Source organism: Astatotilapia calliptera, chromosome 16 (genome assembly GCF_964374335.1).
Source record: "Astatotilapia calliptera chromosome 16, fAstCal68.1, whole genome shotgun sequence".
Taxonomy (NCBI): domain Eukaryota; kingdom Metazoa; phylum Chordata; class Actinopteri; order Cichliformes; family Cichlidae; genus Astatotilapia; species Astatotilapia calliptera.
In genome coordinates this window covers 7,609,735-7,681,823 of record NC_137437.1, presented here as the reverse complement: position 1 = coordinate 7,681,823, position 72,089 = coordinate 7,609,735, and the positions used below count along the sequence as shown (strand labels likewise).

General features: G+C 39.2%; 2 protein-coding genes across 3 annotated transcripts; both read left to right on the top strand.

The window, feature by feature from the left end:
- The first annotated feature begins 5,070 nt into the window (after window positions 1-5,070).
- Window positions 5,071-11,955, top strand: lacc1 (laccase (multicopper oxidoreductase) domain containing 1). Its single transcript, XM_026145894.2, has 5 exons — window positions 5,071-5,739; window positions 6,903-7,081; window positions 7,860-8,025; window positions 8,419-8,644; window positions 11,549-11,955. The coding sequence occupies exons 1-5, from the start codon at window positions 5,247-5,249 to the stop codon at window positions 11,727-11,729; spliced, it is 1,245 nt and encodes a 414-aa protein (XP_026001679.2). The 5' UTR covers window positions 5,071-5,246; the 3' UTR covers window positions 11,730-11,955.
- Window positions 11,956-19,015: 7,060 nt separating this feature from the next.
- Window positions 19,016-70,921, top strand: itgav (integrin, alpha V). Of its 2 annotated transcripts, none has more exons than XM_080290807.1 (32): window positions 19,016-19,262; window positions 39,206-39,333; window positions 46,548-46,636; window positions 47,328-47,442; window positions 48,600-48,661; window positions 50,023-50,071; window positions 51,932-52,054; window positions 52,545-52,589; window positions 52,929-52,972; window positions 54,844-54,900; window positions 56,200-56,252; window positions 57,756-57,831; window positions 58,394-58,523; window positions 58,829-58,926; window positions 59,499-59,592; window positions 59,781-59,826; window positions 60,776-60,883; window positions 61,079-61,134; window positions 61,242-61,393; window positions 61,574-61,711; window positions 61,926-61,993; window positions 62,101-62,239; window positions 62,461-62,553; window positions 62,837-62,916; window positions 66,372-66,452; window positions 66,766-66,871; window positions 67,242-67,400; window positions 67,978-68,112; window positions 68,393-68,506; window positions 69,118-69,225; window positions 69,981-70,100; window positions 70,289-70,921. In XM_080290807.1, exons 1-32 carry the CDS (start codon window positions 19,093-19,095, stop codon window positions 70,379-70,381), a joined length of 3,129 nt encoding a protein of 1,042 aa, XP_080146933.1. In that variant the 5' UTR covers window positions 19,016-19,092; the 3' UTR covers window positions 70,382-70,921. The 2 variants fall into 2 exon arrangements, with proteins under 2 accessions (XP_080146933.1, XP_025999656.2); XM_026143871.2 differs by lacking the exon at window positions 19,016-19,262 and adding an exon at window positions 34,891-35,455.
- The last annotated feature ends 1,168 nt before the right edge of the window (window positions 70,922-72,089 follow it).

Sequence of the window (72,089 nt, the reverse complement as noted above, 5' to 3'; positions counted from 1 at the left end):
CGGGGGGTAGTCGTCAAACTAGGTTATGACATGAAATAATAAGAAATAAAGAAAGCGCTTATTGGTTTGATATTTCATCTTCAGCAATTAACCGGGCATTGAGGTAGAAATTTGGAGCCACATTATTGAGAACCAACTGAATTTTTGTTGGCAGCAAAGCCTGAGCTCTTTATCCCAGAGTAAAAAGACAAGCTCCCATACCTGAGTCCTCTCTACAGGTCATTGTTGTTACTTCACCAGGATCCGGAGCTCTAAAGCAGAAACAGTGAGTTTGGTTTCTACTGCTGGTCAGACTTTAAACCAGGTGTTGTTCCAAAAAAGTGATTTCCTATGTGTGTGTGTGTGTTTTATGTGTAATGTCTTTGCTTATATTGGAGAATAGACTAAAGACGACAGGATTTATGAAGGGTTTGTTTCTGCTGCCCTCTTGGCCAGATCAGTTAAAGCAAAAGTGAGCCTTTTTAGCTGGATAGAAAAAGATAAAAGTCACTTTGTCAAAAGCTCCAGTTTCTGCCTTGTGATAGAAATTCAGTTAAATTCTTAGGTAGTTTAGCGCCAAATCACAACAGCTGTTCCATCGTGCTGGTTTATATTGCACAATAAAACAGAGAAAACCCCAAAAATCTGATGCATAAGCACACAGTGGGATTGAAAAACTCCCCTTTAGCAGTATGACATTTCTGCAGCAGAACCAGGCTCAGGGAGGGGCACCCATCTACTGTGACCGGCTGTGGGTGAGGGGAGTAAGACAACAAAGACACACTGTGGAAGAGAGCCAGAGATTAATGGGTTAACCCTATAATTAATGAGAGATATTTTTGATGTATGTTTCACAGATTATAGGCCAACAGGTCATTTTCAACAGCTTAAATCTGAACATCTGATCAGTTATTTGTTTCTTCAGTGACACGTCACACTGTAACAGGGTGTGCTTTACTACTTCTGCCTCGAAAAACCTCAGTGGAGCCAGCTTTAGGTTTAATACAGAGATCAATATTTTACCACTGAGCAGAATCTCACTCTGCAGTGTTCCTAAACCTGCTAACTCACTTCACTCAGGAGTCAAACTGACGCTTTGCTTTTTTCCTCCACCAGGCACACACTCTTATAAAACAATGAAAACAAGTACAGTAAAATTGGGCTTTTAACTGAGGTTCATTTATCCAACAAAACGCTTGAAGTCAATCAAAAATAATAAGGTTTAAACAACTAAAAGGGACTAAAATGTTCGGAACTCTGAATAATTAAGTTAGGAATACATTTCTTTTGATGCACATTTACACAGCTTTTAATGTGTTTACATATTATAAGCATCTACATTCCTAGTGCAGTGAAATGTCCACTTGTAAAACTCTTTTCTTACTTACACAGATCTATGCAGTAATAATGACACTAGTTTGTTGCGGCAGCCTCACTGTACTTCCATGGTTATACAAGACTTGTATATTGGATGTGCTTTGTGTTTGTATTAATGAGACAGTCATTGAGAGAGAGAAAAAAATGGAGGACATCATTAACCTGCAAAAATGTAACCTTTGTTACCCTCCTAATAATGACTCACAGTCCTGTCAGGTTTGGCACCCGTGGACATGGCCCGATGCTGTTTTTTTCTATTCTTTCTTGGCGGTGATGTTCTGAAGAATTTTTTATTCATAATTACATTTGTCTGTCATCAGTGATCCCTCAGTAGTCTCAAGGCTTTTGTTGTTGCTGAGCTCATCAGTGCATATTGCACCAGAGTGTTGACTGACCACAGTAACTAGAGTTTTTCTTTTTTCAAAGCTTAATGATGTCCTCCTTCCTTTGGGCTAGCATCCGTTTTGACTACCACGTTTAAGATTCCCGTAAACTGCAGCCAAATGCAAATGCAGCACTTGGAACACACTCCACACCTTTAATCTTCTTAAATTTGTCATGAAATCTTGAGAAAAAAAGCCACCTTTGTCCATGAACCAAATCGCTCTCCATTGTAATCGCATAGTGCATTATTTTGAGAAATTCACTGAACTTTATTCACAGCTTGATTTAATCATTTCCCACTAACTGTGGTGAGGCACAAAAAACATGCAGAAATACTTGACAGAAAATGTAAGTGCCCAGTCTCAGAAGTAAGGACCCTTTTACTGCTGTTACACTGGCATTTTTAGATTAAATATGGCAACCCATGCAGCAGCCAGCTGCAATAAGTGGTCAAAAAATGAAATTACTTCAAACGCTATGACTGTTTTAATAAGCATTAGTAAATGATTACCTAATCTATAATGAGTTAAGCCATCGCATACAATCTTTCCACTTAGTGAAAGCAGAAAATACATGCCTGTTCCTGACAAGCAGGATCAATACAGTACATTATCATTAAATTAAATATAGTTGCAGTCAGATAGACACATTAGGCAGATGAATGAGTCGTATGGCCTTCTTTATTTTTGTAACACTTTATGCCAATGCCAAAAAACCCCACACAGATATAGATGGAAATAGGCACCAATCCCAGTGGAGAAATATAAATATATGCGGATAATAAATTCTTCAGCAGCAGTAGAAGCAGGCTGTAACCTTGGCAGGAGAGTTGACAGGGAGCTTCAGTCCCAGTGGGCAGCCAGAGTGGGAAAATAGAAAGCTGCAGCAGAGACATCCACTGGGGACAAGCATCACATTTCATATACACGACGCAAGGAGGCCTGCAAGGCCTGAGATGGGGCTTAAAGCATGTAGCCTGGTAACACACAGTGAGGTAAAACACATCTGTATGTGTGAAGCTTCCTGTTTCTGGTTGGTAAGTTGCTGAGAAGTTTGAAATGTGTTATCAAACATGCAGGCTGACGGTGAGGAAGCAGGTGGTATCTGAGCTGGATATCTGGCGTCCCCTGGTGGTGGCTCAGGGCACATGCAATCGATCAATTTAAAGTGTACTACATGCAACTATGAACATGTTAGTCAGCTAAAACAAAGCGATAATGAAAATTGAACAAAATAAAGTCATATATATATATATATATATATATATATAGAGAGAGAGAGAGAGAGAGAGACAGGTATATAGTTTCAACACTTTTGCATTTGGCTACTGACAATAAAATAAATAACATATAATATGACAGAATATAGTATATCATAAAAAAGTCATATATAAATAAATAATAATGATAAAAAATTAAAATGATTAAAAAGAAAAAAGTGCAGAAATATACAAAGGAAAACAATTGAATGTTTTTATTAAATGTTGAAATGAATACTCCCAGCTATTTGGGTACTTCTGGCTGTTTTTTTTTTTTTATTATTACTTTTGTATCATAAAGTATAAAAGAGTTTACGAGCCACAGAAGCACATTTTACCCCATCACGCAGTAAAACCCTTCCTGCATGCCTTCGAGTTCCTTCACTGACCTCTCCCAGCAGCACCATCAGCACATTTTTTTTCTTTTTGTTTTTCTTTCTCTTTACTTTGTTGTGCTCTTGCACCCGATTTTAATTACATTGCTGACACTGTGGCTCACAAATAACCCATGGGAAAATCCAACATCCTCCTGCTCATCAGGTGAGTCAGATTTCCACATAGAAAGAGACAGAGCTGACATTCGCAGCCCTGCTGTTCCTCATTCCTCGCGTCTAGCAGCGGTCTGTGCTGTGAAAGCAAAGCAGCTGACAAACTGTCCTGTGTACTGTACAGATTTCAGGGGCAAATCCTGTACACTGTATTCACACTGACGCTTGCTTTTGTTTATATTAGACAGTATATGCGTATAATAAATGGGTTATAATATGTTGTAAAGCTGGTGTAAATAGGGAACAAAGAATGCATTAATGACTTTACTTAGAGCTTGAGACAGCTGTAATGATATAAAATATTTCTGACAAATACTGTGCTTTAATCAGTTCCTTAAAAAGCTGGTCTTAGTTTATTCCAACTTCATTGTAGTAAATAATAAACTAGTCACTACTTGGTTTTTTGATGCTTACAAATGCTAAATAGAGGAAGTTTGACGTTGACCACATGGACTGTACATACAGGGATCATATGCTCTGGCAATTACCATAATTTCCATCATGACAAAATATGATTAATAATGTGGTGCTACTACTTATGTTACGCCACTCATATCAATTAAGGTTACAAAATACCCTGATTTTAATTCCATTTGAACTTTAACCTTCTTTATCCCATTTATCTGCTTTCTTTTCAGCTTTTTTATTTATTTATTTATTTTTACATTATGCTAGTATCATTCAAACACTAAAATATAGTTAATCCTGTCACTCTGTAATTCTTTCATAAACAACAAATTACAATCAAGTTATAATTTACATTTATGCACGGTCAGTATGCATGGAGGGAGTCAGGAAAGAGATCCAACAGTGAGTGTCAACAGCTATCTGTAAAACATGGTGGAGGCTGTGTAATGGTTTGGGTTTGCATTTCAGCCAGTGGTGTTTGATGTCTTGTTACAATCAAAAATAGAGTTGCATTTTCATCCACCATGTAGTTCCATGTAGGCCTGTACACGTTTCAACAAACTGCTGCACCTATTTCCCATTTTCCTAGCAAAATATAAAGAAATGGGGGCTGACTCTAATACACAGTACTATATACTGTTTGAATGACAGCATGAAAATGACACATACTAAACTCCAATCAAGTATTTACCAGCTGAAAGAAAATAGGAACTCCATTTGGTGTATACTCTGATTTATTCACGGCATTAGATTAAACCTATTCATGCATTTATAACCTCAACATGATAACATTATGCAAAACCATTAAAAAGGTTAAAATGTTGCTTTAATAATATTAGAATAAGCCGTTCTATCTGATCTATATCAGTTTGACAACATGAGTGTCTACAGACATGCTGTAGCGGTTTAGCCTACACTGTGTGCTAATAGGTTAATACTTGCAGTATTTCTCGGGGACACGCTGGTGCAGTTTGTGGCCAGCATGCTGTGCTCCTAATGTTTTGCAGAAAAGTCTGTATTGTTCACACTTGGACTTCACTCGACCTTTACTGTATGCAGCAGTCAGCAGCTGCTGAGGAAAGAAGAATTTCCACCGAGCGTTAGGACTTTCCAGAGTGGGCGGAGCGACTGTGCAGTGCAGGAAGTACTGAGTCAGCTGTAGTTTCTGTAGTTTTTGAGGTATGTTGGTTGTCAAACACGTTCCTTGCGGTCCCGCATAAAGGGCAGGGAGTCTGCGTTTGTCTGCGAGTTTTCTCTGTGTGCTGAGCGGCAGATACTTCAGCTTCTCCGCGATGAGTCGAGCCGTGCTGGTGGATCTGCTTCACCGCTGCTGTGCATCATGCACGGGCGCTTCTCTGCTGGAGGACTCGGTTTCAGACTCGCAGGTCTTCGTGCTGTGCGGGAACACTTACCGGGAGAAAAACGGCTTCGTAGACACGTTCTTGAGCTCCTGCAAAAGTGTGCACATCCTGGACTCGAGCTCCACAGTGGAGAGTTTGTACCGTTTCAAGCAGACTTTGGACCAGCTGGACCTGAGCTCGATCACGGTCCTCACCACCGCACAGGGCAAAGAGGTGCTGGCTCATTACCAGAACCTCCTTTTTACGGCCCTATACGACTTCCAGTACAAGCAGAGACCGGTGGACGAGACTTGTCCTAGTTGCAGAGCCTCCACAGATTCGGTCTCACCTGGCGAAGAAGTGTGCGAAGAAGTGTCGACGTTTATGCAGCAGCTTCCTGCGCTGAAGGGAGAACTCACAGTTCTGAAGTCTGCGCTCATTCCAGGTCGGCTTAAGCAAAACATACTTATGAGTTTTATGGAGTTATTAAATTACTGTATAGTGAATGGAGTTTGGATTTCTCCTCCTACATCAAGGGTGTCAAACACAAGTCTCGAGGGCCAGAATCGGTCGTACAAAGACTCCAATTTGGGCCATTGAATTATTTTTAAAAATGTGAACGAGTGCATAGATTTTAAACTTTTAGGTGTATTTTTATATATTTTACAGCTTCTCCTGTTGATAAAGATCTCGCCCACTGGTAGTCATACAGTAGCAAAGTACGGTAATAAATAAACAATTAAGGTTCCTGTTAACATTAGTGCACGATATGTGAAATGAAAACAGTTTGACTTCCCCGTCCCACACTAACTATTTGGGAACAGCGTGTTTTCCATTTTCTGTAAATGGGTGTATATTTGAAAGGAAGATAGAATGAGTTTGTCTATCAAAACTTAATATGTCATACATATACTATATATTGATACTATATATTGCACAATAGTAAATTCCAGAGTCTTTAATATATGGAGGAAAAACAGTGATTCACTGCTACTTGACTGTTTAATTTTATAATAAAGTCTAATCATTTGATAACCACTTAAACTATAGTGATATATCCATTAGATAAAGAGGAAACTGAGAATGTACCAATACCCAACACCATATACCGTTGGACTCCTTTGTCCATGCAAATATGTCCTAGTGAACTGATAACAGGAGACATACAGTGGTGTGAAAAGGTTTTTCACACTGGGCCATGTAGGTTTAATTTTTTCCACCTTAATAATAAACACTTTCATTTAGAAATTGTTTACTTGTGTTATCTTTGTCTAGAATTTAAATTTATTTGATTATCTGAAACATTTAAGTGTGACAAACATACAAAAAATAGTTAATCAGGAAGGGGGGGAAACACTTTTTCACACAACTGTGCATGAGATCAGCTCATGTTATCATTTAATCCTGACATTTAATGAATTTTCTTATCATTTAGTGCACTGTGTTAAAATTTCTATTAAAGTATAATCTGTTGACAAGATGTTGGTAAATAAATACAAACTGAGCTAGAAGTAGCTTAGCATTCATTTAAATGCTATTAAATGTATTTATTTCAATGTGTTATTTTAGAAAAGCAGTTTACCTTTTTTCTCTCCCTCTTTGTCTCAGATTGTTTAGGTCATGGCTTCAGCACCCGTACAGGTGGTGTGTCCTACATCTCGACCTTATCCTCCTTGAATCTGTTCAGCAGCTGCAGGAGGAGGGACCCAGTGGCTGTGGTAATGGAGAACAGGCGCCGATTAGCCCTCCATGCTGGTTTCCATCCTCAGCCCATGCATTTAGTCAAGGTACTCAACACTATTAGAATTTTGCCCTTTAATGTATTATCTGTATTATGTAAAAAGGGTGTTGGAACATATTTGTAGTAATTAAAGCTAGAGTCTGACCAATTGGCAGCCTGCAATTATCAGCTGATATTAACTGTATGAAAAACGAAAAAGTAAAGAAGAGATTGGAGAAACAACCATGTTATGAATGTTGATGTTGCATGACTTGTCCACCAGAGGGCATCCTGCAACGTCCACATTCCAAACACAACAAACAACCAGCTGATCCAAGCTGGCAGACAGAGCGCAAATGAGCAATAAATAGCTCCGTGTAACAGACATAGAGAAACCTGTTTAGATTCTATGTGTCTGAAAGAAAAAAAATATTATATTGGAATATCGGATTTTTAAATCACCAAATATCAGACTTAAAATATCGGCTCAGCCGCACCTTAAAGTGCGAGTAGCATGTATAAAAATATATCATCTTGCATATATTAAGATGCAAGTTTTACATATTTAATTCTGGATGCACATCTGTTTGATATAATCTTTTGTTTTTAATATTCACCAACGTATTTCACATGTTAACAAACTAAAGCAAACGAGCATTCACAGTCAAAGAAAATGAATATGCAACAGTAACAAATAATTAACAGATTACACTCATTTTTTATTTTTAGTTGTTTTTGTTTTTTTGTTTTCCAACTTCGGGACAGTTTTGTTCTGACCTCAGTGCTGAGGGTCAGTGATGTGAGATCAGTGTTTTGTTAAAGGACTGTCGGCTTGTTTTCTGAAGGTGAACCACGCTAACGATGTCTGGGTCTTGGGGAAAGCTGAGCCCGAGAGTTACGATGCAATGGTGACCAATCAGACTGGGCTCGTCTTAGCAGCTCCAGGGGCCGACTGCATGCCGCTCCTCTTTGCTGATCCCGTCGCAAAAGTTATCGGAGTCGCACATGCAGGTCAGCCCTCACTGCTTCTCAAAGTTTTGACCACTGACTGCTAATTTAGGGAACCATCATCTCATTGGGGGCCAATCAAGAAAAAAAATGCACATCAGAACTATTAGTTAGTGTTTTTAATATGTCTATGTGTGTGAAAGAGAAACTTGAGTAGAGGAACTTAAGAAGACTTTGCAGAAAGCACACACTTCAACATTCTTTGGAATCAAAGTAAATTCTTTCAGTGTTAATTATTCTATAGACTCTTTATATAATTTGTTTTAGCCTTTGGTGCCCCCTAGAGGATTTATTTATTCAAGATAAAACCAAACCGTTGAAGAGAGCGTGCAAAAGAGGCTGCAGTGGTACAACTTTACAATATGAACTCTGACGATGAAATGGCTACATTTACAGGTTGGAGAGGAACCATAATGGGGGTTGCCATGGCCACTGTGAATGCCATGGTGACAGAATTTGCTTGCCAAGTTAGCAACATTGTGGTGGCTGTGGGACCATCAGTGGGACCCTGCTGCTATACCATGGAAAGAGACCAGGCGTTGGACTTCATGAGCATCCATCCAGACTGTGTTCCTGATCCAGAATCAGCCAGACCACACGTCGACATCCGTCTCGCCAACAGGTACGGCTCACGAAACGAGAACAATAGATTAAATAGAGCTGACAAAAGTACAGAATCTCTGTGAACAAGGAAAAGAAAATAGCTCTATATTCTGTTGCCTACATTGTAGAGGGAGTCTTGGTCTGTAATGAAGAGAATGAATAGGGAAGAGGTTAAAGTGGGATTCAGCAGGTGGGGATCCCTAAAACCAATTGCAAGGTCGTAGTGTGGAGAAATGAATCACAACTCAAAATAATTTCTCTTAAGAGCTTCAGTAGATTTTCTTAAATTTCCAGTTTATCACCACTGAGCAATCTTTACCTTTAAATCTAAGCTCTCTCCTTCCTCTCCTGTCCTGTATTTCTTATCTTTCTCCATCTGTGAGTGAAGTTAGCCCTCTTTCTTTTCACTCTCTGTAAAATACAGCAGCCGGACCTTTAACACACACTGTGTGACAAACTGCACACAAACACACTGTGTGTGTTTCGCTGATAGAAACGCTGCATTTGAAATTACCTGCCACTTTTTAAAAAAATTACTCGAGTAAAGAACAGATAACTGGAAATTCTACTTAAGTACAGTAATGAAGTATTTCTACGTTATTACTTCCCACCTCTAAGATTAACCAATGAGGGAAAACTGATTGTTGCAGAGCAAGAAACAAATTTAGGATTTATTGTGGATGTTGATCGGCATTCACATAAAATTTATATTTTCTTACTAAGGTCATAAAAGCATTCTGAAGATGCCCTTTTCATTTGAGTCTGGCTCAAATTTAACCTGAATTTCAGAAAATGTTCACGATACAAATTCAAAGTGTATTTAAACAGACTAAACAGACTAGTGGATGCACTGACTACCCAGATTCTATTTTTAAGAGATGTTCCAAGATGTACTAGTCTCGTTCTTTGAATATGTAAAAGGTAACTGTGGCAGCCACTCAATGATGACTCAGACTTGAACTTAAATACATCTCAGAGGAAATCATAGCTGAGTGAATTCTCCAAGTTCACTTTCATTCTGTCACTAGTGTTAGAGTGTGTTATATTTATTATGGAGTTAATCAATAAGATCAAGTAAGAGCTTCAGTTTAAGATTAAGGGTCTTCTTGCATTTACCCATTCTGGGTTGTCTGGAGAGGAGATAAGAGGAGAGAAAGGAGGTCCTTGTTTAAATTTTCAGCCATTACTATTTGAGTATGTGTTGGAAATAGTAGCTTTAAGCTTTAAGCTTTAAGGTCTTTAATATTGAATTCATATACAGTGGGGCAAAAAAGTATTTAGTCAGCCACCGATTGTGCAAGTTCCCCCACCTAAAATGATGACAGAGGTCAGTAATTTGCACCAGAGGTACACTTCAACTGTGAGAGACAGAATGTGAAAAAAAAAATCCATGAATCCACATGGTAGGATTTGTAAAGAATTTATTCGTAAATCAGGGTGGAAAATAAGTATTTGGTCAATAACAAAAATACAACTCAATACTTTGTAACATAACCTTTGTTGGCAATAACAGAGGTCAAACGTTTACTATAGGTCTTTACCAGGTTTGCACACACAGTAGCTGGTATTTTGGCCCATTCCTCCATGCAGATCTTCTCGAGAGCAGTGATGTTTTGGGGCTGTCGCCGAGCAACACGGACTTTCAACTCCCGCCACAGATTTTCTATGGGGTTGAGGTCTGGAGACTGGCTAGGCCACTCCAGGACTTTCAAATGCTTCTTACGGAGCCACTCCTTTGTTGCCCGGGCGGTGTGTTTTGGATCATTGTCATGTTGGAAGACCCAGCCTCGTTTCATCTTCAAAGTTCTCACTGATGGAAGGAGGTTTTGGCTCAAAATCTCACGATACATGGCCCCATTCATTCTGTCCTTAACACGGATCAGTCGTCCTGTCCCCTTGGCAGAAAAACAGCCCCATAGCATGATGTTTCCACCCCCATGCTTCACAGTAGGTATGGTGTTCTTGGGATGCAACTCAGTATTCTTCTTCCTCCAAACACGACGAGTTGAGTTTATACCAAAAAGTTCTACTTTGGTTTCATCTGACCACATGACATTCTCCCAATCCTCTGCTGTATCATCCATGTGCTCTCTGGCAAACTTCAGACGGGCCTGGACATGCACTGGCTTCAGCAGCGGAACACGTCTGGCACTGCGGGATTTGATTCCCTGCCGTTGTAGTGTGTTACTGATGGTGACCTTTGTTACTTTGGTCCCAGCTCTCTGCAGGTCATTCACCAGGTCCCCCCGTGTGGTTCTGGGATCTTTGCTCACCGTTCTCATGATCATTTTGACCCCACGGGATGAGATCTTGCGTGGAGCCCCAGATGGAGGGAGATTATCAGTGGTCTTGTATGTCTTCCATTTTCTGATGATTGCTCCCACAGTTGATTTTTTCACACCAAGCTGCTTGCCTATTGTAGATTCACTCTTCCCAGTCTGGTGCAGGTCTACAATACTTTTCCTGGTGTCCTTCAGAAGCTCTTTGGTCTTGGCCATGGCGGAGTTTGGAGTCTGACTGTTTGAGGCTGTGGACAGGTGTCTTTTATACAGATGATGAGTTCAAACAGGTGCCATTCATACAGGTAACGAGTGGGGGACAGAAAAGCTTCATACAGAAGACGTTACAGGTCTGTGAGAGCCAGAGATTTTCCTTGTTTGAGGTGATCAAATACTTATTTTCCACCCTGATTTACGAATAAATTCTTTACAAATCCTACCATGTGGATTCATGGATTTTTTTTTCACATTCTGTCTCTCACAGTTGAAGTGTACCTCTGGTGCAAATTACTGACCTCTGTCATCATTTTAAGTGAGGGAACTTGCACAATCGGTGGCTGACTAAATACTTTTTTGCCCCACTGTATGGGATTTGTTTTTTGCTCAGCTGTGAACCAAACAATATGTCTAATTTCCCATCCCAGAGTTCTCCTCCAGAAAGGTGGCGTCCTGCCCGAGCACATCCATGACAACACGATGACGCACTGGTCCTGCGTGACGCCCTGCACCTCATGTCACCCTGAAAACTACTTCTCCCATGTCAGAGATGGGCTTAACTTTGGCACACAGGTGGGCTTCCTGTGGATCAAACAAACGAATGAATGAATGAGTGTTTAGCACACTTACCTCATATTGTTGTCAGCTAAAGCTCCACAAAGTCAATGTGCTTTTTTGGTAAAATTACATGGTATAAAAAATGTTAAAAGCAGCAGACAGAAAATAGCTAAAAACCAATTGTTTGCTAATTTACTGTTTGATATTTACAGCTTTAAGGATAATTTTGCATGTCCCACAGATTCTAATCTTCAAATAAACTAGAGGATTAAAGTTACAATGTGCAAAATCTCAATACTAGATGTCAGTACATAGCAGACTGCATTCAACTGAGTTCTGTTTTCGTACCGCTCTCAATTCAAATGCACAATTCTAGCTAAGGTGGCTTCCATTCATCTGTAGTGAGTGCAGGCTGTCAGTCCACTGTTCACCTCAGCAGTAGCAATATGTATTGACATCTATGGACTCTAGAGGGAAACTGCAAAACTTTGTGGCTGAGTCCAATATGAGTCAGTGAAGCTCATTTCTGTCTGACAATGATACTGCAGTGTTGTTGAGGATATCGAACTTTTTGTCATTAAACACTGCCCTTTAGTAACACTTTCTTTGAAGTGGAGCTAACTTTGTTGGATTCAGAGTCTTAGCGATTAAACTCTCATACGATGTGAGAATGTAATCAAATTGTTTATCGGAGGGAAAATGTGATTTTTAGGACACTTGAGTCTAACATTAGCTAATATAGCATTAGCTTATTGCTGTTGTGTTTTAGCCAGCTCATTGTTAGCTGTCTGGAGGCCGTAGAGTCGCATGTCTAATCTGCCATCAATAAGTAATTATAATGATATCAGGAAGAAATGAACATGTTTATGCACATTTTCGTGTGTTAGAGCTCTGACTTCAGCTCAGTAGGTTCAGCTGAGGAGAAAGAGGATGACACTTGATCCAGGTATCACCTTCCCTCGCATTTTCGCTTCTTTAATGAAAACAACCACTTCTCAGATGATAAAACATGGGTATGATCATATCTTGAGTCTGTAGGTGCAGACACAAATTAATATTTTACTAAGCTAAATTATTACTATTTTATTTTTTAAAATTTCACTAACTTTCAGGGATTTCTCACTTGAACAAACATGTTTTATAGCTCGTAAGATTTTTGGGGGTGAATCTAACTCTGCAGGGAATTATTTCTATATTGTCGGAAACAGCATAGGAATACTGGACTGATACAGTTTGTCCAAACATGTATATTTGGATAGTTTACCTGTATTGTGGGTCCAATGTACCAAGCAAACTACCCACTAGCCAGTAAGCATTCATCTAGCGGCTCTAATCTGTCTCTCTTAATTCCAACCTGAGCCAACAGAATTATTTAGAGAATGAATTGGTGGGTTTAAATACTTGGATAACACGCGGACCAAATAGACCTTTTTCTTTTTATTCTTGTACTGAAAATCTTGAGAGATGGTTTTTAATGGCATTTAACTTTAGTAAGAGACGTACAGTATAATATTACTCAGTGATATAAGATTTAAGACAGAACACACATACCTTAAAGGAGTGAGGCTCTAAGCGGTGAGGCCATTCAATTTCTCTTGGTGAATGACTGTAAAAATCTGTACAGCATATTTTACGTTGATATTTCTCTTCCTGGATTGTAAAGCATGGTAATTTTAGTGTTCAATAAACTTTCAGTCCAAAGACCGGCTACGTGGGTTTTATTAATAAACTGAATGACAGATAGCAGTTGGGTTCATCAGAGTTCAAATCTGTCACATTTTACAGTAGAATATCCAGGCGATAGATGGGTCATTCCATGAAAACCAACCAACTGCACCAGTTTAATGTTTCTGATGGAGAGGAACAGAAACAACCATTAGTTTGATCTGTTATCTGATTATTCTGTGGGGGAAAAAAAATAACTTTTGAGTCCAACTTTTAAAGGATTTCATCACCATGTGAGATAAGCCAGAACAAGTTATACCAAATAGGAAATTTGTTTGTTTTTTTTAAACCTAGTGTTTGATATTCCCACTATAGCCTTAATTCCTTCTCTGTCAAAAATAATTTTCCAGTAATCTACAATCCTGTTTAATTCTGTGGCTGTTAGGTGGAGACACTGGTTGGTTTTACATATCAGTTTCAGTTCCAAACTTTTAGGAGCATTAAACTTTCTGTTGTTTGGTTTAATATAATGAATAAATGTAATTTTATTAAGCATGACAGACACAGACGTCTTCAGGGATACAGACAGTTTTTATTCTGAGACAAAAGTCTTGATTTGTCTTACAAAGCAGCCCTTTTCCTAAAAAATAAAATAAATATAACAAAGATCATTTTAGTAACACAAAGTGTCTCACTGAAAAGATCGGCTGTTTTCTCAACAGCCTCATTTCTGCATAAAATTAACTGGAAACAGAAGCATCACATTTCTGCGTGTTTCACCAACACTGACGTGGGATCTGATTTTTTTCTTCCCCCCTCAACTTAGTGCAAGTTCAGTCATCACATTGAACAGTAATTTCAAACAAGTAAAAGTAAATCACAAACTCTTACAGTTCAGTCAGTTTTAGCTGAAATTCACTTTTAACATGATCAAAGTAAACTGAGGTCAGGTCTGCACAGGACTAACACCAACGACACAAACTCTACAGCGCATGACTCGAAACACTTACATCATATAAATCATGTTCCCGGACACATTACTGACAGTGTTATCAATTAAAACATTCTTACACAACACAGACACACATGCATGACCGACCTGGTGGCAAACGTCATTTGTGGGCTTCAGATAATAATAAAACCTCTCCTGGCATCAGCTTTCAAACAGAGACATCCCCGCACATTAAGGCCAGTTCTTTTAGTGCAAACACAGAAATGCAAAGTCAGTCTTAAATGAATGTAATGAGCTCCATTAGTCGAGGAAATGAGCCAGATTATTAACATCAATCACTAAACCAAGTTGTTTAATGTTAGATTATATTTTCTTTGAGTGCTGAATTATTTTCTTTTCATTACGGTCCGAAAATTATTTTGTACCCACGCTACTAACTTAAATTTATGTGCAAGTCACACAGTTTCTTTGCAATTTTAATTTGCATCTCATTTCAAAACATTTTCAGGGCTTTCATGGTCACGTTTCCACTATTGGAGACATTTAGCATGCTCATGTGCTTATTTTGCATCTGTGTGGTGATTTTATAGGTTTTTGTTTTCTATGGAAGGTCATTTTTGTGTCTTTATTGTTCTTCTCTCCTCACTGAACTGGTAGAATTGTGTCTCAACGTACTTTTTAAGGTAATCAAAAATTTGTTAATAATAAGTTTGTTAATAATTTTGTGTCATTTTGAGTTTGTTTTGTGTCTTTGTTTGTTTTTGCATAAATAAGAGCAAAACATTGCAGATTCATTGGAAAAAAGGAGCGAATCATTATTTCAGACATTCATTCTCCACACCACTCTCCACCACAAAAAACAAACAAACAGAAATTTGCACTTTTATCCTAAAGCATTGCCATTGTGGCTTCAGAGGCTGTTCTCAATTGGCTCATGCAAAAGAGTTTAATGAACCACAAATGTAGGAGCCCTTCTCACTCTGGGCCATAAACTGAAAACAATCGCTAATCCAACAAATGTATGAACTGCTGAGAGAAAGAGTCCCCGTCATTACAGAAACAAAGAGCCAAACATTATAATCTGTATTTAAACAGTAAAAGTGTTTCCATAGCAGGTTTATGATTTTAAGCACCACTGGATTCCTGCCAAATCTTAGTTTAGCTCATTGCATCACCACCTAAGCCGGGAACTGTAAACAGGCCATTTGGTTTGTAATTTTTGGCCAATAATTAACAGAAATAAGCAGTCACGTAATTTTAAGACCAATGGAACGAGGACAAATCCAGTCTTGGTTTTGAACTCAGGAGGAAATTTGAGAGCTTTGTGCTTTTGAAATGTCAGTGGACTCATTTGCGGAAACGTTGCTGGGTTTTGGCCCTGCTGAGGACACAATGAAATGAAACCTATGGGAAACATTTTTTAGATATTACTCCTCAGTAAAGACCTTCCACCATTTAATCTCCAACCTATTAGCCTTTAAGTGGCTGCAGCAGCAGCAGGCTTGACAATCTGAGTTGTTAAGGTGTTAATCTGAGTTGACTGATTATCAAAAAAAACAAAACCCACATAATTCAATTGACTTTTACAACAAATAAATTCCTATATATTTATGAGGTTGGAAAATAATTCTAGTAAAGTGAATGTACAACATCGTCATCAGCAAAACTTCTACTTGCAAAAAGCAAAGGCCTTGACTGCTCACGTGTGCCCCCCCCAACCCATCACAGCAACTTCTGCAATTTCATACTATGGACTTGTCATTGACCCCAGCTCCTCTTCCCAGACTGTGGAGAACATTTTCCACGTGTCTTTTCTGATCAGAGTAAGGCTTTAGTGCCTCCTGGTGACTGTAAGCAGGCGTGACAGTTTCATTCGCAGAAATGGCTTATGTATAAAAGAGGTTAATAGTTGTTCCAGCAGTTAAAATGTATTGCTTGTACATTTCTGTGTACCACATAGTGAAGGTATGTTTTATCTGGTGTATGAGGCATGTTTATCTTAGCACAAAGAACAATATTTTGTTGCACTGCTATTATCGCAAGGTTTGGGTGTGATCATATAGGCTGTGACGCCACGCCAAAGGATTTCAGTGAGCCATTTGCAGAAGTCTGGTTTTTCTACTATCTGTACAAGGTATTTTTTTATAATTGTGTGTCTGTCCAACTAATCAGAGAGCTCCTTACATCCCACAGTGTGGCTAATTTGCATTGCAGCAGGATTATTAAAATGAAGTTGCTAATCCAATAGTTAATCCGTGAGCTAATCTGTGAGAAAACAGGAAAGAGAACTGGATTTTAAAATGAGGAGTGGGCTCGTCATATTAAATTGTATTTTTAAAAAACATTTTGAAAATCTCTTTTTTAATGTGGAATTCAAAAATGAATTTACAAATGCAGAATTTATTCTACAATTCATTATTTAAGCACAGAACACTTTATTTCGATGCGCATGGCTCTTGTGGTCCTCCATACCAAGGAACTTGAAAAACTCCACAGTAGATACTGGGCTGTCTGATGTGGTGGGGGGGAGCAGTGTTGATGGATGTCTCCTGAGGTCCACTGTCATCTTGTCTTAAGCCTGTTCAGCTCCAGGTTGTGCTGACTGCACCAGACTACCAGCCACTCAACTTCCTGCCGGTATGCAGACTCATCACCATCCTGAATGAGGCCAGTGACGGTGGTGTCATCTGCAAACTCTTTAGCCTGCAGCCCTTCCAGTAATGCTGGTCTTTTAGTAATTACCAGTGTATGCTCATTGTCAGCAGGCTCACTGTCAAAAGGCTCATTGTCAACCATGAGGTGCATGGTATTGTGTCGTTTGGCAGCTTAAATGTGTGTTTTGCGACACTAACAATGGGCATTAACTGTTTTTTGTGCTTTGCAAAGTAAAAAGGAAACTGACTGTTACTCCACAGAGCACACCAGAAAGTCCTCAAATAATGGACAACAGTTCTTCCCCAGAGCCCCTTCCACAGCTGTCAAGCACCTCTACCCTCCAAAAAAATATCTAGGGTGAAGCAAGAAGGCAAGGACAAAGAGGATTTGAGGGCAGCCTCTGATACCAAGGCTGATCTAAGCATGGACAAAAATGTAGAAAATAATAATCTGTTGGGGGCTTCCCATTATGCATGATGCGTGAGGAATGTTTCCTCTTCATTATTGTAGGGTCTTTCCCTTACTGCAGAAAGTGCCTTGTGGTGACTGTTGTTGTATTTATATAGGTAACATTTAATTATCTGAAGAGTGCTTCTAAGAAAGTGACTTCAAGATATATTACGTTCAGTTTCAGAACTTTAAAGTCACTTCAACTTTATCTTAACTCAGCTCTTCACATCTCAATGCAAAATGCCCACTGGTGACCATTTACAACTTGAACAATTATCAGTGTGTTTAAGCTGACTTTGACAGTAACATAAATTAACCTAAATTAAACCTAATTTAGGTTACTTTAATTTAACCTAAATTAAATATAGATGAGTAGTAACGTGTTAAAAGTAACATGTTACTGTAATCCGATTGCTTTTTTCAAGTAACAAGTAAATTACGATTGCAAAAAAGAAATTAGATTACTGTTACTTTCCCATAAGCACGCTGCGTTACTGCATTACTAAACTGTGATTTTGTTTGTGAGACTGTCTCATGACAATGACGTACGAGTGTGCAACATCCCTGACAGCACCAAATGTGTTTAGATCAACAATCGATAATATGGAGTGCGGAGAGAGTACGACCATGCAGCGTTTAAAGAATGGAAGTACGGGCATTACTTTGAGTTTGATTCCATAAAAAGTGACAATGAAAAATTACGCTGCCACGGGAATGTGAAATTCTCAGAGAAACCCCTGGACCCCCAATGACGTGACCACTGCAGCACCAGGCAAACCTCCACCGGCCCCATTCCTGTTAAACAGGTGAAAACAGACTTAAGAATGACAGGACTTGGTGCAGCTGAATCTTCGATTTTATTTATTTATTGCTGTTTTCCTTGAAAGAGTGAGGGTAAACACAAAAGTTTTTTTATTTTATATGTTGTAATATGCAGAAAATAGGTTTAAATATTAAACAAATTTCTTCAGGTCAGAGCATATAATTAAATTTTTGCTTGATGCATGTGCATGAAGTTAAAAGATTAAAACTAATAAAAGATGTTTTAAAAATAGACTTATTCATTTGATTACATTTTATATGATATCATTTATATTGCTTTATAACATATTCAAGTTGTGTATCATGTTTTTTTTTAAAAATGGCTAAGTAATAAAGTAACTAATTACTTTTGAAAATAAGTAATCAGTAAAATAGAGTAACTGGATTACTTTCTTGGAGATGTAATCACTAATTAGTAACTAATTATTATTTTCAAGTAATTTTACCAACACAGAATAACACATTTCATTGTTTACAGACATATTGTGGATAACACTTTATAGGGACAGATCAGCTCAGAGTATCGCCATACAGGCTTGTCCTTTGAATGGGCTCCATGAAAACACATGAAATTCCAACACGAACACGCTTTCGGCTCATAAAACACGCCCACGCTTCCTTAACCAGCGAGGCGTCAGACGTAACCAGTGACGTCACGTGCGCGTGGAGAAGGTAGCTGGATTTCTTAAAACGCGACGCGCGCTCGGCGCAGGACGTCCCGCCACTGCAGATCGACCAATAGAAGCCGGAGTTACTATCCCGACTAGTTTAAAGTTGCAGGAAGACTACTAATGTTTACACTCGATACGCATTACACGCCAGTCCTGCGTTGTGTGCGCTGTTGTCGTGCTGAACGTTTTACTTGCAGAAATGGCCTCCGAAAACAAATCGTGCAAGAATGAGGACGTGCTGGAGATCGTTTCGAAAGATAGTGAGGTAGAGTTGTGTGTTGAAGATTCTTCGTCAGATGACGAAGATCTCATCCAGGTAGACAAAGAAAATAGCAGCGATTCGGGCTACGAAATACTGCTGCCCCAAAGGTATGCAATCTCAGGTTTATTGGTGAATGCTTTTTATCTTTTTGTCTTGGTGCACGGTCAGTCATCCAGTGTGGAAATCCCAGAAAGTGGATTCTGTTCATTTGGACATCGCGATTTCAGTGGGAGAAAAGTTTCATTACTCATCCCAGTAACTTGAATTGAATTTCCCCAACCTTATCAACAGTACATTTGATAGTGGCTGAAACTAGCACCACTGACTTACAATGCGCTGTGAGGTCAGTTTCTTGATCATTAATATGCAAATTGTCAGGACCATTAATCAATGATCATGAGTATCATTCACAGAGAACTGGGGAAAGGCTGCAAACACAGGAAGTGAAAGAGGCTAATTGCACCCACGTTATAATCAATCTAGTCACTTTTGGCCAATTAAACTATTGTATGGAACTGTGATGTCATATTTCTTACAATTTCTGCTCCCCTCTTGGCAAGATCTGTCTTGGCAACAGAGGCAGAGGCAGACATTTGATACACCCAGGGCTTAGCCCTAAAGGGTAGTATGCATGTGGGATTGGGGGGGGGGGGGGTTAGAAATGACTGAAAGATTGGGCTCTGTTTTGGGTTTTGTTCAATAAAGAATGGCTTCATGTAGGGAAAATATATATCAAGTATGCAGGACACCTTAAACTAGTTTTTTAATTAAGCAGCAAGGCAGAACAAAGTCGGGGCTGTATCAAGACACGAGGACTAAACCCCAATTCAACCAGACCCAGAACTGATCCGGAATTAAAACAGAACTACAACAGTTCAAAATCAGGACTACTGAGGACTTAACCAAGACAGAACCAGAATCAAATCTAGATGATAGTAGCACTAAAAATCATCATAGACCTGCACTACACTTATTTTTTAATTCTACCAAAGTACAATATTTAGATTGAGAAAAGTTTATATAATTATTTAGCCTTGTTGTGCAAACAAGCCTGCATAACTTAATAAATGTAGAATTTGAAAAATAACAAACCTAAAAAGAAACACTAGGTACGAGATACATGAGTACCTATGATACGCTGATACTTTTGGTAAACAACCATTTGACTAACATGTGTGTCTCACCTGCTCTTGTTCCACCTCTGTTCCTCTCTCTCCCTCTTTGTGCTGACAATCATCAAATATATAGTTGAAACCAGATATTTATGTACTCTTCAGATAAAAACACAAACACCTTTTTAATTGTAACATCAAATCAGACTAAATGTTTATTTTTTTAGATTGATAAATATAAAAAACATTTGTTAACTTTAAGAGTAAAGAGAGAAACTATCTGTATTTCTTAATTGGAAATGGCACCAAATTGTATTCAGAATTGAGCCACACTTATGGAGCTCCACAATTCTTTTCCTGGTGTTTTGGTTGATGTCTCTTGATTTTCCCATTTCAAAGAAACAGACTCTGTTTTGCCTTATATGCATCCACGGGTGTGCCACCAATTTACTCACATGGACTCTACTAACCTATCAGAAGCTTCTTCAGCTCAGAATGGAATCGTCTGGAGTTTTCTTATTAATTAACAATAAACTTAGTGTATATGTGCTCCTAAATTTGATGAAAGTGATAAAAATAGACAGATCTCTCTCTCTTTATTCTGACATTTAACTAATTCAAAAGATATTTCAATATTTATTTATCCAAAACAAGTTTACTCTGAATTGATGTTGTACAGTAAAAAAATGTTCTTGTGTTTTCCATAAAGTGTATGTAAATATCTGGTTTAAACTGTGGATATACTGCTGTGTATTGAAGTTCCTCTTGTTTTGCATAGAAATATACTGAACAACATACAAAGCATAATAAATAAAATAACATCTACCAGAGTTTTTTCTTTGAAAGAAGCTCCTTATGTCCATTCTTGTACATTACTGAAACCGATTTATTTAGCCGTGGAGGGAAACAACTGAATATATGAAATAAACACATGTAAGCTAAGACTCTCTAAAGAAACAGCATTGTTGTTGTTCGGCTTTTCATTTCGCCATTTGTTGATTCACTCGAAGAGCAAGTAATGTAATATGGGTCAAGTGATCAGTTTGATATCAATCTTTTGTGATTCACCGTCATATTTACATTATTTGTACAGTACGAATGATTTGCTTTGGTACCTGCTCAAACTTCAGTTCTCCTCCTCTGTCTGCCTGGCTCCGTTTCTCCAACAGCGCACTCGCAGGCAGCAGCTCCCCCCGCCCCCTCGCTCAGTCGCTTAGTGTCTGAGCATACCAATATTACACAGTGTGCACTATGTGCTTCGAATATTGTGTGTAGTTGTTGTTTTATACAGTTGTCAGCCAGGCATGTAACTATGAAAACACTCCAGAAGACCCCGGGCTTCTGACAAAACAACCCGGGCTTAAGCCCAGTAAGCGCCCCCCCCCCCCCCCCCCCCCCCCGTTGGTTGTCGGTGACAACCAAATAATTAAAAGGTGTATATAAAAGTCACCTGAACAAATATTGTTTGTACCTTCTAGTTTGTGATATGAATCTTCTTTCTCATCCAAATGACTTGATAGCATTCATGAGAGATATGTTTGACCTGCTGCTGGCTGATAATAGGTCAACAATTCATTTATAATAGTTAAAATTCCCGCAATCATTTTTTGGCAAATACCAGAAATCCATTTTTGGCACAACACCGTTATTGGCGCAAGAAGCCGCTATTATCCACTGATCAATGGTCGAGACAATTTGCATGTTAGTGATCATGAAACGGACTTCACGGCCCGTTGTTGGGCAGTGGTGTGAGTGCTGGTCATTATCTATGTTGTATTTGTTGATAAGGTGGAGAAATTCAGCTGAGACTGAAGAAGTCTTTTAGACGAGTAGTGAACCTTTCTCCCACTGAAAACTCCACGTCTAGAAGAATCTAATCAACTTTTTGACCTTTATGTTTGTTTCATTAGTGATGATGACGACTATGAGCCCCTAAGTCCCTCATCCCCTGCACAGCCATCAGAGCAATATCATTCCCAAGCCACACAATCTACCTCAGCTCCCACTGTCCCCCAGTTGCCTGAAAGGTATATAATCTTAATTTTACTACTCCTTATAAAGTTAAGTTTTTCATAGATTTTGAATAAGTATTCTTTATTTACCACAGCAGCAACAATGATGACTATGAACAACCTCTGCAAAGCCCGGCCAAAAGAAAAGCTAAATTGAAGCCTGCTAGGTCTAAGGCTCGGAAGAGTGGGCCTCCTGAACAGGAAGAAATGTGGCATAACAAAAAGGAGGAGGACAGAAATCCTGAACCCTTCAAGTTTATGCCCTCCAGGGTACCTGGTCCTACATTTAACAAGACGGCATCATGGTCTCCACTTTCGCTCTTCCAGCTTTTCTTTAGTGTACCTGTTGTACAGACAATCATTCAAAATACCAATGCCAATGCTGCGAGAAGGAAGGCAGCTGGTGTAAAGTTTCAATGGACTGATCTGACAGTGAAAGACTTTTACGTCTTCTTGGCTATTATTGTTTTCACAGGCCTTGTAAGTGTACACCACAGAGCTGACTACTGGAAAAGAGAATGGCCATACAATTTTCACTTCCCCCAAGAATATATGTCCAGGAACCGTTTTGAGGCCATTGTGTGGTCATTGCACCTCTCCAACCTGAAAGACGACGAGGAAAACAAAAAAAAAAAGAAACACCCCGCAGTACGATCGGCTTTTCAAAATCAAGCCGCTCTACGACCAAATCGTGAATGCCTGCAAAGCAAATTTCCAGCCTTACGAAAACATCTGCATAGATGAGAGGATGGTGGCATCTAAGGCTAGAATTAGCGTCAAGCAGTGTATGAAGGCGAAGCCCACAAAGCGGGGATACAAGCTGTTTGTTCTGGCTGATTCAGCATCGGGTTACACATGGAACTTTTCTGTCTACACAGGGAAGAGTGAAAGCAGCATAAGCCATGGTCTGAGCTACTCAGCCGTTTTAGATCTTCTGCCATTTTCTTTGCTTGGTCGGGGCTACACTTTATATTTGGATCATTTTTATACCAGTCCTGTGCTGTTCCAATATCTGCATAAGAATTGCTTTGGCTGCTGCGGAACCATTAAAAAAACCCAGAGTGACTTTCCCCGCACAGAAAAAAATGACTTTCCTAAAAGAGCTGAGAGGGGAGATATGCGCTGGATTAGAAAAGATGAAGTGCTCTTTGTCAAGTGGATTGAGACTCGGGAGATAACGATGTGCTCCACAGTGCACAGGGCCTTCAGTGGAAAGACTGTGCAGCGTAGAGTGAAGGAGGCTGGGGCGTGGTCGGCAAAGCAAATACCTGTTCCTGATGCAGTGCTGGATTATAATAAGAACATGCATGGTGTTGATTTATCTGATGCTCTCATTGGTTATTACAGTGTTCAACAAAAAACAAAGAAGTGGTATAAGACTTTTTTTTATCACTTCGTGGACATTGCCATTGTGAACAGTTTTATTTTGCACAAGGAGATATGCAGGAGCCAGGGTCAGGAGCCGGTAACTCAGAAAAAGTTCTGGGAGCACCTTGCTGTGGAAATGCTGTCTTTTGCTGTAGGCTCAGCACCAGCAGCACCATCGCCCACACTCACCTGCATGCCGCGTTATTACGGCAGCGATGCTACACAATCCAGGAGGTACTGCAGGAGGTGCCTGGATGCTGGCATCCCAAGGGTGAAAACACCTATTTATTGTAGGGCTTGCAATGTCCCCCTGTGCCTCACGTCAAAAAAAAACTGTTTTGAGCGCTGGCATGATAAGCAGGAATATTTATCAAGTGTAAATGTGCACTGATGGCTTGCTTCCGCTCTTGTAATGAAACCTAGAATTTCAAGAAATACTCAAATCATTTTGAGAATGTCATTATTTATTTATTTTTGTTAATCAAGAACCTCACCTAATGTCAACTTTTGTCCATGTATTACAGAACAATATGAGCAGAGAAAAATCCCTGTAATGGGCACCTTATGCATCTGATTTGGAGTTCTACACAAAATGTTTTGCCATTTCTAATAGCCCGAGTATAGGTTTAAATACAACACCCAGAATAGGATCACAAAGAATAAAGTCTTTATTATACACTTAGGAGAATCCGTTCAGAATTGTATAGAGCTGTGGAAAAGTATACCTCAGGACGGTCAATCCAGCACTCTCACAGGAGTCACAATATTTTATGTTTTTATACACTGTCAACCTACAGTGCTGGGCTGTGGGCTGAAGTCAGATTCGTATTTAACTTGATTAGGATATGTATTAAATTTATATCCTTAATATATATCCTGAAAAGCCTATAAATGGATGTCCTTATACTGGCATTAGGCTCCTTCTAGCTGCAGGCCTCAATCATTGCATTCTTTTATTTTTATTAATTGAGTAGCAAAATCTGTCATTCTCCCTGGCATCCCTCATCCTCCACAGCTAACCAGGCTGTCAGTAGTGGCTCTTATACAAGAAACCTACATTAGGTGATCTGTGCCATCCCTGAGCAGAGCAGTTTTCACTAAAAAAGTTCATTTTTTTCTGTCCTTGCAGTATACTGTACTATATTCAGCTACAGTAGAAGTGATTCAGATGAACTCAGTCATGGTACGCACCTGGTGTAACGGCTAAATGTAACGAAGCACATTGAGTAGGTGAAAGGATGGTTCCACAGTGTGCGGCATCAACTGTCAAACATGGAGGAGGAAGCGTGATGGTCTGGGGCTGTTTCGCTTGGATCCAGGGTTGGTGACTTGTACAGAGGGAGAGGCACCCTACTACAGCATTCTGCAGCACCATGCAATACCCTCTGAGTTGCGCTTAGTTGGTCAGGGGTTCATTCTGCTGCAAGATAACGACCAAAAACATAAGTCCAAGCTATGTCGGAACTACCTCAGAAAAAAAAGAACAAGATAGTAAGCTTGAAAACATGGAGTGGCCAGCGCAGTCTCCAGACTTAAATCTCATTGAGCTGGTTTGGGATGAAATGGACAGAAGATTGAAAGCAAAGCAACCTACAAATGTCACACATTTATGGGAATTTCCACATATGGGAAGAACTTTCTGAAGAATATTTGATTTCTAATGTAGAAAGAATGCAACGGATATGTTCAGCTGTTATATCTGCAAACGGGCACTTCTGGTTCCACCTGCAAGAGAATTTTAGAAAACCTTGGTGTTTTCCCGGACAGCTCTTTTAAACTCGAGAAACAGATCTCAGCTGTGGCGAAAAACAGTTTCTAGCAGCTGCGTCAGATATCTAAAGCAAAGCCATACCTCCCTTTGAAGGATCTTGAAAAGCTCATTCACACTCTTATCACTTCCACGTTAGACTACTGTAATTCCCTCTACTCGGGCCTCCCATCTTCCTCTATTCACCGGCTCCAGTTAGTTCAAAACGCAGCTGCACGTCTCTTTACTGGTACTAGAAATTATGCCCACATCACACCAGTTTTAGCCAACCTACATTGGCTCCCTGTTGATTATCGTATCAATTTCAAAATTCTTTTGCTTACCTTTAAAATTTTAAATAATTTGGCTCCCAGCTATCTATGCGAACTCCTTCATTTGTATATCCCTTATAAGGTACTTAGATCTTCCAATCAAATGCCCCTGATGTAACCGAGGTCTCGTCTGAAGTCCAGAGGTGATCGGGCCTTTGCTGTCGTAGCTCCCAGACTCTGGAATAACCTCCCTCCTTATATTTGTTCCTCCGAGTCCATCAAGTCTTTTAAATTGCATCTTAAAACGTATTATTTTAGTCTGGCTTTTGATTCAAATTAGTATGTTATTTCGTGGCTAGTTTTTGTTTCAAACAATTGTCATTTTGTTTCCTGCCCTCCTTCTATCTGTTTCTTTTTATTCTGTCCTATGCTATTGTTCTGACCGACTGTGAAGCACTTTGGTCAACTTTGTTGTGTTATTATGTGATATAGAAATACATTTTGATTTGATTTGAAGAGAATGACAGTCTATTTGTCTCTTTCCTATTTGGTGTGAACAACCCCTTCGGTAATCTTTTTGATAATAGTGGTATGAGTATAGTATGAGAGTCACAACTCTAACAGAAAAGGAAACAGAGAAAAGCCATGCGGGTAGGAGCTACTCTCCTGAACTAAGGTTAGTCACATGGGGCATGGATACAGCTGAACCCACCCAACATGAATATTCTGAAAGAACTTTGTGACTTTAGAAAAGATAACAACGAATAATATGCGGATATTAAACGTGACTTGAGAAGAGTTGATGCTAGAGTGGAAGAGGCAGAGGGGTGAATCATAGAGACTGAGAAGGTGCTACAGGTGGTGTCATTGTTCATTAAGAGGCTAACAGCGTCAAACTAGACCTGCTCGAGCAGGAAGGCCGAGTATGCAGAGACAACCTTCGGATATATGGAATATGTGACGATGAAGAAGGGTCCGACATGATTAAATTTTTGTACAATTTATTGAAAAACTCCCTGGGCTTTTCCAGTGGCCAATCACTTAGAATTGAAAGAGCACATAGCACTTTGACAACGAAACCAAATGGGTGCGAAAAGCCCAGATCTATTGTCATGAAGTTTTACCCTTTAGGCTTATGAAAACACGCTAGTTATGGGTGTGATTGGTAAGTTTTACAAGGAAGCCTCACTCTATGCAGTATGTTAAAGAAAGACGTGAAAAGGAAGGAAACATTTCAATATGAAATTGAATATGAAACTTCAGTATTCTTTTTCTGCTACTAAAAAATGCTATATTTAGCATTGTGTTTTCTGTGAACCAATATCTTCTTGTTTGTAAAATGACAGTTTATCTGATGGGAAAATACGGTCACAGTAAAGGTTTATTCATGGACGGAAGAAAATCTGCTGTAATCCCCTACTTTACCTCTAGGAGGAAGCAAAACTATTAAAATTAGTTTCTGCTGCTGTTATTTTAGTAAGTCTTATGATTTACTTATTTAATTGGTTCCTTCTGAATTTTTCTTATACACCATGATGTTCACTTGATTTCTGCTTCAGTATAATGAAGAACAATCACAAGCACTTCATGAGATTAAAGAATTTAACTGGGAAAGAAATCAAATTTATGCAGTCAGTATGTACAGTGATGATTCTTCTTCATAACTTCTTCATAAAATTCTCTGTAGCTCTCTGGTGGTCATCCATTCCTGTCTTATCAGTGCTGCAAGCCAATCACAGGCTGTTCACTTGCTTCTTAAGGACTGACTGACTAGATTAAGATTTGGGGAGTTTTCTGGCTGTAAATGTTAATTTGATGATCACCAAATCACTTAGTTATAACTTCTGCCTTGTGACATGTTGCTCCATCATACTGGAAAATAGACAGATCACCACTAAATTCCTTCTGGATTGTTGAAAGAACTTTTGCACCATTCTTAGTTCATGACAGTGTTTGGGGGCAGAATTGTGACTGTGCAGAATCCCATGGATGAAAAGAAACCACACACCTAGATAACCTCAGGATGCTTCACCATTGGCACAAATCATGGTAGCATTTACCTTTCCTCTTTTGGACTGTCAATTTTTTAGAATTCCTTAACAGTCAGAAACGGGCATCATCAGTGAAAACAACCTTCCACTTCTTCTACTGTCCAGTCCTTGCAGTCTGTGCAGCATTTCAGTCTTTCCTTGATGTTTTTCTTGGAGAGAAGTGGCTTCAAGCATCTCCTATTTTATAGAGAAGTCTGTGCTTTCAACTGATGCATGACATCAGTGGACTCACACTTTCTCTTGTGCTATAAGATGATACAGAACTGCTGATAGCTCTTCGTATAGGGCCAAATTGTCATTGGATTTTTCAGATGAAGTTTACTTTCACACAATGGAGCTGTTTACAGTTCATGAATATACTTTTGATCACCCTGCATTAACCTTTTGCAACAACCACAAGACATAATTGTTATGAGATGCGCCACACATACTATATGCAATATTACTATAAAACTCACAAAAAACGTTTCTTCTCCATGTGACATTACAAATATGTCAAATAAACAATACAAATGTCTTTATACACAATGAAATTACACAAATTTTTCCATAAATGTGCAGAAATTGCTACTTTGTCTTGTATGAAAATCTTGAGGCACACATGGTTACATTGTATATTGCTAGGAAAATGGGAAATTGGTTGAAACATATATGGACTCCATAGCATATAAGATGTTTGTGCAGTTCTAACAATATTTACTTTTATTCTTCAGTCCTTGAACTTAGGCAAGCTTTCTTGCCATTTCTTTAAGCAGTGTTCAGCAATAGTTCTCCAGGCTTCTCGGAGGACACTTAAATCTCTTCTTTGGATGCTGGCTGTCTTATTCTGTCAGTCCTGTCAATACGATCCCACACTGCTTTATTAATGTGGAGGCTAGGCATTACATTGTGTGTTTTTCTAACTATAGCAATGGAAGAGTTTAAGAATCTGCAACTTTTCTGTGTGAAGTTGACCTTGTTGGATTAAACGCACTATGTTGTCTCTATTCTTGAAGGCCACTACTTACAAGAAGGCTTGCCCAGTCTTTCCAATATGCTGCATGTAGATTTTCGAGTTATCTTTTGCGCACTGTGTTCTAAGACAGTCTTTGGGCTTGCAGTCTATGTAGTTAAAAAAGAATTCCTTGTCTGTACTAGTGTTTGACCCCTTAGCAAAGGTAAATAAAATTCACTTCAACTCAATTTATCCTAGATTTCTACAACACCAGGTATGTTTTTATACCATATTTAAAAACGTTTAAAACACTGAGGTTTAGTGTATCTAAACACAATCCTTACAAACTTAAAGCTCAGGTGTCAAAGTGGAAAATGAGGATCCGCACTGAGAGACAGAAAATACAAATAAGGAACTGTGCACTGTGACTCATATAAAGCTACTCTAGAAAGGTCCAAGAATAAAAATAAGGATATAAGCATAAAAAAATCCTCTTTGAGTTTGTTAGGTGGAGACAACCCCAAAAGTCGTAATTTTCCTCTGTAAGCGCTAGATGTTTTAACTGTGTGCTAAGAAGTATCACTGACTTAAAATGGGGTGTTATACTAGTGTGCTAATTTTCATCTGTCGCCACCAACTCTTTTAGGCCTTATCATAATATCAACAAGTTTAACCTCAAACCATAAAAAAACAAGACCGAATCATCAGATAGCTTTTAAGGAGACAGACACAGTCCAAGCAGAGGGCCAGCCAAAATGTCCTCACTTTGCAAAAATTTCCTCACTCCTCCCTCTGCAACTTTAATTGGCCCTCATAAAGAGAGAGGTTCAAGAGGATACTTGGATTTAAACATTAAAACCAGGCTAATGTGCATCTGTGCTCTACATGGTAGTAATCTGCATAGTTATGCTTTACGCAATGTCCATTACAACATCTCTCTCTCTTTCACAAGTAGATTCTCTCTCTCCTGCTCACTCTGATTTCGCTCCTTTACATTCATACAAATGTGACCATGTCACCAAAACCACGCTTAAGTGTTTATCTTGATGCCTTATGCCATCAACATATGAATCATGCTATGTATTACACCAATGCTGTTTCCCTTCCAAACATAAACATATAACCTCCCCCTTCCTGTGAATCTCAAGGGAGTCCTGCCACACATTCTTGAGTGTACACTTCATTGGCGCAATGATTCAGAGCAGCTCATAGCCAAATAAGACGAAACCCCCTCAGCTTGCCTACTTTGTCCGCATATGAGCTGCTTCTGTAGCTACATGGACTTGGCCACTTGTGGATTCATACACAAAGACAGAAAAACTTTGGGCTGCAGTTCTGTTAGAGCTGAATGCTATTTGTGATCAGCGACTCTGAAATTTGATTTTTAAACCACTATTATGTGTACAGCAAAAAAGAGAGAAAAGAAAAAAGGGGAGAGGGGGTGTTAGCATAGAACAAGTGCAGAGTTGCCCTGGACTGGTCTGTTTAGACTTGACAGATCTCTTTTTACTTGAGCTGTGCCATTTGGCCTTCAAAAATTCCAGACATGTGCCAAACTGCAATGAACTTTGACTCCATTGTCTTGATTTTTTCAGGCTTCCCTGTTCTAAACTGGCCTGTATTGCTGTATGTGATTATTCTGAAAAGTCCCAAACTGAGAAAGCAGGAGATTGTCACTCAGCTCTTTTGATTACACGTTGGGCTCAGGGCTTTATTTTTTGAAACTTTTTGTTATCAGACTTAGTTCTTGTTTTTTCTTCATTCTTTTACCCCATCGCCTTTTCTAGAGCTAAATTTACAAAAGTTGTAACATGACTTTCAAGAATAGAAAAGAACAAAAGTGGTACCTACCTATCCCTGAAAAGGGGCTCATGCTAGTGACTAGTAAACAATAAAGTTGTCCCCTTCTCAGAGAAGCTTTAATCATAGGCATTTTTAAAGCAGGCAGATGGATACTTCCTTTTGCAAATATGTTACAAATCTGTAGAAAATGTGTAATGTTGTTAAAGACTTACAAAAGTCACCTTTTACTGTGTTGGTTTCTTTGGGGCTATTATGTGTGGACAGGCATGCCCTCATTGTGCTTGCATGGGTTTTCACCTCCTCTTGGATAATTCTTAATCAACCTTAGATGGGAAGCAAATTACATAACACACCGAAGAGCATAAAATGCATAGAATGAGGTGTTAGATGAATAAAAAAAGAGCAATACAACTTCAGGTGTAAAGTGCATTAAGTGGTTGATAAGAGTTGAAATGTAAGTCTGTTCTGTTCCATTATTATCCATTATATTTCAGAGTTTTATATTCGAAACTTTAATCATTTGGATCTGAAAGATTGGAATATTTTACTATAAGAGTCAAATCATGAATCTGTCTTATAACAGTGAGGGCCCAACAATAAAACTAGCTTTGCTTGCTGTAATCATTGATCTTTTCCAGTTTGTCCCAGAGAAGTCTGTTCCCGAACCACTTGTACTGCAGAGGGACAAAATCCTCAGTCATTACTCTGTAAATTTACATGGCAAAGTTGATCTGAAGCAAATATGAGGCTTGAGCAGTCTAGCTTTGTCAAATCTAGGCAATGTTTCCCAATATCTAAATTAAAATCACCTCTTTTATTACTATCTCTGCACCACAGCTAATTAAGGGAAGGGGGGGGGGGGGGAATTGTGAATTCTTCTGTTACTTCAAATACAATTAATCAAGAAATTGCTTTCTTTGGTCTGTTTAAGGAGCAAAACCCTTTTCAGTGTCCACTTCAAACTGCCTAAACATGAGAGGTTGAACAAATGAATTAATTCTGTTGTTTAAAGTTTCCATTATCTAGTAAAAAAGTTTCAGCTAACGAGACAAACCAGTCCTTCATATTATCTGCTGACAGTGGTGAAGGGTTTTAGAGGTGTAAAATGTGTAATGTTCTCACAAATAGGAAGGTCCTTTTAAACTTTTATTTATAAAAGTAAACTATTGACTATTACACCTGAGTCATAATCCAAATGTATTTGTGATGATTAGTGCTTCAGGGAGCTTTTACACATGACTGATGATAATAAGTTGATGACCCAGAATGAAGCAAAACAGAACAGGAAACAGCTACATGACAGTCAGAATTCCTCCTTATGTCTGTCTTAGAAAAGTGTGTGTGTGTGTGTGTGTGTGTGTGTGTGTGTGTGTGTGTGTGTGTGTGTGTGTGTGTGTGTGTGTGTGTGTGTGTTCATGCTGTTTGATGCAGGGGAATGGACTTCCTGTTCAGGATGTGTTGTCATGTTGACTAACCAAGGACACCAAGAAAGGGAAAGGACCTGGCCTTCAGAATAAAAGCTTGGTATGTGCCGTCTAGTTAATATGATTAAAGGCATTTTAACAATCCCAAAGCTATGGAGGCTAAATAATTTGCTAATAGTCTATAAATAGAGCATTATATTAATAATGTGTTATATAAGGTCACAAACAAACATACAAACAAACATTGGTTTAATAAATATACATAGATTAGTGTGTAATAATGATTTCCAAAACAAATTAATATGTTCTCATAAACTTGCCTGAATTAATCCATTAAAATATGTAGGACTTGAGCCAGTTTGTGGAAGTCACAGTGTTGCCTCTCCAACTTGAATACAGTGTCCGAGATAGTGAAAGGGGCATCCCTTTCCTGCCTAACTGTGTCTTGTGTATGTGATTAGAAATTGGCCAAATACATAGTACGCCAAAGGTGGAGGACAAGAGAATTCATGAGCATTTGTGTGTTGTGGATGCAAGTTTTAATTTGTGTCTGCACCTTCAGATTCAAAATGGGAAGGTGTTTTATTGTCTGATAACAGGTCTCTTTCACCAAAGAACCGAAATGTGAAGAAAAGAGACAGCATGACTGGATTCTGGATAAAATGCTTTCCTCTTCCTCCTCAATTCACCACTCATCTCCTGAACTGAAGTCAGGGCACTAACAAACAAAAATGTGCATATCAATTTCTTCAGATTTTGTTGCAGTTACTTATTGCCAGCAGATTACACATGCGACCCTGTGACAAGCTGACAACCAGCTGTAAGACAACAACTGGTTATAAGCTAGTTTAGGATTGAGTTTCTTAAAAATCTCTCTTTCTGTCTGGTGTCAATTCTCATATGATTCTCATATGATTGAATGAGAGTTTATTTTGTAAGTGAGCAAAACAGGGTTATTTTAACTTCAAGGAAAGTTTCACTAACACAGGCAAACAGAGGCTAACAGTTGCGAACAAGTGTTATTGGCAGAAAACTTCAGGATGTTTGCGACAACTCGCCTCAATATAGGGCTGGTTAATCTGGGATACCAGGCATTTTCCTGGTGGGCCGATGGGCCCAAAAAGTGACTCAAGGGTAAAAACATAAAATACTTGACACATAGCCTTTTGTTTATTATTATTTTTAGCTCTTACACCTATTGTTAAGTATATGTATTCCTCAAATATATTTAAAAAAATTTTTTTATATACAAACAGTAACAGAAAAAAAGTTGGTTATGTGGTACAGCCTAAATTTAATGTTTTGATCTCTTTTGGCTGACTACAACATGTTTGTCCTATAGCAGCCACCATAGTACTGAGAAGAGTTGACTGCAACAGTGTTGGGGAGTAACGGAATACATGTACCGCCGTTACGTATTTAAAATACAAAATATGAGTAACTGTAATTCGTTACAGTTACCGTTTAAAAAGGTGGTATATAGAATACAGTTATTTTGTTGAAATAAATGGATTACGCGGCGGTATTTTCCCGTTTCATATTGTCGCGGGTCAGGACTGTTTGGGTTTTGTTTGAAAGCTACGTTCTGTTGTTCCAGGCGGCAGCGCTACGGTTGCCATGGTTACAGGGTGACGCGGGCCCTCTCTGCTACTGTGTGTTTCCTGGGTGAGAGAGCGACTTTTTGTTGTTGTTGTTGTTGTGCTAAGCTAATAGGCAGAATCCTACAGGCATAGCCCTAAAGAATGTAGCCTCATGGGCAGTGTAGTCCGTGCTGCAGGGAGAATAGACTGATGGCAGTCTGTGAGCGCTCCATCAAGCAGAAACGGGAGATGGAAGCGTGTAAATATAATAATAACCACTGCAGCCAAGAAGAGTGCCTGACGAGCCCAGTTGTAAGCTATTAAGACTTGACTGTACACTGTGTTCGTGTTTTCCTCCAAAACAATAAGTTCCGTTGGAGCAGCCTTTCAATGCCTCTCTCTGTCTCTTGCTAGCAAACTTGACCCAGGCAACAAAGTAAAGCTATTTTTTTCGGCTATGAGCCCGACACGGAACCCGACATATTCGCCAGAGGTCCCTTTACTATGGTTCGGAGCCGCGGACCTTAAGTAATAGTAATAAATCACATTCATGTAGTTGTAAACAGCATGATAATATATTAAGTAATCCAAAGTATTCAGAATACGTTACTCTAATTGAGTAACGTAACGGAATACGTTACAAAATACATTTGGGGCATGTATTCTGTGATCTGTAGTGGAATACATTTTAAAAGTAACCTTCCCAAATTCAAATTCATATTTTATTTGTCACATACACAGTCATACACAGTAGGATATGCAGTGAAATGCTTAGACAACTGCTCGTGACCTAAAATAAAAGACTATGAATAGGATAGGAAATAAATATCCTATTCTACTGCAATTATGCAATCTGCATAACTGCAGTAAGTGCAGTAAGTGGTTTTTGATGGAATTTTACTGCTTTTTCAGCAGAGCATCATACATAGTGTTTCTCACAACTGTAATGAATTGTAGTGGCACAAACATTTCTAGGACTTTTTTTTGTATGTGTCTCCTGATGGGCTGGATCCAGTTTATTTCTCTTATATGTATTTTCTCTCTATTAATGGGAGTTTTTTATTTGGAAACGGCAGTGCTTAGTGGCCAGCTTATTTTTGGCAGGAAGAGAACCTGGGTGTATATGGACTTGATAGAATGTCTGAGCATTTATGAATTATCATCACAACAACAGTAACTACCAATGATACCATGGCAATGATTGAAAATAACTTTAACTATCTATTATTTATATTTATTTATATATCTAGCTATCTTGAAATAAGCTCAACTGTCCTGAATCCCTTCCTACATTTGAAATTGTACATTTGATTTAAATTCCCAACTCCCGGTACAGCCGAAAATCATGCTTTTGTTTTGAAGGGAATTAGACGGAAGTTGTTTGCTGTGTTTGGATGTTTAACTTGACTTTAGCTAGTTGGAGCGAGCCTATGCTTGACACACTTACCCACACCATACGCATACACAGTGTCGCGGCCTCTCCCCGAGCTTGTTCCGAGATTACGCCGCTTTCATCGGTTAGACAAACTAACGAATCGCCGGTGAAAGACTGACTCTCCCCCCGCCCTGCGCTGTGTGTGACGCTGGTTAGCTCCGGTACAAGCTGGGAATCTGTTTTATTTAACAATTACATGACGACTTGTTCTCCGTACGGTTGCGGGGGGGGGGGGACGCTTGTTAGCAGGGCTGAGATTTTAGGCATTTTAAAGTTGCACCGTGGGTGCATACAGGCCACAACACCTCTAGCTAACTGAGTAACTTGATAAGGGACAGACAACATCTTGGGCGTCTGTGTTTGTTTCGGTGAAGCCGCGGAGGTCTCCAGCAGCAGCCATGGCAGGGACACGGACAGCTGCTCTGCTGGTCCTGGTGTGTTTACACTTCCATCGCTCCAGCTCTTTCAACCTGGATGTGGATAATCCCTACATATATCTCGGACCCGAGGGGAGCTACTTCGGCTTTTCGGTGGACTTCTTTAAGCCTTCAAACAACCTACAGTAAGATTTGTAGCAGAGTAGATGGTTATGGTAATGATGGTGATGGAGAAGCGCCTGTTCAATGTAACCTTTGGTTTGCTTTACTTTACATTATATATGCTTCTGTTAAAGTACTTTACTAAAGTTTTACACTTGGACCCTTTTCTTTTTTAGTGACAAGTTCTGAGTTGTTAAATCTTAAAAACATATTACTATGACAACAAATTAGAAGACAGTCCATTAACAGCAGTCCATTAACTTTTAACTTTTACTTCAGTTCTTTATTAACCAAATTGTAAGGGCATAACTTTCAAGAAAAGGTTTTCTCTGTTCACAGCTACACCAGCTGTAACTTTATTTAAAACACAGACAAACAGGAACAGTGCCCAGAGGCCATGTAGGCTTGTTGCTCTAAACTCTTGTCTACTGAAGCAGTGGATATCCATGGTTATCCAGTTTTACTGAAGTGAAAGTAGTTCTCTCAAAAGAACACTACTGATCTAGTTGTTTTCAGACTCTTTTTGTTTAGTTAATTTACATCATTAACAGACTAAGTGCAGTCCCAAAATAGTGCCGATGCCCTCAGTCATAGAGGAGGTTTAACCTGAGGTGCATTTAAATTGTGTTTCCCATATTGTCAAGTGTCATAAAATTTCCTGAAAAACGTTTTAAAAAAAATTCCCTGGAGTGTGTGAGATATCCTAATAACAGTCTTATCATCTGCCTTGATGCTTCCTGGTCTTGTTTCTTGCTGTATCTTTAGAGTGTCTGCATGAAATGATAGCAAAAAGCTGCCTGTCATCCTCTCTCCCTGCACAGAGTTTCTGCAGCAGTTTTGTAGATGCACATTAACAAACTTGCACCGTGCTACTTTTTATGTATATTAAGAAAACAGGTTTTTTTCCCCAGACATCTTTAAAACATCATCCTATAACCCATACCCCAGTTGTTCATTTTTTTGTGTGTGTTAAATCAATTCTTGTGGATTTCATTCCTTGTTCAACTAAACATATATCAGTAGGTACCCAGGAAAATGTCACTTTATTGCAGATAACTCCCTCAGAGCAGAGCCCTGTTGACCTTGGTACAGGAACATACTCAGATTCTGTAACTTTGTGTTTTAACTTAGTATCTAAAACCACTATGCTGTGTAGAGAAACATCGATTGCCTGCCATTTCTCCATATTTGAAAAAATATCAGAGGAATGTTGCAGTCTCATGTGACAATAGACTGACAGAGCGGACAGACAGTTAGAGACTTTCATCTACAGTAGCCTGAAAAACATTGAATCCTTTTAGTAACACTAATTAGATCAGCACTGAAATTCACTGCTCATATTACAGTTATTGCCATGGTCAGAGGGGATTTGTATAATATGATATCAGGACTGAAGCTGGCTGACCATGGCTTAATAATGTAAATATTTCCTTATACAGAACACGGTCACTGTGAGACTCGTTTGGTTCTAGTTATTAAAAAGGAACTATACATCTTTTTTTCCTCACAGGGCCTAATGCATATCAAGCATTTTGGTTTACTGAACCCAGAAGTGACTGTGGTTAGATGATAGGGTGGAATGATAAGTTGTTGCTAGGAAACGTCATCTATAAACCATATGGGTTGAATGCACAGTTACAGATGCCTACTAACTAGTGCTAAATAACAGACAGACACTACAATTTCACTCACCAAAACTGAATCACAAACCTCTTAGATGCTCCGTACCACACCCATGTCGTCAACAGTTGTTTAAACATAGTGACTCCAGTTAGTGAAGCTGAAACCCAGCGGGTACCAATCAGCTACAGCTAAACATGTTGTCAGCATTCAGATGGATGAGTTATGAAAATAAATACAAATTCCCTCATACTAGAATTGTTATGAAGGTGGACACTCTCCACGGAGGCCAAAAACAATTTTTACACCAGGCTGTAAACAGGCCTTGTAATGCATCTATGGGCACTGTCTCACATTTAGAGCTATATATTGTGTTAAATAAAAAAGGTGTTACAAACAATAAGCTACGCTAAGTTCAGGCTATCATTCAATTTTTATTAGCTAGTTTGAGGCAGCAGTAGTGGCTGGAAGCTAAAAAAAAAACCCCAGCGTAACAATGTGTGGCCTGCAGTAATTACACGTATTGAGAGATCACTTGATTTGTAGCTGTTTTCCTGTTGTTGTTTTACTTTTATTCTACTGACTGTGGTTCCTGTCAGCTTTTAAAGCAACCACATCAATCAGTACAACCACCTCGGTCTCACTGAACCAGCAGCCTTTTAGCACGGCAGTGCTTAACGAATTAAAAGTATTCATTCGTTTTATAAGTGGTCAATACATTAGGTAGTGAAAACAGTTGAAAAGGAAAAATGTCCACTGAATGGCTCTTTATAAACAAATCCTGTTTCGCACTGCAGGGAAACCTTAATGCTTTGAACAAAGACCAACTGTTCACATGAAAACTGTTGGCTGTCTCTTGCAGCATCGCTACAAGCAGCCAAATTATGTTTTGTATTGCTGAGGAAATTTGTCATGTTACTGCAGCATCTACAGACGGGAGATGATCTGTGTTTCATATGTTTATTATATTAAGAACTAGTCAGTAGGGCATGTTCCAGGCAATGATACTTTTGGACAAACACTCACTGTTGCAGCACTGTGTAGACCTCTTTAAAGGGACACCAATACTACATATGAAGGTCATTGTACCAGTCTTGGTCAGTAGTACCGATAATATCATCTTGTGGTACTCTGGGTGTAGATTTGTAGTCCTGTGTGATTTATGCAGAGTAGAGACGACAACACTGGAAGAAATGAGCAGGTTGAAGATAAAAGCAGCATCCAGTGTTTTCTTTCTTTTCTTTTTAAATTTAGTTTGAACCGTATTAGAGACTAAAGTTCTGCTTTCATCACAGACTTCCTGGGGAGTATGAGTCTTTTGAGGAACTCCTCTACTTAAGATTTAACTGGATGAACCAGAGTTTAAAGTTCTGTGAGATGGTTAGATCCCCAGAAAGTCCTTGCTTTGGTGCTAGATAGTGTGTATTAGTTCACTGTTCTTCAGTAAATTGAACACACGGCTGAACTCTTGGCCTTTTTATGCATTAATGCATATCCTTATGCTAACAATATCAATCTCAGTGCTAAATATAAAAACCTGCCTGAAATGTGCTGTTGTTGGTATTACTTACACCACAAAGTTGGACAGTGATGACGCCCTGACTATGAGAAGATGGGGAAAATCCCACTACCTCATCACTGCGCCTCAGAACCTGAGCGATATTGAATTGAATTAAAAACAAAAACAAACAAACTGTATTTATTGGCTGTTATAAATATCATTGTGGGTATATCAACAAATAGCCAGAATTAACCAATATATTAACCCTGTCTATTTATCTATCAAGAAATATACATATTCGTATAGCTAATATGCACATTGCATATCCATATGCAAGTATTTGATGAGTTCTTACTCACAGACTTTCCTCATATCGAGTTCATTCACAGAAATTACTATGGCAGTAAAGCTCCCATACTTTGAAACACCAGCTGACTCATGTATGCACAGATTTTTAGACTGAGGTGGTAACAGATGACTGAAAGATTAAGCTTTGTTTCCTAAGCTGAATGAGACACAGTTTAGCCTCTCTTGGTCAAAAAGCCACAAATGCTCTCATGTAGTAATTATACTACATGAGAGCATTTGTGGCTTTTTCTGTATGAGTTGGTGGCTGTTTGTGTTACGGAATAACGTCCTCTCCTCTCCTCAGGTCAGACGTTCTGATTGGAGCTCCTCGAGCTAACATGTCTGCGGACAGCATTGTGGAGAGAGGAGCAGTGTACAGCTGCCCCTGGGGCAGATCCAGCGCCTGTCAGCAGCTGGTGTTTGACAACAAAGGTACCAGAAGACCCCTTAGTTTGGTTAAAACCTCTTCCCCATCACCTTAGGGTGGGTTTAACCTTCAGTATCTCTCCCTCCTTTAATGAAAACCACTTAGAATTTACATTTTAATTCCAGACCATGATAGATATCATGAACAGTTTTCAGTAAGCATATTACTGATTGAATACTGAGGGTTCAGCTCAGCCTGTTTCTGTTGTTTTCATGCTAAGACGCATTCAGGAATGTGCGTTGAAGCAGAATGTGTGTGGACTCGTCCATGTACTGGGAGTGACTGACAAACTGCTGCCTCCTTCTGTTTATCCATGTTGCAATCATCTCTCTCCAGCATTGATCATAATTTAGTAATTTCCTGTTTCTCTTTGATTGTGAAAGGCCAGATGAGCAGAGCACTGTCTTCACTGTAAATATTTACACAGTGATAAACAGTTAGAATTTGGTAATGTTCTGTGATGTGGGTATTAATCCCTTTATTGTCTTCGTAGAATTTCAGTCATTTTTTTTCTGTGAGGCAGCAGCACCCACACGTTCCAGGAATCCTGGAAGCTTCACACAATAAAATGTCCTTTTCTTAGGTGCAAATGGTGATTATTTCCTTTATATGTGAATGAAATGATTATGAAGAACAGCAGAAGTTGTCAAGGAAATGTTTTTGGTCATGTCTGTTGTTTTTACCAGGGGAAGCCAAAGTTACTCACTTTCAGAGAATATGTGGCATTTTGGATCTATAAATGAGTAAATCTGTGTTTCACAGACTTTTCTGACTACCCCAAATGTGATCCAGAGCTTTAAATGTTCTCGAGTACTAATTAATCTGTGTTTTTGGCTAAAAACTGCTGTACACTGGTATCAAAAATAGCGGATAAACTGAAACTGACACTAGCTGGTGAACCATTGACCCACTCAAGAACCGTAATTTCTCTCAGGAGCTTAAAGAGAGTTCATATTGAGCTAAGATCTACCTAATAGTCTTATTGTCAATGAATAAGAGCTAATGAAGCTAAATGGCTAAAATAATGAATTCTACCTGTTTCTACAGAAAATGTTTTGAAAATGCAGAGCTGATAATATGTTTGCTTTGAAATAAAACAATGCTTATGTCCTCTTATAGTTTTACTTAAAGGGGCTGTTCTTGCGCATGAAATGCTACCATTCTGCATGGTGATTGGTCAGTTAGAGGTTAGTGACAGAACAAACTCACTTCATGGATTCTTTTCTCCTTCCTTTCAAGCGGAAACAAACATGTATAAAGAAGCAATTGATTTTTGTGGTCGAATGAAAATTCCTTAGAAAATTTTCAGCTGATTTCTCACATCATGCCAGAACTCAGAATGGCAAAGTGGGACTTGTTTCGGTGTCATTCTTGAGACTCATGGGATTGCATCTATTTTCATAAGCCCGTCTGTCAAAACCATAATAAAAATGTCTACAATAAAACCATTTCCTTCCCTTATGAAACCAGAGGTTCAGATGGGTGTTCTTGAGTATTTAAATGTAAAAAAGGGAACTGTGTGTTAACTTTTTGTCCAGCAGACGTTTATGTTGCTGTCAGCTTTGCATACATGAAGTGTACATTTTTAAAGTCTCCTCTCTAGGCTTAAAGCCTATGTGACATTTGAAAGGTAAACAAAGAAAAGTTTTATAAGAAATCGTATCCGTTTTTGTTTTGTTTTTCCCTCCAGCCATGTTGGTGCCTGATGTTTTGCAAAAGTTGTACCATCTCCAAGCTTCTTCTTGGGAGATGATGTGCTCAGATGTGAACACACCTTCTTACTGGCTGACACATTTCATTTAATTTAATCATTTGACTTCTGCCTGCTGTTCTGTCTGGATGTCCTCCTTAATGATTCAGACTGGGAGGTGGTCGGTTGGCTGTAAGAACCTATAAGTGTGTTGTTGTTAAAAGTATTACATTCAGATGTCTTGTTACTTTTGACAACTTAAGAAGGACAAGCTGTGGTGTGTTCACCACTGACTTTAAAGCAGGAAGAATCACACCTCTGAATGCTGCGACACCCAGCACAACACTAGTGGTTTAAATTGCTTTAAATGTAAACTGGGTGTGTAGCTGGTTTATCGCTGGTGTTACCAAGGTCTCTTTGAGTGTCAACAGTATTGTGTCATATAAAGATTTGAAAGATGTCTATAAGTCTTTCAAAACAGAACTTATCCTCTGGTGAAACAGTGCAGTCACAGTGTTTCCAAATCACTGGTGACTGCACGCATTGACAGACATGATTTATAGTTTTCATAACGGGGCTGGGTAACTGTGGCTATATGATTAACTTTTCCTGCTAGCTTTCATTTTTTAAGAGTAGGTGTTAAATGAGTGACTGTCATCTTTTAGAGTGTAGGTTTAATGTCTTCTACACACTGGAGTGAAATACAAAAACACACCTAAAGATCCAAGGGAGAAAAATGGCAGGCACAGGAGAGCAAAGACAAGCCAGGTGTTGATGTTAGCTGAACAGTATGCTTGGGGCAATTGAGTTCATGTAGCAACCAAATCAAATCACTTTTATTGTCACATCACATGTGCAGGTACATTGGTACAGCACATGTGAGTGAAATTCTTGTGTGCGAGCTTCACAAGCAACAGAGTTGTGCAAAATACAATAACATAAACAGGCAAAATATACGAATGGCTAAATCTGAAACTAATAAATATATGTACAATATATATAATAGTATATGCTGACACTGACACATGCTCTAATAATGATGGCAAAGCACTGACTGACCAAAGCGATGAATAAACTTCTTTTTGGGTGCTTTGTGTTTTAAGCTATGTTTTTATGCACATTCTTAATTTGAGTTTAAGATATACCTAAGCTGAAATGTACAAGTCTTTTAAAGTCTAAAAAAACCACCCCTCTTAATCTATAAAAGCAAAGTGTGACAAAGTGCAGTGGAAAGAAATGATGACGTATATGAAGCATGTGACCTCAAGTTCCACTGAAGCTCTAGCTCCACTAAAGATGTGCAAAAACATCACATGAAAAAACAGAAACGTCATATTTCCGTTGTCTTTTCTACATTTTTATCTGGCACTCTTTCAGTTATCTCTTTTTCTGCTGTGGTGTTGGGGTAACCAACCAGCTACCTTTGGGGTTTTTTTGACATAGTTGTTAAGATTGACATAGCAATAGTGAATTAAATTGGTGGGATGGGAAATTTGCATTTGGTAACTAAGGAAATTAATTTGTTTTTCTATGCTTACATTTGCCAAGAAATCTCCAGTATACATACCTAACATATTTTACCCTAAACTGGAACCACACTTTCTGCCAGTTCCATTAAAAGAGGACATGGAAGACAAAGCGGAATGAAGGAAGCATAAATAGCCGGAGACAGGGCAGTATGTGTTTCTTTGAGCGAGGCTGTGTAGTTGAGCTTGGTTGGTATTCTGTGGGAGACCTCAGCCATGAAAATAGGAAGTTAAAAAACAAACAAACCACACAACACTCCAAAACAGTGACGTCCCGCCCCCTCCAGCATGGCGTCAATATTGCCCGTGCACAAGCTCTTTGCAGACAAAGAATACATGCAGTATCGTGTTAAAGCAGAGTTCATGTTGCTTTCACCATTTAAACCAACAGCGAATATTCTCCCTCCTCCTTTGAAAAATCTGACACTGATGTTTGACACACTTTGAGTGGCACATGAATAAAAACTGAAATCTTCACTGCCACAGTTAATGAAACTGCTTTCATTTTCCAGTAAAATAATGTTAGACATTCAAAGTTAGAACCTACAATTTAGCTCTCTAAATTTCTTCTAAAAGCCACAAATGCCAAGGATTACATTTTGTGTTGATCAACAGAATTGCTTTTGCTGCTTTTATTTTGCATTCATAAAACTAATATAGAATAGTGCAGGATTTAGTTGGAAACCTGCAGACTTAAATACCTTCAGCCTTATTATAATTTGGCTTTTTGGCAGAAGTATTCAGTGCTATGTACTGTACGTATATCTGTCTTTAATCAACTGATTTTGGCCTGTAGCTCTACAGCACTGGAATACCTGCTGAACAGTTGGCTTCATGCAGCCTGCTGTTCCAGACCTCTTATGTCCATAAAAGGTAAATTTGTCTTACATAGCCTCAGTAAGTCTTGTAAAGCAGGCGCCTAGTGCAGGATGTTTACTTTTCAACTTGTTCAACTTCATCTCCTGATGTTACAGTCTAATTGATCAGCAAATTCCTTCCCATCTGCCTTAGAACAGGACACGGTCAGCACTGAGAGCCTGCAGGCTCGGACAGAAACCAAACATGTTCGGTGACACTCTTCTCTTTTGGTCGTAATGTAGTTAGTCAGTGGCCTAGTTATAATGCTGTGTGTGCACACACGTGTGAGTGTGTGTGCGCCCATGTGTGTGCTTTTCCCCACAATAGAGGCCTTTGTTGATGACCTGAGTAATTACTGGCCAAAAGCTTTACTGGACCAGAGAACAGAATTAACTGGAATTTGACTGTGTGTGTGTGATTGTGTGTGTCTGTCTCACAGTGACCCAGACTCAGCATTAATCTGTCCTGACTCTGGTTTTTTTCTTTTTTTGGGTTGTTTTATACTGTCTTCAAGAATATTGTGTACAGCAAATATATAATAGTTTTTATATATTTGCTTTTATGTGCAGCACATAAAATTAGGTCAGAGGTCATAGTAATGCTATTAATAATGCTCAATAGAGCTACTAAAAATGACAATAGGTTTTCAGAATGACAGGAACATGTCATCATAGGATGCTTTGTGTATAATTGATTCATTTTATTACAACATATGATGTTATGTACAGTAACTGGTTATAATCTAAACTATTTACTGAACAATGAAATGAATGCTGCTCACACTTTATCCATGTAAATAAAAATAAAATGTACTGAAAATGATCCCAGGTACAGTACAATGTGTTTCAACAGGATAAACTTTGCGGTTGTTTTTACTGCACTACAAACTTTTTAAAAGTACGAAGCACAAAACTTTTTAAAAAGAACAAAGAAAAAAAATGTGTAGAAAATACAAAACTTCCCCTAAAAGTGAGCTGAGAGCGAGTAAGTGAGCTGCCTTGGTGGAGGTTTGTTGTTCTCACCACGTGAATGTCGATAATAACAAATTTTTTGGTTAGCAAACAACAAACAGTGTCTGAGTTTGTTCCTTTTCAGATGGTAACTAGCTGGCAGGAAACAGTTGGCATCATGGCTCCTTGATTCACCACCATAATTACAGATTAGGTAAGACTGATGCAAGTTATTGCCAAACTGGGAAACTAATCCTTTTGTACTTCATCCCTCGTGTCCACTAGAGCACTCTTTTATCAACCAAACAGCTCTGAGAGTCAAAGAATTTGAATTTAGCTGGAACTGCCGAGGCTGGAGTTTCCCATCCTGGTGGGAAAATCCCAAACTGTCCGTGTGTAATATCTGCCCAGGCTTAAATATTTATCTGCTTATTGCTTGTAAATATTTATCTGATTTCTATGGGAGTCGTCCTTTTGTTTCACTAATTCGGAGCTCAGTCTGTTATTATGTTTTTGTTGTTTTGTTGTTTGTTTTTTCACTCCAGCTGGGAGCAGTCAAATGCCAGCTGTTGTCTCCTGACAGCATTCCTATTATACACACAGTATCAGTCAGTGAAACCTGTGGAATCACAGGCATGTGGATTTGTGTGTTATAGTCCTCAGAGTAACTGCTATTTACATTGTATATGTACAAAGCTATTATCACTGTAAGTAAAATTTTTTCATAATTCACATTTAAAACAGAGCTTTTAGTGACCCAAGTGCTGTACAAAGTATGTATGGCTACAGTATGTACACACACAAGAATGTCATTAAATGAAAAAGTAAAAAGTGGGCACAAAATACACAATTTAAGATGTTTGAAGCACCTCCATTGGGTTGTTTTGTTGAATGTTTTTCAATAATTTATTAAACATTGGTTATTCTGTGAAGATATAGTCAGATAATTTTGAGATTTTCAAGAACTTTGTTAAAGAGCAGTCGAAAAAGGCATGAAATGCTGCGATGGCACATACTGTCAGTGGTGTATAAGACTGTCATCAGTGTGCAAATGCCACTGTAAGGAAAAATGACGTATACTTTCTATTACATGGCATTACATAATTTAGATGTTGTAGTTCAAATCCTGTTGCTTGTATAAATAAACAGCAACTGTCCATATGCAGTACTGTGCGAAAGAAGGTCAGGATATCTGGACTCAAGAGCAGAAGTGCTGTTTGGTCTCTCAGTCATAGTGAGACCCACTTCTCATCAGCATTGGTGATTCTCTGTAGCTCGGTTGGTCATTTTGAAACAAAAACACTTGTGTGTTTGCTAAAGTGTGAGGTCTGTAATGAAATGTCTGATGCAGAATGTGAGTGGTCATAATGGGAATCATACAGCGGTCCACAGGTCCATGAAAAGATGACCTTCATAGGGAGACTGGGGAAATTTTGTAGCCTTTTAAAACATGCGTCATAGCACGTGGGATGTGCTTATGTGTAATGGAGAGGGTGGCTACGCCAGTCTTGAATTAAATAAAAAACAAAAACAGAAGGACCATTAAATTTCAGTGTGGTGTTCATCATTCAGTGCTTATTAGGAAAAACTGTGCTTAAGATGGTAATTAATGGTGTATGTTTGCAGTTGTAGTCATGCTGCGATCTGTCTGATTGTCTCCTGTTTTTCTTCCTGAAATACTCATCCTGTCTGTCCTTCTTTTAGGACACTGGAGATTTTCACAGCACTGCAGTCATTTATAGCCACAGCTGTGTATGTGTCATAAGTCTATCAGAATTCTAAGTTTATCCATGTTTGAATGGTGCGTGTTGGCAGGAAAAAAAACCATATGCTGCCCAAACGTTATTAAACATAGGTCAGAGCTTTCCCGTTGGAAAACTGCTGCACTAAACTTTTAACAAAGACTGTCCCATGTCACATTATAATTTACCAATCAGGAATCTTCCCTGATTAAGATGGAGTCCCGACAGTCGACCATTTATTTCATGTAGTTATTGTTCATTTGAAAAACCTGGACAGTTTTGTGCTGCTGCAGATTTTAAAAGGGGAAAACGGACATCTTGAGTATTAGTCCAAAATTTGTATTTGTGTGTTTAAAGATATTTTTCTGCTGCTTTATTTTGTGGCCGTTTCTTTTTTTACCATCGTTGTTCTCTAATTTAAATTGTTTAACAATGATCTTTTTCTTTTTGCAGACGAAAGGACGCGTGATGGGGCTAAGATGGAGTTTAAATCCAAACAATGGTTTGGAGCGTCAGTGCGATCTGATGGAGAACACATTCTGGTAAGAAACACGGCACGTAAAATGTCTGAGGAACAGCACTAACTTCATGCCTTGCCTCATGGACTTTCTGTCCAGAGTACCCAGAATGTTTTGTCTCACTGCCGTTTTTTTCTTCCTGCTGAAGTGAAGACCTCTGAACTTTTGGATTGTTCAATGTACTGATCTAGCATTTTCAAAATCCTACAATTCCTGGTTGTAGTATGCAGATGATTAAATGAATTATTTCCATGGTCAGTCCACACTTTCACATATCTGATTTGACCACAGGAGCTGCCCATTTAGAACCATTGTTTTGGGTAAATAAAGTGTGCCTTCTCCAGTGTAGGAGCCTCAGAGTTGTTCTAAAAATCCTGAAACCTTTGATCCAAACCTTTGTGGAAAGGTGAAGGACAGTACAGTGCATATAAGCTAAGAAAATAACACAGCGTCTCATTTTGTTTTCGTCCACTGTTCTTGTTTCATTGCGGTCGGATATGTCTTAAGGTTTTGCATCAGTTTGTGCCAGTGGTGGGTTCTCCACCACAACTGAAACAGAAAGGCTGAAAGGATACGCTACACCACCTTGCAAGAGTCCTCACAGTTAATGACTTAGAGGATGAAGCACAGTTTTACCAACAATCGACACCAACCATTTTTACACTGAACTAATATGTCGCTGGATTTGTTTTGTCTATGTGTGTATGCTCTGTAGGCGTGTGCTCCCCTTTACCAGTGGTCAACCTTAGGTGTCTCTGAGCGTGAGCCTGTGGGAACTTGTTACCTGAAGAAAGGAAACCAGGTGGTTGAATACTCGCCCTGCAGAACAGGTATGTTTGTTGCTTCCTGTCCTAGTATCTGCAGTGGAATTCTGTTCTTACCCCTCCCAGTTCAAGTGCATGATCTCAGCTACGGTGGCCACTGTAGGACAAACATATTTCAGAAAACATTTAGTCCGTTTTTCATAACAACCCGCAGCTGGACATGTTTCAATACTACATGTGCATTCTATATTTTAACATATTTGAGTAATATTGACACTTAGCAATACATTAGGAATAAGATAATAAGTGAGACATATTGTGCGATATTTTACATTTTTACCGTGGAGTTACCTCGAAAACTCTGCTCGCCGTTCATCTGTGATAAGCGCAGGCTGTCAGTCTGCTGTTTACCACAGCTGTCAGTATGATACAAGACAACGTGTCAGTGAAGCTCACTTCTGTTCAGTGACAGCGATACTGAGGTGAGTTTTTGAGGAATTTTTCTGTCAGCGCGTGCTGGTGGTTTTTGCTGCTGGAAGTGTTATTGAACTTGGGTACTTTTGAATAAACTCTCATACAATGTGAGAATGTAATCAAACTTCACGTCAGAAGTAAAGTGTGATTTTTAGCACACTCCAGCCCAACATTAGCCTATAACCAGCTGTTATTGTTTAGCTGGCTCATTCTCAGATATCCAGAGACTGGAGGGTCGCATTTTTAATTTGCTGTATAGTTTCAACTATGTCAGGAATAAATGAGCATGTTCATGCACATTTTCATGTTAGGGCTCTGACCTATGTTCAGTTCAGACTGAAGTAAGATCTTCAGTAAGGAGGAAAAGGATGAGGTGGAAATGAGGAAGGAGACAGCAGCAGAGTATGAGACTCATAATAAAATATTAAATAACCTCAAAAAATGACTTTTTTAGTTTTTTGTATTTAATAGATATTTAAGCAGTTAGTTTGTTAGTTTTTACCCCACTTTACAGCTGGGTGGCATGGACACCCAAGTTTGTCAGTGCGATAACTCCAGCATGAGGCAACGTAGGAATTCAGACCATAGGCACGTCTACTAAAAAGTCTTGAATGAGTTTGAATCTCAGTGACCTCGTCTTCAAGGTCAGGATAAGAGGTCACGCTTTCTGAAAATCTTGTCATCATATATCATCATATCCTTCTATTTGGTGCTTTATAATAAATTCTGCTATTTTATTTCTTCTCCAGATAAAAACTCACCAGAAGGGCAGGGCTTCTGCCAGGCTGGCTTCAGTGTCGATTTCCTTAAGGTAGGATTCACACACGCTGTCCCCAAATAACCTGTTTTGTAAATTGCCTCAAAGCGCTCATTGTCAACTACGTCAGGAGTTAGTGAGGCTGTCTGCAGTGCTGCTGCTCTTGGAAGTTAGGTGTCAGTACAAATGAACAAATGAGTACCTAATCCAATAGTAATGTTTAGATTAGTGTGTGAGATTGTTATTTTTTTTTATTTTTATCATCCCTTTAGTTTGTTTTTGTGGACAGTAAACAGGTGGAAGAAAATGTAGTTTTAAATGAGTGTATCTTAGTTTACCTAGTGCACCTTGTTTATATAGACAGGAAGCAGCATGAAGAGAGAGAGAAATCTGTCTGGGATATACAGGGTGGGCCATTTATATGGATACACCGTAATAACATGGGGATGGTTGGTGATATTAAAGATGTGTCACATGGCCCTCTTCCTATTGAAAAAAACAAAAGTTGTATCCAAGATGGCCGACTTCTAAATGGCCACCATGGTCACCACCCATCTTGAGGAGTTTGCCCCCTCACATATACTAATGTGCCACAAACAGGACTTTAATATCACCAACCATTCCCATGTTATTACGGTGTATCCGTATAAATGGCCCACCCTGTAGTTTTGCAGTTCAGAGCCACATCCAGGAAATTAAACATTGAGTTTTGCTGATTAATATTTGTTTAATCAACAAAACTCAACAACTTGCTGCTGGACGGTGATTTTAAACAAGTCAAGCCTCACACTGCTGGCGCTTCCATAAATGGTTCTGCATAACAGCATTTGCTCATAAAAGAAATTTCTCACAGCATTTTTCATGTAAGACAAGTTAATGAATTCAAAAACGAGTTTAAGTTATAGGATCACTGTAGTACTTAAGATGTATGCTTTGGAGATTCTCATAGCATCTTAATACTTCAGTGTCTGTGGGATGACATTCCTATAGATAAAGGCACGACCAAATGAGAGTTGGAGAAAACAGTGCACGCTGTGGAATGTTGTATACACTGCACAGTTAAGCGATTTTGAATCAGGAGATAAAAATGCAATAAGTCTTCAGTTGCAGCAGATTGTCCTTTCATCAACCATCAATTTGAGGTTTTTAGTTTAGTACAGCAGTGTCACATTCAGCTAGAATTCACTGCCTCTCTATTTGTTACAACATAATGCAAAATTAATAATGGTAGAAATGAAAGATTTGGGGCGAGGATATGATCCCAGTCAGGGGAGCATCTGTACTGAATCACTAGTTCAGTAAGTTGAACTGTTAACCCTTTGGAAAAGAATGTGTTTTTTTTACTATGAGACTGAGTAAGGAGTGCAAGACAAAATCTGGATTTTCCTTTCCCCTCTCCTTTTTTATGTCTTCAGAATGACAAAAGGGTGGTGGTGGGAGGACCTGGCAGCTTCTACTGGCAGGGTGAGTGTAACACTGACTTACGTGTAGGCGTTTGTGTGTGTGTTTCCTGCTGCCACCTTAAAGCAAGTGTGGTGACTCACACATGAAGACAAACAGTTCATTTCCAGGTCATCCAGCCAGCCCTGTTTTCACTGCCCCTCTCTCTGTTTTTAGTTCAGGGTGAACAGACAGAGACCGGCACCTTTTTATGAATGACAAGTAGTAACAAATAAGGCTATGACAGAGCATTCAGGCCGAACACTGTGTCAAAAAGGTGTTTGTATATCCCTCCACATCGTTGATAACATGGTCTGCTGCTCGATGAGGCTTTCAGCTGAGCTGTCAGTGGTTTTAAAAGCTGCTGGATCAGCATGAGCAGTGTGTGCTGTGTCACTGTGGGGTCTGGGGGCAAGAGAACATTTACTGTAACTGTATTTAAATATAGTTTTACGCTAGGTACTTTACCCCTTTCACGCATAGTGGTCACAACAGTGGACAGTTATTCAAGGCCTGTTTTTTGTATTTGTGTCAGTGTTGATGGTATACTTGCACATAAACCACTACATTGGAGACTGATGTGTCACTCCATACCCTGCCACCCACTCCAAAGGTGATGTTGTCCACCTAAGTGGACTTGTAAAAAAACTATTTGAAAAGTGCATGTTTAAAAAATCATGTTCAAAAATCTGTTTTTTCATGCCTAAAGATGAATAAAAATACTTAATAATAATAATAATAATAATAATAATAATTCATCAGAATCAGAAAGACTTTATTTATCCCCAAGGGGCAATTAACATACAACAGAGCAGCATGACGTTGAAGAACAGGACATGGCATAAACATGAAAGGGTTAAAGAAAGGTAGTTTTTCTGAGTCTATCCACTGGAATACAGAGTCATAACTATTGTTTTATAACTCTTAACTGAAGTGGACTTTGTATTCAAGTTCAAATTTGGTCCTAAAAACTGTTTTGCTTGTGAGCTGCATATAAAATTCATTTTAACTGTTGCAATTTTGATCAGCATGTGTGGTTGGAATTGAAGCACCCAGTTTTTTTTTTTTTCTACGTTGACAAAAAGTAACTCAGATTAAAAAATAATGAACAAAAGAAAAAGCTGTTATTATGATGTTGTCTGTAGCGTAGTTTTCACAGGTACAGTTGATCAGAATGTTAACAGCTATAGGAAAAAAAACACTGATCTCAACTTGTAGTTAACGGCATTACTCACTGCACCATCTCACTCTGGACCATAGCATGCATCATCGCACGCTTAAGATTTTAATGAGCAGGTAAAGCTATGAGGTGTGTGTGTGTCTGTCTGTCTTTCTATATCTGAGCAGCATTTTGTAATGTTTGTCTGGCCATCTGATATTAGAGGGTGTGACATGGATTATACCCCGAACGCTGAGTCAGTCACACAATTTTTTTTCCCCCCTTTATGGTCATAGTCTTCCTGCGCCTTCCTGTGTTAGCCTAATGATTGTTTCCTGTTGAGTCAGCACTCACAGTTACACACTCCACACTGTTGTTTCTGATTTGATAGCTGTTAATGCTGCGTCTCTGTGGCTCCTTTAATTACAAGTTGTATGTTTTTTGTTTTTTTCTCGACACCAAAAGTGCGTCAGCGTGTAAACACACATGTGAAAGAACTTTTTCTTTCTGCCCTTTACCTCCTTCACTTTTTTTCTGTTCCCCTAAATTGCTGGTGTTTTTTCACTTTTGTCTCTTGTGCTCTAACATTTTTCTTTTCCATCTTTTTTTCTCTCTTGCTCTCTATCCTCACTCTTTCCTTGTGTTCTGTCTTGCTTTGCTCTTCTTGTTCTCCTCCATGCCGTCTCCTCTGTCTTTTCTTCTTCTCTCTCCTCCTCTCTCTTCAGGTCAGCTGATCTCGGATGACGTCTCAGAGATTTTTACCCGCTTCACTAATGATTACTTCACCCGTTATGGAAACACGCTCTCCACCAAGTCAGCCAATGCCCAGTATGACGACAGTTATCTTGGTAACTACACAATCACGTACACACCTTCAGTCAGATTTTCATAACTTCTATGTTTATGTCTCAGAGCTCTTTGTTAACCAGTGGGTGGAATCCATCTTTTGCATGTAGTCTGTGATCATCATATTAGTGCTGGTCTACAAGCAGGACCTGGTATAAAGAGATAAAAAAAAAAAACCTGCTGCTTGAGTTTTTTTATGTGTAAAATAAATAACTGTCAAATATAAAACTATGAAAGCAAAGTTTAACAGTAAAGCATTTACACAAATTACAACGTTGCAGCTGCAAGCTTTGAGAACGATCCAAACACAGAGGATGAACTTTTCTAGTGTGTCTAGCTTTTGAGAATGTGCCTGTAAATTACAATATGTTTGAATTATATACACAAATTCTTATTTAGAGGTCCTTGTGCATCTTTAAACATTTTTTGAAACGATCAAACCCCAGAAAATTTGAACAGTTTGACCGAGAGACTCTGTGATTGTGTTCACAGGATACTCTGTGACAGTTGCAGACTTCAATGGCGATGGAAAGGACGGTAAGAGGGATAATGAAGGGGATTTATATAATGCAAGTGTACTGCAAATACACCAGTGTGAAATGTTCACACAGTTTTCACACACTTATAAAGAAAAGGCTCGGAGTGAGTTGAATTAATTGCTCTGTTTTTTAAAGGCAGTGTCCCGTGGACGCCCAGCTTCCCTTTTAAAGCCACAGTAAATGTAACAGTGTTGGGTTTTTTGATTTTCATATAAACCAAGTCAATGGCATAATTATAACAGCAATATTTGAAGCAATAGCAAAAAAAGTCACATCTGTAGTTAGATGATAACCAGTCTGTTAGTGTCTATCTGTTCAACTTTTTATGCTTCCACAGATTTTGTGACTGGAGTACCGAGGGGGGAGAAGGCGCTGGGTTATGTAAGTGTTACAAGCTCACACACACTTCTCAATGTTTGAACTATGCCAAGTTACGGCTGTTGTCCTAGAGCTTCCATAGTGCAGGACATGCATATTATCCAGTCAGTCTGTGGTCAGAGAGTGTACCTACCTCAGGGCTTTAGGCAGAGTGCTTCATAGCATCTAACCAACAATTATCAGCTAGTGCTCTGCTTCAGATATTCACTGTCAGTCTTCTCAAGCTCAAGCTGTGATTGGATGATTGGTGGTTTCTCTTCATCTAGTTGTATAACAATTTAAAGCAAACCGTTATTGAGAGTTCAGAGTTTCAGTTACAAAGACTAACTTCAATTCTTCTTATGTTCATTACATATGGTTAGAGTAATAAACCCACACTTTAAAGACTTAAGATTTTTTTTCATTAGGAAACATAAGCTTGCTGTTAAATATTAATCATTGTGGCTTCATATTGCATTGCAAATAAAACACAGAGAAAAATAAGCTAAAAATACAGCACTGTCTACAGCACCATGTGTATCCGGTCGTTAAGTGATGACGTGACGAATCCTACTTCCGGGCCTAAAGTAGTCTGCGTTTAATATGGCTTTTGTGTTGTTAACATGTTTAATGTTATGTATTTTCTTCTATTTGATCTCAAAAAGCTCCTAAAACAGTCAGTGATCACTGTTGACCTCCCTCGGCTTTTATTACCGCTAATCATTTATTTAAGCTCAGCTTTTAAAACCATAGGATGTAACTACAGCCCAGCCCATGCAGCAGTATATGAATGAATAACCTCGTATTGTGGATGGATTATCTCAGTTGTTCTCCTGGCTGAAGTTTGGTCCTTTTACAGCATCCTGCCATGCGATTACATTTGTTCCTGACCACCGAGAACACTCACGTTAACTTTTATCGAGTGGAAAAAAAGTTAGCTTGTTTATGTTATGCTAACATAGCTGTGTCGCTAGCGGTCATGTAGCACATCATTATATACCAGCTAGCCCAACTTCAGTAACCCTACAAACGTCACTGCTGTTTAGTTTTCTGTCTTCATTTATGTTGGAAGTGATAGCAGAGCTGTACGTTTTAATTTGTTTCCAAAACCCTGTAGTCAGGATATGCTATATTGTATTTAGATAGAAGCTAGCGAGCTAACTTCCTGCTAACTTCTAACTCCGTTAAATGTCATAAATTCCGTTTTCATGGATGCCTTGATGTTAAACTCAATTATTACACCTGGTAGAGCAGAACGCTGATCATTTTATTAAAGATGAAAGACTTTAGACAGTTTTTCAACTCTCAGTAATGCCATAGTGATCGTTTGATATATGGACCTGCAGCAGAGTTTAGGTCCAGACACTGATAGTGACGTCAGACTTAATGACCGGATAGAAAAGAGTAAGAAAAGAAGACATAATGAAGTACAAATCTCTCTTGGGTTTAATTTTGTAGTTTGGAGTCACGTCCAGGATATAAATATTGAGGTTTGTTGATTAATTTTTAAGTAATTGTTGGAGCCAAGGGTATAATGCAGCTGATGTGGGCTATTATAAACCAGTGAAACTGCTTGCACTGGCTTATTACTGCATAAGTGAAGAAGTGGCAAAGATCAGAGAAAGTTGTATAGCAGAAACAGATTTTTTTTCCCTTTCATAATGTCTGGTAAACTTTTAGAGGGGCTGGACCCTTAGATTAGGAACCAGTGCACAAAGCTGGATTCAACGGTGCTGCTGACATTTGATGATTCTGTGTTATTACTGTAAATGTGTTATGTCAATAACAGAAGCAGAAGATGCTTTATTATTGTGAGATGCACAGCAGCACTGCTGAGTTCTAAAAGCGTTAATGGGGATTTAGCTGCTGATCTGTGCTGTGTTTCGATGTTTTAGGTGAACATCTTTAACGGCGCAGTCATGGAGTCCATGATCAACTTCACAGGGTCACAGGTGAGTTGTGGGACAGCCATACTCTGTGGCACAGAAAGCCACAGCTGCATGTTTCAAAGTGGGTTTGCCCCTGAGGATATAATCAGTAAAACAAGGGGTGGAGAAAAACAAAAAATCAGCAGGCGTTCTAGATCAGTTTACAGATTGCACGAGGCCAGTTAGAAATATTGGAAGTTGACACGGGTGTTTGGTTGCCTGGAGGAGACGAGCATCAGCGTGCATTGTAATGTAACAGCTTGTACTATACCGTTTTGAACCTGCTTTGAAATACGGTCTGATTGTGGTTTATTAATGAGCTGTTCACCAACAGTTACTTTTCAAGAAGCTGTAATCCAGATGATATTCACTTATTACATTGAGAAAAATGATCGATCATGTCTACACAGAGGGGTTATATTCAGCTGCACATTAAGCATCTCAGTGAGCTGCAAATGTTTTTTTAGTTTGCTGTAAAACACCTAAATGTCAGAAGAACAGAGCAGTTTTTCCTGCTACCACAAAGAAACGTGCTGGATGCCTTTTTAGTAATGGTCAGTGTCAGATGGCAAGAAGAAGAGAGCTGCTCCTGTATCCACTGTATTATTATTTTGGTAGTTCTGAAGGGTTGAAGAAACCAGGCTTTGGATCTTTTTAGGTGTAGAAGATCCTGTGAACACTGATCTTAAATCAAGATGTAAACTGCTCCAGATGCAGATGTAGCAGAGGGGGAGGAGGGTGGGGAGGAAAACAGACTGTCATCGCTCGAGTTAATTAGTTCCTCTTCGTTTTCCTGTCTGTCCACCATAGCTCCCTCTCTGAACCTTGTAACCTCACTTTTCAGCTTCCTGCTGCCTGCTTTCTCTTTAAAGAGACAGACGCCTCTCCCTGACGTCAAGCCTCTCACTCCTCCTTTAGTTTTCTCTGAATGTCTTCTGTTTATGCGATCTCACCTCTGATATCATTGTGCTAGTCACTGGGTTGTGGTTTGAGAACGGCCTCTTATTTCACTCAGAAGCCGCTGATGGACTGTGTTTCTTTACGAGGAGAAACATCATTCTAGCTTGTATCAGAGATGCAGCCATTACATCACAACTATTTACAGAGATATAACATTGAGTTCCTAAAGACTATTAACTTCAAAAGGCCACAGTAGTCTGACAGGCAATAAATGCTTTTGATTTTGTAATGCTAATATAATATACTTAAATAAAAAGTTCAATCTAAAGATTTCCAATCTGACCAAAATGTTTGTGACTGCGTGTTTTCTTGTGTAAACTCATGATTCCATCTCCTCGACTCTCCTTCGCTCTCATCTTGTAGATGGCTGCGTACTTTGGACATTCAGTTGCAGCTTTTGATGTCAACAATGACGGGTGAGTACGTGTTTGTGTGTGCTCATACAATTTCCCCATCTGTGGTTTAAGACAAGCCCTCCAATAAAAGAATAGATATATTCTTCTGTACGTAGATATCCGTACAGCACCATCCATGGAATTTATGGCAGAACAATTTTTGTCACCACAGTGCAACAATAGGATGACAACATATTTCCACTGAACTGTCTCTCTTTGCAGTTGGTGGCAGTTGGGGGTATTATTTGCTGTGTTTTGCTGCTATTTGGTGTGGTTCTGTGTGTATGTGTGAGTGTGTATCAGTGTTTTCTGCCGTGTTAAAGCTACATATTAAACCGGAATCCATTTTTCTTTAAATATCTGAATCCTACTTCCAATCACCATTAAAATGACAAGAGCTGACACTTAGAAGAGCTAATGTTTGTCCAGCTTGGGTAGTGTTTGGGGGAAATATGAATGGCAGATATTTTTATATTAATGCGTCTCTAAAGTAGGCTTTGGTGTACTTGTACCCTCGATAGTGAAGTGAGCTCTGTTATTTTCTCTTGCGAGAGCTCCCGGGTAATTTAAAAGCACATTGAAGACTTTTTACAACTGCTTTTGACCTCTGGAAACGCTCAAACTTCAACACTGTTCACTTTGCTGTCAGCTTGAGCTTTGATGGCCTCTTTTAAGTGAAACCAGAACGCGGCTAAATTTGGAGTGTTTCGAGACTTTACACGTTTGTGAAGTTTGCGGTGGTTCATACACTTGTTTACGTGTTTAGTTGTGTGCCAACTAAAATAAGTGGTGTGAGAGAAGCTGGGTGCTAATGCCATCGCTTTAAGGAAGTGGTGAAAATTATCAAACACAACCACCAAACCTCTCAGAGGATGTTTGACCATCTTATCAGTGTTTCTGTTCAGCATGCTAACAAACACTGACTGCTTGTTCCCATCTGCTCCTGTTGTGAGAGTATTGTGTTAACTGGTTGATGATGATAAACAGCTGGTTGGTCTCTATTGGTGCGTTTAAGAAAGAGGAAATAATGAGTGTCAGTAAATCTATTAAAATCTATTTATCTGGCAAAGAATCAGAGTGGGTGAAATGTGGGTAACATCGTGGAAATGTGATACTAGAGTTGTTGTTGTTTATCAGTCGACACAGCTCTGATGTCTTCTGAGTGACATTTAAGTCTTTCCGCTGTTGTTGATGGAGCAATGCTGCACGGCACCTTCTAAAGTAAAAAAGCAGTTGAGATAAAATCACTCCATACTGAGCGATTCGATGACTCGGTGTATAGTTTTGTTTAAACAGCCTTTTCACCCGTTCTTGTGCCATCTCTGTCCTCTCTACAAGCACTCTTCTTAGTGTCAAACAGATCACAAAGGGATGTAAAGGATGACAGACGCTTTGCCCTTAGAATAATATGGATACACTGTGTTTTAGTTATAAATATAAAATGCAGATGAATGAATATTAAATTAATATAATCAAATAATAAGTAATCTGGTGTTCTTATTTTGTGTTTCATCTGTCTGTCAGTAATATGGATGTGTTCGTTGGAGCTCCTCTCTTCATGGACAGGGGCTCAGATGGAAAACTGAGGGAGGTGGGACAGGTAGGCACACACAGAGCATCCGTTGCATATGTGCATACATACATACTCATACTGTAAAAGTGTTTGACAGATTAGGTGAACTGTGCTTTCTTTGTTTTTTATTAAAGAAAGCAAATATATTTAGCTGGAAACTCATCAAATTTGTAAGAAGTAATTAGAAAATTAACAACTCTGTGCCGAAGTATGAAGCTATTTTAAAATAGTGCTGTCAGTGTTAATATTGTTAAAATGAAGTTAACAAGAGTTAGCTAAGGCGTAGGGCTGCACGGCATCAAAGCATGCAGCAAGTTAGCACGGATCGCCCCGTGCTAACTTGCTAATGGAGATTTGCCGCGTTACTGCAGTTATGGCGTTAACATCATTTTAATGAGATTAACGCTGGCAGCACTAATTTTAAAATATTAATACTGTAACACAAATTTAAGGCAAAGGGTAAATCTTTCTAAAATATGAGCAAAATATAAAAGATGTGGAGTTTTTTGTTAGGCTTCAGTTTGTTAAAACCGTGTGTGTGTGTCTGTGTGTGTGTGTGTGTGTGTGTGTGTGTGTGTGTGTTCTTCAGGTGTCTGTCTATCTTGGTCGGGGTGGATTTTCCTTCCAACCACCTCGGTTGCTCACTGGGTCCGAAGTTTACGCCAGATATGGCTCTGCCATTGCAGCGCTAGGAGACCTGAACATGGATGGCTACAATGGTAACAGAGAGCACCACAACACACCACCCTCTCCCCCTCCGGTGTTTTAGCTCTTTCTGTCTTTGTGAGGATAAAGTGAGCCACTAACCAGTTCAAGCCCCCACACATCCCTTTGATGATGAAGACCAGTTGAAACAGCGGTTTAAAACTGAAATTTGTCCACAGATGCATATGTGTGGATACAAACACAGACACAGGTCCCTGCTGAAGTATACATGATTTAGTAAATGCATCAGCTGCTTTTCACCTTGACATCTACACAGTAGTTCTTTACCCACTCCACATCTCCCTCCACTCTTGTCCAGATGTGGCCATCTCTGCTCCTTACGGAGGCCCCAACCATAATGGCTTGGTTTACATCCATAATGGCAGCCCTCAGGGGCCCAAAGCATCACCATCCCAGGTAAATGCCACACCTGCCCCTTCCATTCACTGTGTTTATATACACTTTAGTTACCCGCTTATAGTTAGATTTCTACAGTAACTGGATTTTGTAAATGTTATATAGGTGACAACTTTTATTCTTTGTTTTCATTTTTAAGACTTCTGTTTAGTGTTTATGGTGTGGAGCGCTGTACACAGTGAAAATCCTGCCCACACTCTGAAGTCGTCACAGGCAAAGACTGCTGAAACCAGTGATTCTAACCTCACTGAAAATACAGCAAACATAAAGTTTTCACTTAAACTGGTTCACAGTTAGTCTGGGATTACCATAAAACCCTGATTAGACATTCAAAGAATGGCTGTAAGAACTATTTTAGTTATGTTTGTTTTTAGTTTCACTTTCAAATCAGCTGATTTAGATAACTGGATTCAGTTCTGACCACTGTGCAGCTGGTCACGTCGATGTGGCCTTCCCACATCCTCCCAGTCACGTTGGTGTGCTATAATTTTTAGCTGAAAGGACGTTTACTACTATAGCAACAAGAGCTCCAACATAAACTTTTAATTTGAAATGTTTGCCTCATCTCTCAGCGCCTGGAGGGCAAATGGGCATCCAGTTACATGCCCCCTAGCTTTGGGTACTCCATGTCTGGAAATACTGACATAGACCAGAATGGATATCCAGGTAAAGACAGACACACACACACACACACGCACACACACACACACACACACACACACACACACACACACACACACACACACACACACACACACACAGAAACGTGTACATGTAGAGAAGCACAGCAGGAGGCAAATGAATGTCAGTAGCTGTGCTGTGAAAAAGAGCTGATGTGTGTTTCTGCCCCACAGATTTAATAGTTGGAGTGTTTGGAGCAGACAAAGCCGTTTTGTACAGGTAATCAAATCCTTAATCTACACTGCGTGTGTGAGTGTGCTTGCCTGCTGTGACTGTGTGTGTGTCTGTAATGCTTCTGATAGAAGCTGATGAGTTTAATGAGCAAGGCCACCTCTGATATCAAAGAGCTGCTGTTTTCATTCAGCTCCTACTGGCTTTACAGATGCTATTAGGACACGTTCAACCTTCATCCCCGTGCTCATTTGTTTTTGTTTGTTAATATTTATGTACATATATATCCTAAATGTTTAATGTGAACCCTTTTCATACAGTCATACTCATTCATAACCGCTTAGAACAACCAGATGTGCATGGAGTGTTTCCATTGTTGAGGTCTTGAAACCAGATGTGATGAGTGAGTGGAAGGGTTTCTGACTGGGGCACTGTACGCTCAGCTGTCAATTGCAATAACTGCTTTCTAAAATGTACAGTAGAATCAGTGATGTAGATCATGCAGTCATTATGGAGGCATGTACTCAGATCAAGTTAAAGGAGAGTTTTGCAGAGACTTGTTGCAACAACAGCTGTCGACCCCCTGCTGGACATTAAGAAGAATGCAGGTTTAAGGCCTAGAACATTAAGTAAAAGTGTCCACATATTCACTGGAATTCCTAAAAGCTTGTTTTTCCATACTTAATTTTCCAAAACAAACCAAATGCAGGACGAACAACAAGGTTTAAAAACAGCTTTGTCCCAGCAGCCATGGCAGCCATGTGACATGATGCTGTGTGGTTTTTAAATACTTTTGTCTGTCTTAATGTGTTCTGCCTTGAGCACCTTACAAGGCAATTTTTAAATATACTTTTAAAAATCATTTGTAAAATGCTAAATGCTTGATTAGAGCTGTAACAGTCGATTAGTCTTTCATCAAAATCTTTCATCTTAATAAGCAACTTTTTTGTTGCTTGTATTGTCACTGACCTAACCTCGGTGTGTTGTGCATGTACAGAGCCCGTCCAGTGATCAGTGTAAATGCCACGTTGGACATCACACCCCTGATCATCAACCCTGAGGAAAAGAACTGCACACTGTCTAATACCAGCACACCTGTATCATGGTGAGCAGTCACATTTCTACTAAAACATGTACTTGTAGTCTTTTCTGACAGGTTTTTTCTTTTTCTTGTCAATACGTTCGGTTCGCCTGCACACATAAACACCTACAGTCATCCTTTGCTGTGCATTTTTGTCAATAACTGATTGAAACATCATTGTTAAACATTATTAGGGGGGACTCATGTGTTGTTTTTCAGTTTTAAGGTGAAGTACTGTCTGAAGGTCAACGGCCATAGGGCTCCAAACCTGCTCAGTAAGTAAATCTGCAGAAGCTACATCCGATTTTCCCTCCGCACAACAAGAAGAGTTGCATTAGTTGTGGCGGTGCAACATTCACATTTTGTCTAATAACTCTCCCAGCTTTCCGAGTGCACCTCATGTTGGACCGCTTGAAGCAGAAGGAGACGACTAAGCGTGTCTTCTTCCTGCACAGTGGCACCTTTCAGTACTCCAAAGACACGACCGTGTCCAACGGCAAAGGGCCGACCTGCGAGGAGCAGTGGGTCTACCTGGTGAGCGAGTCACACGGTTTAGGATCACAGGACTAACACAGGATGAAAGATGCTTTTAGAGATGCATGTTAACTGGATTTGTGACCACAGAGGTTTTCAAAGTTTGAAGGATAAAAGGAAAATGCTTCCCAGGAATGGATTTACAAACATGGCTCTTTATGTTTCCTCCTGCTCTGTCAGGATAATCGAGAGTTCCGGGATAAGATCACTCCCATCTCAGTGTCAATGGAGTACAGTATGAACTACCAGCAGGCTGCAGACAAAACGGGATTGCAGCCTATTGTTGACATGTCATCTCCATCCGAAATCAACAAACAGGTAAGTATGTGCAGCTTATTCAATGAATGAACAGCGATCTGTGACTTTTAGGGCCTTTGGTAGTCATGTTGGCATGTAGAGAATGATAGTTCACAATAAATTTTTTTGATAATGAAGGCTTTATAGTAGTTTGGACCAAACAATACTGAATGACTCCTTTTATTTATCGTTCTTTGATACTGAACATCTTCATCTTTGCTCTTCTCTCCATCAGGTTCATATCCTGTTGGACTGTGGGCCTGACAACATCTGCAAACCTGACCTCAAGCTGTCGGTTAAAAGGTGAGAAAACAAACTCAACCTAAGTTAAACCAAAAAGTTTTGCCAATGAAATCAGGACGGAAATTTAGGTTGAAACCCTCAGTTTAGTGTTCTTTGCCTCCCTTCAGTGACCGTGACCAGATTTACATTGGCGATGATAACGCTCTGACCCTGGAGATCACAGCTGAGAATCAAGGCGAGGGAGCCTACGAGGCCGAACTCCACATCTACCCTCCGCAGCAGGCTGACTTCAGCGGTCGCAGTCAGGTAATACAGACACCACTCCACTTTGCCCAGATTCAGGCAAAATCAGTTTAATGTTCACTTTGAAGTGAGGAGATACATTTTCCTGCTGCTGTACTTTGAGAAATAAAGCTGAAAAGTTCTTGCATTGGAATGTTTGTTCATAAAGTATTACTGTACAATCCAGTTCATCATTGAGCTGGTAATAATTCTTGTAATAATCAGTGATGTCTTATTTTTCTTAGGCCCTGTCTAGGCTGTCCTGCGCCTACAAGAAAGAGAACCAGACTAAAATGGTGGTGTGTGACCTTGGAAACCCCATGAAGGGAGGAACTAAGGTCAGTGATCGGTGCATGTAAAGACACACACACACATAGGAGTTGGTCCAACTGGAAGTTGATCAGAAGGGAAAGAAAACTTTAAAGCACATTTGATTTGCCCGAATAAATATTTGAATCAAATATATTGAACTGCAGCTTTAAAATCAGAATACGTCAGTAATGAAGTTTCGATTATTTTGAGTGACCTTTGTTCACCAAATCAAGTCTAGTGATGTCTGCTGGATTTTCTTGCATCCTCCTGCTCACTGATTGTCCCTGTCCCTGTGCTCTCATTGGTCAGATGGTGGCTGAGTTGGGGTTCAGCGTGCAACAGCTATCAGAGGACGACACATCTGTCCGCTTTGACCTGCAGATAGTCAGGTACGGAACAGTGTTTGGTCTCTTTGTTCTGACCCTGCTTTAACTCATCAAATTTAACCCATTTTGATATTTGATAGAAGCAAAAATACCCTGGATGCTACGCTTTTGTATAGGTGCTATAAATGTTTGTACACCGAGACTGCTCCTGGACAAATTCGACCTGAATCGGTTCAGATCAGGTGGATTTTAAATCTTGGGGAACAGTAAAACTGTGTAGGAGTGGTCATATGTGGTACACATAAGAACAAAGGTCATAACGAGGTCAGATGGTGCCTTCACACAGAAACAAGAGCTGTAATAGGGTGGTGGGGTGGTTAGGAAACAGGGCAAGAAGGTTCCTGGTTCAAATCCCAGCTGGGGCCTTTCTGTGTGGGGCTTGCATGTTCCTCCTTTGCCTGCTGGGTACTCCAGCAAAAATGCACGTGTTAGGTTAATTGTTGATTCTAAATTCAATTCAATTCAATTTTATTTATATAGCGCCAAATCAAAACATAAGTCGCCTCAAGGCGCTTCATAGATACAGAGAAAAACCCAACAATCATATGACCCCCTATGAGCAAGCACTTTGGCAACAGTGGGAAGGAAAACTCCCTTTTAACAGGAAGAAACCTCCAGCAGAACCAGGCTCAGGGAGGGGCGGCCATCTGCTGCGACCATGGAGCCATGGAGGTAGATAAAGTGCTGTATGAAAGTCAATGTGTGACTAGTAGAAAAATGCATTACAAACATTTCATTAGGATTAATCATCAGTTTAGTTTGGTTATTAGCAATGTTCCCTCTAATTTTTCATGTGTCTGAGTGAACAAACAAACTCCCTGAGCGGTCCCTCGGACCACTGTGAGCAACATTAGACGTGTGCACTGTGGTCACGCCAGCATCAAATCCATCCAAGTCACATGGTTTATTAAAATAATCAAATTACAGCATTTATGTTTATGTTAGACGACTTTTAAATAACTGCTTTAGCCCACTTACAATGAAAAATTTAAAAAATCTTGTTCATGACCTGTGTAGTATGTTCACACTATTGGAAGTAAGTAGTAGTAGTATGTTTTTGCTCACAGGCGGAGAGTGTTTTCGAGCGTTTTCCTTATAAAACGCAGTTTTTACCGTTTCTTCCCGCAGTAAATATAAACAACGATGGTATTCAGGAAGAAAACCAAACATTAAAAATATTTTTATCATATCTCTGGTTTTACGTGGCCTATCAACACGATTTAAAAACTGGTATAAAGTCGACACTTTTTCCGTCAATTGTTCCGTCTGTCCTGCTCACACCTCCAATGGTTGTACACGTTGTCATTAACGTGGCTTCACTCCACATCATCCACGCTGCTTTGCTAGCTAAAACACCGGTGTCGGCACATAAGGACGCTGTCATAGTCTGTCAACGACGTTGATTAGCTGCGTATATACGAATGTGAATCGCATCATTGGCTGGACTATGGGATAAGGTGGCATCGTTCTAATCCCATACGGGAGCAGCCAGTCACTCACTGACTCACACTGCAAAACAGAATTGTTAAAGTTTTAATTTTAATTTCAATTCAGGTAGTTTTTTTTTTGTGCGCAGCACAGATTTTCTGTGTGCAGAGAGTGTGCCAGCAGTGCGCAATTGCGCAGCTTAGAGGGAACATTGGTTATTAGTCAAATGGGCTGTTTATACATTCTAAACAGATCTGTTGTTTAAAAATTGTTGTACACAATCACTATGATGGACTCTCTGGCCTTGGTCAAAATTGAGTCGAACTACTTCGAAGGCCTGAAATATCAACAGTAGGTAATTCTGGGTAATTGTAATGAGTGCCGCATAGTGCCACCTACTGACAGCACTTCAGTTTTTGTTTTCTTTTTCATATTAGCACACAAACACTGGTGTATAGAGAGGCAAAAGTTACACAAAGACTAAAATCAAGGCTAAAATATAAATAAAGTTTTCATTTTGTCATTATGAGGAATTAATGGTAGTCTCAAGAAGTGTTTAAAATGAAGGATTTCAGTACATCCTGTATCCAGTGTGAAATGATAAGGACTCTGCTGTTATTCCAAGGACACAAAAGAAAATCAGGGTACAGTAGCATCAACACACCTCAGAAGGTTTAGCGTGATAGAAGCTAACTGCAATCAGACTGAGTGTTAAGCCCACTTAATTCATTAAAGCAGAGCTGTTTTCCTCGTCTCGCTCATCTGAATGACAAAAGCCCTGAAACTCTGAAGGAAGCAGCTCCGTCTTCACATTCTTCTGTGTTAGTGTTTTTGTACTTCTGTGGCAGAGAGAGAGAGAGAAGTATGTTAATGAAGGGTTTTCAGCAGTCTTTGGTTCGCCTCCTCTTCAGCTCATCGACACACTCGTACTGCACAGCAGTTTCACTGCTCCTTAAATGTGTGCCAGGAGATTTCTGAAGGCCGTTTCTCTCTTTTTGTCATCACCTTTGACATGTACAGATTAACTATGTTTTAACCTTTTCTCATATTCTTAAACTTTTTAAGGTAATTATCTTTATTATTATCCGTTACATTTGACTTATTCCTGATTTATTTTTGATTTCTTTCATGAGCTCTACATTTTAGCAACTTTGTTGGTGATTACTGTATTTATTTGTCAGGTTGGAGCAACAGATTTTCAGTCAGTTAGTTGCAGTTGAGTGTTGTGATGTCTTTGATTTGCAGTATGGCACTGACAGCATTTTGTTCACGATAAGCACAAATGTAGAATTTAGCACTTTAGCATCAGGTTCGAACTTTTAATCAGGATTTTACTTTTTTTAGTATTTATTACCATCATTCACTGGACTTATTATTCAATAGTGGCTTTCATTTTATTTTATCTTTATCTTTATTTGCCTTTTTTATGACATATATCTTCTTTGAAATGTCTTTTAGATGCTTTACAAATAAGAATAGAGTAATCAATAAGTTGTAATATTTCTCCAGCCATTCATTCATTTTCTTCAGCTTATCCAATTTAGGATCCTTACATTAGAAATGTAACAGACTCCAGGACTGAGTTGCTGCGCATAAGATAGGGTTCTGGCAGAGCCTATCATAGCTGTCCTAGGACGAGAGGCACGGTTCCCCCTGGACAATTTGTCAGTCTGCCGCAGGGCTGAATCATAAAGACAGACAACCATTCATTGCATTCAGACCTGTGCGCAGTTTGAATTACTGATGTAACTAAACCTGGCACAGTGGTTAGTACGATGGCCTCGCAGCAAAAAGGTCCTGGGTTCAAATCCAGCCTCTACGTCTTCTCCCGTGTCTGTGTGGGTTCTCTCAGGTGACTCTGGCTTCCATCTACAGTCCAGAGACGTGTGCGAGGTTAGGTTATCTTAATAAGGTTAGATCATTGTATTCTGATGTTGTTTATTTTAACACATTTAGGGGTTAGGGATTTTGTTTGTTTGTTTGTTTGTTTTTGGTCATGTGAATGTGACTGTTTGTTGTTGATTTTTCAGCTCTAACCAGTTTGACAACACCAGTCCCAAAGTCACCAGCGTCATCAAACTGGCTGTACTCGCTAAAGTCTCCATCAGAGGGTAAAACGCACAGAAACACACACTGCTGCTCCTGAAGGTGTTTCTCTTTCTGCTTAAGAAGCTTCAAAAGAAGAGGCTGTAATTTATATGATTTTCCCAATAGTGTATTTAAATAATAATAATAATTGATAAGCTTGTTGCCTCATCTTTAAAAAGGGATGAGGCTTTAAAAGCTACAGAATTTGTACAACTATAAAAACAAAAGTGTTGACTACACCCTCGTTTAACTGGTATATCTCTGACTTTGAAACTTGCTTTAAAAACAAGTTTTTATGATTCCAGCTTCACATTGTTCCTTAAAATGTGTTTCCAGGTCTTCATCTCCTGGTCAGGTGTTTATTCCTATCGCCAACTGGAAACCGAGAGACCCTCCTGTATTCGGTGACGACATCGGACCACAAATAGTACACGTCTACGAGGTACAGACACACGTGCACAAACATGCGGGAGAGACGGGTGATTCTGTTTTTTTATCTCACTGATTTAACTAAGACTGCACAAGATGATAATATTATTATTATTATTATTATTATTATTATTAGCAGCAAGCATAATGTAATGTAGGTCAAGCTGACCTCATGATTTCACAATGAATTATGCTATATGAGACTGTATTTCTTGGTCTCCCACCCTTTTGGTATTATTGTATAGTTCAACTGCTTTTTGTTTTTTGAAATGATTTATTAGAGCTTCACAGTCACAGATTTAATGCCAGTGGTTATTGAAAATATTTCTTCTGTATTTTTATTTCTTTGGACTGAGATTAAAACTTGCATTCCCCTTTCACAGCTCCTGAACAACGGTCCCAGTACGTTCAGTAAGGCAGCGCTGGAGGTCAAGTGGCCGTACCAGTTTAGAAACAGCTCTCTGCTCTACATCACCAGCTACGACACAGAGGGACCCATCAACTGTACCACTGACATACAGATAAACCCACTCAATGTCTCTGTAAGGCACACAAATACAGAAACAACACAAATGCACACCAATACTCAAACAGTTCACAACATACAGCTTCTTTCCACAGTTTTGTCAATTGTGATCTTAAAGGTACTTCTTCTAAATTTGTGCTTAAAAATATGACTATCACAACCATGGATTATCTTAAAGAGATCAGCTGACATTAAACTATTGCCAGGCTGTACTTTATACCACTTTGTACCAAAACATGCTGAGTCAGTTTAACCTTCAGTTAAGCGGCCACATCATCACAGGACACACCTGCTTACAGTGGTGGCGAGAGAAAAAGGCAAAGCCTCTTGAGGAAATGGGGTAGCTAAATCAAATGTTCAAAGTCAAACAGCAGCGCAGACCAACAAACATGTCAACACCAGCTGATAAAAAGCTGCCCTCTAGTGGTGAAAGTTTTTGTTGAATTCTTCAGTTTGTAATTAGACAAAGTAGCTTTAAACACCAATAAGAAGTATTTCTGCTGTTCCAATTAATAATGTGCTGCTGTGGCAGTGCTCCTTCTCTTACATGTTTCCAACAAATAAGCCTTTCTTTGTGTGTCTGTGTCTTTCAGAACCCAGTGAGCACTTCAAAGAACACCAGCACTGTTACGCCTGGAGGACGAGAGTCGGAGGGACGGAATCAAAACAGCGTCCGCCAGAGGAGAGATCTGGAGTCCAGAAATGCAGAGAATGACCTGCAGACACTGGTAAATCTACACAAGCACATATGCTTTGAATAACCCATTTGTATGACATGAAATTACACCTTGACTCATGCCTGATCGTGCTAAGAACAGCTGATGCATCCCAGCAGCTTTAGATGACATCTCCCAATCAAATTGCGTTCCTAAAGAAAAGCATTCATTTGACTCCTGCTGTGCTTCTCTACATGTAAACGTTTCTGTGTGTGTGTGTGTGTGTGTGTGTGTGTGTGTGTGTGTGTGTGTGTGTGTGTGTGTGTGTGTGTGTGTGTGTGTGTGTGTGTAGGACTGCCACACAGCTAAGTGTCTGACACTGAAATGTCAGGTCGGTCGTCTAGAAAGGAGGAAGAACGCCATCCTCTTCATCTACTCCAGACTGGATGTCAACAACTTCCTCAGGGTAATCAAATAAAAGCACCTATGTTAGGGCAGAGCAATGTTACTGAACACAGCAACCAGCTCTGTGTCTGTGTTCTCTTAAATTATAAATGCATGCTCTTTTCTTTCTGTTTCCTTTCCTGATTAACACAACACAACATGCACTGGTTTGGGTTTGCTGTGTGTCTCCATCATATTATTGTAGTGTCTTTACCTTACAATATAAAGCACCTCGAAGCAACTGTTGTTGCAATTTGGTGCTATGCAAATAAATGGAATCTAATCACACAACAGAACATGTGTGCAACGTCTTAGAAACAAAAGCTGGTCTTTATAAAGTTTCACTGTTGCACTAACCCAGTGATGGCTGCCTGTGCATCTATGGGTGCATTACATGCAGTGGTTGCTAGTAGCTAATCCAACATTCATAATCTGGACTTTTTGCCAAAATGTAAACAAATAACCAGAACAGTGTTGCCCAGACTGTCACATTTTTAAACCTCTGTCCTAATTTCTCTAATAGCTGAAGAACACATGTCTGTTGTTAGGTAATATCCATTCTCCAGGTCGTGATTTATCCTCAGCATTTTGGACTTCATTTGTCAGACATGTGACTTTTTTCCCTCCTTTCAGCCTGAGAATCAGAATCGTTCCTATGTGATACAATCAACGGCTAGCTTCAGTGTGATCGAGATGCCCTACAAGAACCTGGAGATGGAGCTACCATCCAATAGCACCACAGTAAGACACACAAACAGAAATGATCAGCACTGCATGGAAGACACAGAATTATCTACAAACAGAAAGTCAACACAAAATGCGTGTGCACATATACGGAGGTTTCATGAATGAAATACGTAGCAAACTAGTGACTTTAAAGTTATGGTTTTCTTCTGAAGTTCAAAGAATTTCACAGAAAGATAAACAAGCATACAAAACCTCTCAGTGCAGGAAGTCAGACTCATGACAGTAGACTCGTTATCAGCAAGGAGATGAAAAATAAGCTCTCTCACCTTGTTGTTACACAAACCAGTTCCTGTCTGCAGAAAAACAAAAAACAAAAGAAAAAATCTTGATTTCTGAATGAGCTCATATTTTCACATAAACTACATGAAATGTAATCATATAAACAGTAGGAGTCCCTTAATATTAGATTTTAAATCAGTCAGAGAAAACACATTCTTCAGTGTTTTGCTATCACACAGCAGTCTCTAAATCACTGATAAAACATGTTAGTGCAGGTCCACAGCGTGTTCGGAAGCACTCGCTGGCATTTAGACTCCCGACTCTTCGTAAAGATTATGGACCGTAGACTTAATGAAGCGTTGGAACAAGTTGATACCAGTCTTGAGGAATTTATTATAACAGCCTTAAAGGAACACAGATGGAAGGACAGTGCATATTTTAAAGAGTTAGATTGGTCATTTTATAACAGCATAATGACTTTAAGCTGATCAGGACGAAGTAAGTATGTTTTTGGTTTTGTCTCGTTTCAGGTGAGTGTATCAGTGGTTTGGGTGGCTGAGCCTCCTCCACCAGTGCCAGGCTGGGTGGTGGCTCTGGCTGTGCTGGCAGGACTGCTGCTGCTGGCGCTGCTTATCTTCATCATGTACAAGGTAGTAAACATGTCCATTGTCACTGTTCTTGTGCTGCTTTTTTCCTTTTTCCTAAGCTTCTGTAGTTTTACACTGAGACGTGTGTTCAGACGTTGCTCTTCTGTGTCAGATTAATGGCTGAAACACCACTTTCACTACCAAATATAACCGACTCTTGTGCCCTCTTTTCTTCTTCTTCTCCTGTGCAGTTGGGTTTCTTTAAGAGAGTCCGCCCCCCACAGGAGGACTGCATTGAAAAGGAGCAGCTGCAGCCGGAGGAGAACGGAAACACTGATGCCTAGATGTCAAACTGTGAGGGACTGATGGCAAATCAGTAGGGGGTGGGAAGAAATCAGGGTAAAAAGGCCTCTGAGAGCATTTCACTGTATTGACTGTTGGATGGCAGATAATGATATGATTTAAGATTTAATGTGCTGGTTTTATTTTTATTTTGTTTTTTTTTAAAAAAAAAGTCAACATGTATTTGTGCCAAAAGAGAATCTGGAAAACATTGATCAAACAAAATCCACAAAGTTTAGTGTTAAAGGAGCAGTTCGACGTTTCCTGAGAAGCTGCATCACAGTGTGTGCGTGATGGCTGAACGACGCTGATGTTACGAACTGCAGATGTTTTGTGAGTTCACACATACATTTGTTTAATTTGTGAGAGTTGCATGATCAGATTGCCTGCTTTAAAAATATAAAGCTACAGCTTGATTAGCTTACCTTAACATGGGACTGGGAACAAAGAAAATTCACCTCATCTTTTCACATTAATGATATTAAAAATCACAACTCTAAGTACTATATAAACATTTAATAAATGTTTTTTGTTCCCTAAAATCATTATTGATAAAATGTGTCAAAATGCTTTTACAAACTAGCTGTGAGAGCTAGCAAGTCGATCTCTTGTATTGTATTCAACATTTGAAAAATGCAGAATTTCATATTTACAATTCAAGCATTAAAAATTAAACAAGCTAGAGCATATTAGTGAACATTAAAGCTGCCAGGCAGATCTTGTTACCTCTTCACAGGACCACGCTAGCTGTTCCCTAGCCAAGCTAATCCACTGCAGTTTCATATTTAATATTCAAACACAAGCCTGTTGTCATTCTGAACATGTCCTAAACCGTTGAGCTATTCCTTTAACAAATCGAGAAACTTAATGGTTTTGTTCCAGCAGGCAGTTGAAATCAAAATTACAGTTTTCCAGAAGTTATAAGAAGCATAAACCACCTTAATTTTCACATTTTCCATCCAAACACAAATTCAGCAATGAGATAAACAGCCTTGTTGTTATGCTACACTTAAGTCATTGTTTTAGAGTTTCTAAGAGCAGTTAATTATTAATACAGCCAGTGATTATTATTGTATTGTATTATAGAATACCACAGACTGAATCAGTGGAGTTTAAATCAGCAAAGGTGCGCTATAAAAACACATTATCCCAGCTGAGACACAAGAAGCGTAAAACACCACAAACACAATAGCCAACTGATCCAAGCAGAGCATAAACAAATAACACATATGTCACAGTGATGTGCCATATTATCTTAGTATGGACTCAAATTATTACTACGCAAAACAAGTGTTTGTTTCATATGTGAGAGTATCGGCCGATATATTGAATTTTTATCAGTCGGGTTCCACTTGTAATTTAGTAAATGTTTTTTTTCTTTTTGTTTTAGTGACGTGATTAATTTTGATCAACCAGCAATGTAAAAACAAACAAAAACAAAGCAATACGGTAACTGAAGCAGCTAGTTAGCTGCATTCAGGTCTTTTTAGATGTTTCGGTAAAACTGGTTTATCTGCTGTAGCATGGGATGATGGGAAGCTCACAATAATATATTTGCCCTTATGTACGCTTGTTTTTTCTCTTCCTGCTTTGTGTGTGGGGTAGCTGATCTGCATTTCTCTTGTATGAGTTTGCTTTGGGATGTTGGTGGTTGTTTCCTTTGTATTTTGTACACAACATTAATTAGAGTTTTAGAAGTTTGTCCAACCT

Bases quoted from the DNA above. Each gene is read 5' to 3' on its own strand.
- itgav (XM_080290807.1), top strand. From the start codon at position 19,093: ATGGCCTCCGAAAACAAATCGTGCAAGAATGAGGACGTGCTGGAGATC. The intron at 52,055-52,544 runs GTAACTACACAA...TTGTGTTCACAG, and splicing joins GTATGACGACAGTTATCTTG to GATACTCTGTGACAGTTGCA. The intron at 68,113-68,392 runs GTAAATCTACAC...GTGTGTGTGTAG, and splicing joins AGAATGACCTGCAGACACTG to GACTGCCACACAGCTAAGTG.
- lacc1 (XM_026145894.2), top strand. From the start codon at position 5,247: ATGAGTCGAGCCGTGCTGGTGGATCTGCTTCACCGCTGCTGTGCATCA. The intron at 5,740-6,902 runs GTCGGCTTAAGC...TCTTTGTCTCAG, and splicing joins GAAGTCTGCGCTCATTCCAG to ATTGTTTAGGTCATGGCTTC. The intron at 8,645-11,548 runs GTACGGCTCACG...TTCCCATCCCAG, and splicing joins GACATCCGTCTCGCCAACAG to AGTTCTCCTCCAGAAAGGTG.